The sequence below is a fragment of the Schistocerca piceifrons genome, chromosome 3 (genome assembly GCF_021461385.2).
Source record: "Schistocerca piceifrons isolate TAMUIC-IGC-003096 chromosome 3, iqSchPice1.1, whole genome shotgun sequence".
NCBI classification, from domain to species: domain Eukaryota; kingdom Metazoa; phylum Arthropoda; class Insecta; order Orthoptera; family Acrididae; genus Schistocerca; species Schistocerca piceifrons.
In genome coordinates, this window is record NC_060140.1 from 948,387,476 (window position 1) to 948,459,564 (window position 72,089).

Genomic DNA, 72,089 nt, shown 5'->3' on the forward strand with positions numbered 1-72,089 from the left:
ATTCATGAAAAGGGAAACAGTTTCTTGCATGAAACTTCATGACAAATTAAAACAATGTGTGAGACCGGGTTCCCAGGTTCGAGTCTCGGTCCAGCACACAGTATTGTCAGGAAATCAGCGCACACTCCGCTGCAGGGTGAAAATTCGCTCTAGTTTCCAGCATCTTGCTGCAAGTAGTTGCCGAATTTGTCTTTTCGTAGCAGTGCTCAAATTTACAGAAGTTTTATGTGTTCAGTGCCGGTTCGAAAATGTCCGTTAAAATAGATAATCAGCACCAGCCAAGGAATTGCGAAACGAGTTTACCGATCAATTTGTTTCACCAGAAGGGAAGGTAGAATGGCAGCACAGACGTCTTTAAATTTTAGCTGATTTTTTTTAATGTTACCCTAAACATAAATGCACTATATTTGTGATAAAAGCAATAAATACTGCTTGTAAAAACAGGAGCAATTATAGTGCAGAGTCTTGTTGAGATACCGCGCAGTATTTTTGTTTACTGTTATCGAACATTGCAATAGACAAGAGATGTTCGAAATTTGCATACAACATCCTCAAAGTTTTTGGACTAGTCAAATCCTCTGATTGTAGTTAAATTGAATAGTGCTTCTTGATAACGTCAATATGTTCTCCTCTAATATTTTTTCAATTTTTTTTATTTTTGTTTCGTCATGATTTTTATTCATTAATAGTAATGCAACAACGGTGGTGACTTTACTTGTTTTTAAGAATAACTGCACTTCTGTCTCAAGTACTAGCAGTGAGTTTCTGAAATAAACTTGTCCCCATGATTTGAAGAAGTAAACTTAAGTAAGTTCATGTCCTTACGGAAGTGTTTACAGAAGTTACTTACTACAGGACGCAAGCGTTTTTTTATTACTTCGCGTCTAGAGTCAGCTTTATGCTGGCAGCGCTCGGAGACAAATGAACGTCTTTAAAGTAGTGCCCATTTTCTCTGCTTCTCGCAGCACTGGCGAAACCAACAAGTAATCGTGACCAAATAGTAGCTAAACCATTTTCTGCTCTTAACCTCATTGACAATACCGTTATACACGGAAGTCGCACGTCCTACCGCTATAGCATTATAAATCATACTGGAGCAACGTGTTTTGGGGAGATATTAATGCGGAATATCATGGGAATACGTACGAAAATGAAAACCATCAAGTAAGGCCTGTTACATTCAAAGGTGGGGAACTTGTCTGACGCTAATCGGTATCGGCAGAAGGAAAGTGGTGTTAGTGAACCACAGAAGAAACTATCCAACTGGAGTAAATATTTGTAGGCCAAATAAGTTGTTTAAACATTGACACGATAACAAATTATTATTCTTCATATAAGTGAGGTAACAAGAATAATACAAATGACTTATCTTAAATGAGACGACACAAAAGCAAAAGTATTTTTACTAGAAAATAACGGAACAAGCTTCCTCTGTCAGTCTCTCCGACAACAATGACAGTGCATGTTAGTAGCAGTGTGACCAATTCTCGGCAGGCAGCAGCGCCGACTGACCACTTTACCACACACACACCTACTGACTTACTATTAATTGGTAAATTAGTATGTTATGTTAATAACAGGGATTGCAATATGAGACACGATCGCAAACGTTTCGGATGACATTATTCTTTTGCTGATTACATTGCCTTACTTTGATTGCATATCAGTAGCTACAAACATGTACAACCCTTGAAAGACGACCGTCTCTATAAAGCGCGTTCATGAATCCATGTTACTTACGTTAGACATTTACACCATAGCAGCTGATCGGTACTAGCTGCGCATGCTTGCGAGTCGCCAGACTGGAAGACAAACAAAAAAATATTCCCCCAAACAATAAAATATTTCCCCTCTTATTTCTCTTAACCGTGCTGTTGGAACGATCCGTAACGCTCCGCCCCTGATGTAAGCGGCAAACTTTACGTAATTCATGGTCGCATTCACCAAATCAATTAAAATTAAGCACAGGTTAAGGAATTACTTCCTCAGCAAGTATTTTTGTTCGTTACTGAGCAACAAAAATACACTCTCAGGGAGCTCTTAACGCTAGTTGAGGATTTTTTGAATGCGACTGTTAGTTGCTAGGTGCATGTTATTATAAAATATGGCTGAGAAGCGCTGGCAGCACGAATCCCTGATTCGGGCCGCATGTGGCCCACAGGCCGCAGTATGGCGACCACTGAATTAGTGGAAGGACACCGCCGCCATCTTTAAAAGACTTTAATTTTAGGAGAGGTGTTCTAACTGCTCTCAGATGTGTAGCGATAGCTCGCTGTTGCACTACTGCCATTCACGAATGTTATAGAATATAGTCGTCGTTACATTACAAAAAAATGAGGGTTTAATTTAAATATTTATTCTTCAGAGCAAAAGCCGAGCCATTGTTTCTACTTCCTTCTGAACTTTCTTTCATACAAAATCAGCTGATGAAGAGCTGTAAGCCGGTAGGGCAACTGCTGGGTTTGACGCGCCGTATCCGCAGCTCGTGGTCGTGCGGTAGCGTTCTCGCTTCCCGCGCCCGTGTTCCCGGGTTCGATTCCCGGCGGGGTCAGGGATTTTCTCTGCCTCGTGATGACTGGGTGTTGTGTCCTGTCCTTAGGTTAGTTAGGTTTAAGTAGTTCAAGTTCTAGGGGACTGATGACCATAGATGTTAAGTCCCATAGTGCTTAGAGCAATTTGAACCATTTTTGACGCGCCGCTGCTAAGAAAACATCACAAAGTGAGTGACTTTGCGACACTTTAGTTCTTATGGGAACTGCATTACATTATTATTTCAACTGCTTTTTCTGATTGGATAACTCTGTCAAACTGTCTGTCTCTCTTTTTTTAAATTTTGTACCAAGACGGTTAAGGAATGAAACATTTCACGATTCAGTTAGCGAAGTATTGCGTAGCAAGAACGAGACATTTGTTCAAGTAAGTACAGTGCCATGAAAACAAAGTCAAACAGGGGTCATGCAAGAGTACGTCTAATAGTGAACAAGAAAATAGAAATGGGGTAAGTTACCATACAAAGCATAGTGGACACCGAGCGAGGTGGCGCAGTGGTTAGACACTGGACTCGCATTCGGGAAGACGACGGTTCAATCCCGCGTCCGGCCATCCTGTTTTCCGTGATTTCCCTAAATCGCTCCAGGCAAATGCCGGGATGGTTCCTTTCAAAGGGCACGGCCGACTTCCTTCCCCATCCTTCCCTAATCCGATGAGTTCGATGACCTCGCTGTCTGGTCTCCTTCCCCAAACCAACCGACCAACCATAGTGGACACATTATCGTACCGAAGATAAGGCAGGAAGCAAACACTTATTACAATAGTACAAGAGTACATGTCAACTATCTCCGCAGAATATGAAGAAACAGAAGCAGTGTATGACAAAATAAAGAAAATTATTCAGGTAGTTATGGGAGACGAAAATTTAATTGTGATGGGAATCCGTAGTAGGAAAAGGAAGGGAAAAATAGGTGGAGAAAATGGACTGGAGGAAAGAAATGAAACAGTAAGTCACTTTGCAGAATTTTAAACAGAACATTATTTAATCAACGATAACAGTTTAGGAATGATGAAAGAAGGCTGTATAAGTGGAAGTGACCTGGAGACGCCAGAAAATTTCAGACAAATAGAGTAATTGTAAGACTAAGATTTCTGAACCATATTTTAAACTGCAAAATATTTCCCAGGTCAGACGTGGACTCTGACCATAATTTATAGGTTATGAACTGAAAATTAAAACTGAAGAAACTGCAAAACGAAATTAAGGAGATGGGACCCGGATAAGTTGAAAGAACCTGAAATTGTTAAGAGTTTCAGAACGAACATTAGGCAACTGTTGACTGCAACAGGAGGATGCAGCACAATAACAGATAAACGTGTAACTGTGCAAGATGAAACAGTGAGGCAGCAAAGGGTCAAATAGATAGAACAAACGTATAGAAGGGCAATACAAGGGAAATGAAATTGACAATAATATTATAGAAAGGGAAGAAGAAGTAGATGAAGCTCAGATGCGAGTTATAATACTGTGGAAAGAATTTAACAGAGCATTGAATGAAGTTCGTCGAAGAAAGTGGGTAGGTTAATTGATATCCTCGGGAAACAACTATTCTCTCTGGTGTAGATGATCTTTGAAACAGGTGAAATATCCTCAGACTTCAAGAAGGCAGAAACAATTCTTTTCCGAAAGAAGACAGGTGTAATAGGTGTGAAGATAATTGAATTATAAGTATGATAAGTCGTGGTTACAAAATACTGACATGAAATAACAGAACAATGGAGAAACGGATGGAAGCTGACCTGAGGAAAAATCAGTTTGGATTCCGAAGAAGTTAACAAACATGTGAGGCAGTACAGACGCTACAAGTATGCTGATGCATTACCTCCATACTTAACAATCATATACAACCGTTCGCTCGACGAAAGATCCGTACCCAAAGACTGGAAAGTTGCACAGGTCACACAAATATTCAAAGGTAGTAGGAGTAATCCACTAAATTACAGGCCCATATCTTTAACGTCGATATGCAGCAGGATTTTAGAACATATATTGTGTTCGAACATTATGAATTACCTCGAAGAAAACGGTCTATTGACACACAGTCAACATGGATTTAGAAAACATCGTTCCTGTGAAACACAACCAGCTCTCTATTCACATGAAGTGTTGAGTGCTATTGACAAGGGATTTCAGATCGATTCCGTATTCCTCGATGTCCGGAAGGCTTTTGACACTGTACCACACAAGCGGCTCGTAGTGAAATTGCGTGCTTATGGAATTTCGTCGCAGTTATGTGATTGGATTTGTGATTTCGTGTCAGAGAGGTCACAGTTCGTGGTAATTGACGGAAAGTCATCGAGCAAAACAGAAGTGATTTCTGGCGTTCCCCAAGGTAGTGTTATAGGCCGCTTGCTGTTCCTTATCTATATTAACGATTTGGGAGACAACCTGGGCAGCCGTCTTCAGTTGTATGCAGATGACGCAGTCGTTTATCGACTAATAAAGTCATCAGGAGATCAAAACAAACTGCAAAACGATTTAGAAAAAAATATCTGAATGGTGCGAGAAGTGGCAGTTGACCCTAAATAACGAAGTGTGAGGCCATCGACATGAGTGCTAAAAGGATCTCGTTAAACTCCGGTTACACGATAAATCAGTATAATCTAAAAGCAGTAAATTCAACTAAATACCTAGATATTACTATTACGAACAACTGAAATTGGAAGGAACCCATAGAAAATGTTGTGGGGAAGGCTAACCAAAGACTGCGTGTTATTGGCAGGACACTTAGAAAATGTAACAGATCTACTAAGGAGACTGCCTACACAACGGTTGTCCGTCCTCTTTTAGAATACTGCTGCGCGGTGTGGGATGCTTACCAGGTAGGACTGACGGAGTACATCGTAAAAGTTCAAAGAAGGGCAGCACGTTTTGTATTATCGCGTAATATGGGAGAGAGTGTCACAGAAATGATACAGGATTTGGACTGGACATCATTAAAAGAAAGGCGTTTTTCGTAGCGATGGAATCTTCTCACGAAATTCCAATCACCAACTTTCTCCTCCGAGTGCGAAAATATTTGGTTGACACCGACCTACGTAGGGAGGAACGATCACAAAGGTAAAATAAGGAAATCAGAGCTCGTACGGAAAGATATAGGTGTTCATTCTTTCTGCGCGCTATACGAGATTGGAATAATAGAGAATTGTGAAGGTGGTTCGATGAACCCTCTGCCAGGCACTTAAATGTGATTTGCAGAGTATCTATGATGACTTAGATGTATTTTGGAATGTAGTTTAGTTGAAGGCAAACCCTTTGTTGAAAATAATGACTGGGACACACTCATTGAAATTGTTAAGACAGCAGGGACAAAGTGTAAGGAGTGAAGAGATATCTAAAACTTGTACAGAAAGAAGACTGCAGCATTAAGAGTCAAAGGATATGAAATGAAAGCAGTACTTCAGAAAAGAGTGGAACAATGTTACGAGGTGCATTCAAGTTCTAAGGCCTCCGATTTTTTTCTAATTAACTACTCACCCGAAATCGATGAAACTGGCGTTACTTCTCGACGTAATCGCCCTGCAGACGTACACACTTTTCACGACGCTGACGCCATGATTCCATGGCAGCTGCGAAGGCTTCTTTAGGAGTCTGTTTTCACCACTGGAAAATCGCTGAGGCAATAGCAGCACGGCTGGTGAATGTGCGGCCACAGAGAGTGTCTTTCATTGTTGGAAAAAGCCAAAAGTCACTAGGAGCCAGGTCAGGTGAGTAGGGAGCATGACAAATCACTTCAAAGTTGTTATCACGAAGAAACTGTTGCGTAACGTTAGCTCGATGTGCGGGTGTGTTGTCTTGGTGAAACAGCACACGCGCAGCCCTTCCCGGACGTTTTTGTTGCAGTGGAGGAAGGAATTTGTTCTTCATAACATTTTCGTAGGATGCACCTGTTACCGTAGGGCCCTTTGTAACGCAATGGGTAAGGATTACGCCCTCGCTGTCCCAGAACATGGACACCATCATTTTTTCAGCACTGGTGGTTACCCGAAATTTTTTTAGTGGCGGTGAATCTGTGTGCTTCCATTGAGCTGACTGGCGCTTTGTTTCTGGATTGAAAAATGGCATCCACGTCTCATCCATTGTCACAACCGACGAAAAGAAAGTCCCATTCGTGCTGTCGTTGCTCGTCCACATTGCTCGGCAACGTGCCACATGGGCAGCTGTGTGGTCATCCGTCAGCATTCGTGGCACGCATCTGGATGACACTTATCGCATTTTCAGGTCGTCATGCAGGATTGTGTGCCCAGAACCCACAGAAATGCCAACTCTGGAGGCGATCTGTTCAACAGTCATTCGGCGATCCCCCAAAACAATTCTCTCCACTTTCTCAATCATGTCGTCAGACCGGCTCGTGCGAGCCCGAGGTTGTTTCGGTTTGTTGTCACACGATGTTCTGCCTTCATTAAACTGTCGCACCCACGAACGCACTTTTGACACATCCATAACTCCATCACCACATGTCTCCTTCAACTGTCGATGAATTTCAATTGGTTTCACACCACGCAAATTCAGAAAACGAATGATTGCACGCTGTTCAAGTAAGGAAAACGTCGCCATTTTAAGTATTTAAAACAGTTCTCGTTCTCGCCGCTGGCGGTAAAATTCCATCTGCCGTACGGTGCTGCCATCTCTGGGACGTATTGACAATGAACGCGGCCTCATTTTAAAAGAATGCGCATGTTTCTATCTCTTTCCAGTCCGGAGAAAAAAAATTGGAGGCCTTAGAACTTGAATGCACCTCATACTCGGCAGCGAGGAACCAATCGGGGACACACTTCTGAGTGCCCCAGCTGGTGGAAGAGTGTGTCAGCACTGCCAACACAGACATGCAGTTGTGCAGCGAGGTTTCTGACTGTGATTCGTCGACCCCTTCGAATGACAGTGTCCACTCCTTCCACCACTGCAGGAGTCACAGCTGTGTGTGGCTGGCTGGCACACGGGATATCGGACAAGTTTCAGCGACCTTATCGCGATGAGAACAGACGCCTCTCCCAACGACTCACCGTGCTTTTGTTCACTGCCAGGTCTTCGTATCGTTCTGCAAGCGCCTATGAATATGTATTACGCTCTGGGTAACTCAGTGATAGCTCTCTGCTTGGAGCGCTCCTATGTTACAGACGTCACCTAGCGGAACTTGATGAAACTGTAGGAGCTGAAGCGAGAATATTCCACTGTGTTCCCCAATAAATTTCGTTTTTTTTCAGCCGAAATTGGCTAAGAAAAAATTGTGTTGCATTACGTATTGAACGCGCCTAGTAAAAAAAACTTTGAGCTTTTCCGATAACACTTTAATTCTATCAGAGATACCAAATGAGTTGAAAAAACAGTTGAACGGAATGGATAGTGTCTTGAAAAGAGAGTAAGGGATGAATGTCAACTGAATTAATAAAGGAGTAAGGGAATGTAGTCGAACTAAATCAGTTGTTGCTGAGGGAATTAGATTAGAACATGGGAGTCTAAAAGTCTAGACGAGTTTTGACGTTTGGAGTCGAAATAAGTGACGATGGCCGAAGTAGAGAAGATATAAATGGCAGTCTGGCAGCAGTAAGAAAAGAACTTTATTCAAAACAGGAATTTATAAATTTTATTGTTAGAAATTGTTTTGTGATAGCATTTGCCGGGAGTATAGCCTTGCACGGAACTAAAACGTGAACGATTAGCAGTTAGGAGAAAAAGAGAACAGAAGCTTTTGATATGCGGACCAGCCGAAGATGAGATGTTTAGATCAGGTAACTAATGAAAGGTACCGAATCGACATGGAGAGAAAAGAAATGCATGGCTTACCTTGACCTAAAGAAAGGATCGATTGATAGGACACATCCGGTCACATCAACAAATCTTGAATTTGGTGACAGAGGGAAATATGAAAGGTTCAAATTCCAGAGGGGGACCAAGGATTAAGTACATTAACCAGGTTCAATTGGATGTAGGTTTCTGCGGTTATGCAGAGATGAAAAGACTTACGCAGGATAGACTACCATGGAGAGCTGGATAAAACCACTTTTAGGACTGAAGAAGAGATCAACAACAACTGCGCGAGTTTATCATGGTTCTTAAATATATTTTTTGACACATGTACCTGTCACATTTACTGGAAAATGCTATATTTCTCTAAACTACGATTTCCAGGAAGGTATGCTAAAGCGATGACCAATTACTAACGTAAAAATACGAGGGTAAGTCAATTATTACCCGCAAAGTAGTTATAAAATTTTATTGTAATCAAATAGGAAACTTACAAGAACATCATTTTTCGACATAATTGCCTTGCGTTTCAACGCACTTGGTTCATCGTTGTACAAGCTTCCTGATGCCCTCATAAAAGAAGGTTCTCGGTTGAGCTGCGGGCCAGTAATGGACCGCTTCTTTCACTGCTTCGTCCGAGGCAAATCGACGGCCCCTTTATGCCCGAGTAGACCAAACAAGTAATTGTCAGAAGGGGCAAGATCGGGACTATATGGAGGATGATCCAGTACGTCAAATTTGAGTTTCTGGAGCGTTTCAGCTGTGTGGGCAGCAGTATGAGGACAGGCACTGCCGTGCAACAACACAACACCTTTTGACAGCAATCCTCGGCGTTTGCTTCGAATTGCAGGCTTTAGCCTAGCAGTGAGCATCTCACGTACACTGTTTATTGTTGTGGCCCTTTCCTCATAATGTTCCAGTGCATCCGAAAAAACCGTAAGCATCAGTTTTCCTGTTGGCGGTTCGGTCTCGAATTTTTTCTTGCACGGCGAATTTGCATGTTTCCATTCCACACTCAACGGTCTACTCTCCGGTTCGTACTGATGGATCCATGTTTCGTCACCAGTGATGATCCTGTCTAAGAAGTTGTCCCCTTCGTTACCATAGCGATCCAAATGTTTTTTGCAGACGTCCAAGCGCGGTTGTTTGTGCAACTCTGTGAGTTGTTTTGGGACTTATCTTGCACAAACTTTATGAAACCCAAGTCTGTTGTGGATGATTTCGTAGGCAGAACCGTGACTAATTTGCAGACGATGTGCCACTTCGTCAATAGTTAATCGTCTGTCTAAAAGACTCATTTCACGTGAACGCTGAATGATTTCTTCATTTGCGGCGGTAAACGGTCGTCCGGCTCCTTCGTCGTGCGTAACACTTGTGCGACCATTTCGGAATTTTTCAATCCATTCGTAAACACTCCTTTGTGGCAAAACACTGTTCCCGTACTGTACCGAAAGTCTTCGATGAATTTCGGCCCCTGATACGCCTTCACTGAACGTTGCTCTTCTTTGGTGCAAATAGACAGCGGAGCAGCCATGATCAACAGCACGGCAGCAATAACGAAACTAACCTAGCAGCAAGAAAATTGCAAAGATATAACAACGTAAAACGACAGTACTACCAAAACAAATAAAAATATAACTAAATTGCGGATAATAATTGACTTACCCTCGGATTCTTATTATTTTATTGCAAAAACTGTGACCCCGCCTCCCAGAATTAAACCCTGGATCCGCTCCAAAATTATACTCTACGGAACCATCAGAGCATTCGTTGTAGGGATAGCCCAGACTACGTAATCTTTGATGGCCTGAGAGGACGGCTGTATCAGTTGGAGACAACACGCTCTCTTGAGTTTTGATTGTTTCTGAAAGACGCCTTGGAAATGCAGGAACCTTCAGATACAGCCAGGTAACATTATTTGTAACAGCAAAAGAAACAAACAGGTTTTCTAAGGTGACAGCTGTTGTGACATTCTGCAAAGATAACGCGGTAGTTATACTCAGCTTGCAAGAACGAGTGGAGAAAGCAAGTGTTGTGTAGTGTAACTGATACAATCTCGTAATTGCTACATGTCTTTCCAACTTTTTACTACATACTATGTTCTCATAAAAAAAAAGAAATATATGCTACATTCTGGGCTGGCTATACAAACAAACACGCCATTAAATGCTGGGTTTAGCCGACAAAATTCCGCACGAATACAGCTACTTCCGTGCGAAAGAAAAGTGTTCCTGTAGGAAGTTTGAAGAATTAAGGCCACGAAAGAAGATATTGCAGATTTGTTAAAGTAACAGATTGCTTTTCACGGGTAGTGTTCTTGACTAGAATTTGTGTTGCAGTAGTACGGGTAGAGTGATTTTCTAAGTTTGACAGGAATCGTCGAAATATTGTGCAGAACGCTTTTACTGTCGATGCAACTGGACACACGGACATTATACCTTCAAATCAAACAATGGAAAATCCAGGATGGAATGTAACAATACGAGAGAAGGAAAGTTGCTACTCACCATATAGCAGAGATGATGAGCCGCGATAGGCACAATAAAAAGATTTTTTTTCTTTTTATTGCGCCTATCGCGGCTCAGCATCTCCGCTATATGGAGATTATATCTTGTAATATTGGTAATGTTGATTTACCCCGAAATGTGAGTTAGCGTCGTAATTACATCAACATTCACGTTTCGTGTCCAAATTTTGAGCATCGCACGAAATGAACACGAAAGTTATTTGTACCTACTTCCTTTCACTTAGTGCAACTTCATTCGGTATTATCGTCAGATAAGCAAGTAGAGCTTGTTAAATTAGGGACCTGTTCGTTCTAAGATGTTGGTTACAGATACGTCCTTTGTCTCAGACGTATTTCTTGTTGACTTTCGCCAAAGGAGCTCCGGCTGACGTTTGCTTAAGGATATCTCTGACGTTTCGCCTGCACTACTGACTGTCATTATCAAAGACAACCTTCCATTGCCGGTGGCGACAGGCTTCGAGCCGCCGGCTGCATATTATACATTGACGGAAAAATAAATCGCAACATCAAGAAGGAGCTACGCGAGATCAAGTTGGTAGGCGTGTTTCTACGCTACTAGCCATTAAAATTGCTACACCATTAAGATGTCGTGCTACAGACGCGAAATTTAACCGACAGGAAGACGATGCTGTGATATGCAAGTGATAGGTTTTCAGACCATTCACGCAAGGTTGGCGCCGGTGGCGACACCTACAACGTGCTGACATGGGGAAAGTTTCCAACCCATTTCTCATACACAAACTGCAGTTGACCGGCGTTGCTTGGTGAAACGTTGTTGTGATGCCTCGTGTAACGAGGAGAAATGCGTACCATCACGTTTCCGACTTTGATAAGGGTCGGATTGTAGCCTATCGCGATTGAGGTTTCTCGTATCGTGACATTGCTGCTCGCGTTGGTCGAGATCCAATGACTGTTGGCAGAAAATCCAATCGGTGGGTTCAAGATGGTAATACGGAACGCCGTGCTGGATTTCAACGGCCTCGTATCACTAGCAGTCGAGACGACAGGCATCTTAGCCGCATGGCTGTAACGGATCGTGCAGCCACGTCTCGATGCATGAGTCAACCGATGGGGACGTTCGCAAGGCAACAATCATCGACGACTTTTGCAGCAACATGGACTATCAGCTCGGAGACCATGACTGCGGTTACCATTGACGCTGCATCACAGACAGGAGCGCCTGCGATGGTGTACTCAACGACGAACCTGGGTGCACGAATAGCGAAACGTCATTTGTGCCGATGAATCTAGGTTCTGTTTACAGCATCATGATGGTCGCATCCGTGTTTGGCGACATCGCGGTGAACGCACTTTGAAAGCGTGTATTCGTCTTCGTCATACTGGCGTATCACCCGGCGTGATGGTATGGGGTACCATTGGTTAGACGTCTCGGTCACCTCTTGTTCGCATTCACGGCACTTTGAACAGTGGACGTTACTTTTCAGATGTGTTATGACCCGTGGCTTTACCCTTTATTCGATCCCAGCTAAACCCTACATTTCAGCAGGATAATGCACGACCGCATGTTGCAGGTCCTGGACGGGCCTTTCTGGATACAGAAATTGTTCGACTGCTGCGCTGGCCGGCACATTCTCCAGATTTCTCACCAACTGAAAACGTCTGGTCAATGGTGGCCGAGCAACTGGCTCGTCACAATATGCCAGTCACTACTCTTGATGAACTGTGGTATCGTGTTGAAGCTGCATGGGCAGCTGTAGCCGTACACGCCATCCAAGCTCTGTTTGACTCAATGCCCAGGCGTATCAAGGCCGTTATTATGGCCAGAGGTACTGATTTCTCAGGATCTATGCACCCAAATTGCGTGATAATGTAAACACATGTCAATTCTAGTATAATATATTTGTCTAATGAATACCCGTTTATCGTCTGCATTTCTTCTTGATGTAGCAATTTTAATGGCCAGTAGTGTATAATCTGCGGCCGTAGGCACGACTCCAATCCGCCCACCAGCAGTGGAAGTGTGAAGCTTTGAAGATGTCAGCCACTCGTGCTGGCGAAACGTCACAAAATCGATAATCAATCGTCGGCTGAAGATCCTGACACAGGAGCCAACACGTTATAAGTCAACAAGTGACCGTGACAACCTCAACAATTTTGCCTCTTGTCATGGTACGTAAGGAAGGAATGAAGGAAGACTGGGTTTAAGGTCCCGTCGACATCGAGGTCATTAGAGATGGAGCGCAGGCTCGGAATGTTTAAAGGACGGGAAGGGAAATCGGCCGTGTCTTTTCAAAGAAACCATCCTCGCATTTGCCTGGAGTGATTTAGGAAATCACGGAAAAGTTAAATGGGGATGGCCGTACGCGGATTTCAACCGTCGTTCTCCCTAATACTAGTGTAATGTGATAACAAACGTGTCACGCTGCCAATGATATTCTGACCCTCCATAGATGACCGCTGCTTGGGTCCAATAATTTCTGTTGCATTCAACTTTAGTTTTCAAATACACCACTTGGGCAACGGACTGTTAGTAAATAATAGTAATTAAATTTTTTCGTGAGTCATGTTCGCTATCGCTTGAGGAATTTAAATTACGACCCTACAATGTACCAAACAGCAGTTATCGCAAAACTGCCTTTTTCTTCAGTTCGCAACAATTTTCCAGCCATCGGACTTTGTTTTGCTCGCGAGTAACATTCAGTATTATACACCTGCGTGGTCAAAGCCAAATACACACAGTGTCTGGCAACTTTCTGCCTACTTCTGCCACAAAGGAGCCGCTCTAGTGTGTCTTCGAGTACTCGGCTACCCCCACCAAGAAACCCACTCACTCCTCTCTGATAACGTTAATAATAGTGCCTTGCGAGGCTCAGAATAGTAAAACAGTCCAATCATTCAGTCGCGACACTCCCTTCAGTGAAAGTCGTTACCGTTTCACAGCTGGTGCGACGCTAGCGCTCCAAGTGGCGAGAATGCAGTCTCACGCGTCGTAAGGATTATGTTTGTTTTTAGATGTTTATCTACTTAATTAAGGAAACAGTTGTAATATTTTGGCATTTCTTGCATTAATAAACTACCAAGAGACATGAATTACCGTGAAATGAATGTAATAACAGCTGAACCTCACTGATTCAGTGACATGAACTACATCTTATTCGTGAAGAAATACTTTGTATTTTGTTAAAAATTATATCCATATTCTGTAGCTTCAATCGTGACTGTATTCAGTACTCTGGAAGTATGCATTAAAAAACGCAATCAGTCACAGCTTTTCATGTTTCATGAAGTATACGATGCGTTTCGGACCCTGTGGGTGCATCATCAAGTGTAATTTCTCTTAATACACGCTCTTTTCTTTCTCTTGAATGAGGTGAAATGCATATTACTGTCAAGAAAAGATCTGATGTTAGGTCATGAATTTCGTAAGGCAAAAGCGGAAAATATTTGCGAAATATTGCAAAAGATGAACAGTGTAAACTTACCCTGTCATCCAAGAAAGCCAAGGCAGCAAGAAGTCAAGGTAGCTTATTGGATGTTTCAAGAGCAACTGTTCCATCAGACATGACAGCCCAAATAAAACATGGAAAGACATCATCGTGTAAACGTAATAATAGCTGGTGCAAATCAAAACTAAATGACAGAGACCGTCGTACGCTAACAGGAGTTGTGTCGAAACAACACAAAACTGCAGCGGTTCACGTGACCGCAGAGCTCAATATTCATCTTCGAGATCCCGTATCTATCGACGCTGACCGTCGAGAATTCCATAAAGCGAGTATTCTTGGACCAGCTAGTATACAGAAACCATTAAGCCGGCCAGTGTGGCCGGGCGGTTCTAGGCGCTTCAGTCTGGAACCGCGCGACCGCTACGGTCGCAGGTTCGAATCCTGCCTCGGGCATGGATGTGTGTGATGTCCTTAGGTCAGTTAGGTTACAGTAGTTCTAAGTTCTAGGGGACTGATGACCTCAGAATTTAAGTCCTGTAGCGCTCAGAACCATTTGAACCATTTTTTGAAACCATTAGTGACGACAACCAGCACAAAAGAAGGGTAAAACATGATGTCGGGGCCATAAATCCTGGACGGCTGATAAGTAGAAACACGTCATATGGTCCGAATGAACGTTTTCGTTATTTCCAACATCGGGCCGGGTTTACGTATGGAGAACGCCAACAGTAGCCTACTGTCTGCTTGATTCCAACGGTTAAGCATGGAGGTGGAAGTGTGATGGTGTGGGCAGCTACATCATGGTACTCCGCTGGCCCATCATTACTCTCAAAGGCCGTGTTACAGCCAATGATTATGTGAACATTTTAGGTGATCAGGTGCACCACATGATTCAAATGTTGTTCACAAACAATGATGCAATATTTCAGGACGACAATGCACCCTTTCACACAGCCAGAACAGTACAGTCATGGTATGAGGGGATTGAAACAGAACTGCAGCGTCTTCCCTGCTCAGCACAGTCCGCTGACTTTTAACCTTATCGAAACCTTTTGGGCGGTATTGGAGGGCAGACTCCGGAGCACATTTGCGCCTCCCTCGCCACTACAGGAACTAGAAGAGGTTCCGATCGAAGAATGGCATAACATTCCACTGGAGACCACACAATCATCATATGCTAGGATTTCCAAGAAGAATCGCAGCTGTATTACGGGCAAATGGCGGTCCAACCCCTTAATAAACCATTCCCAAGTAAGTAGAGGTATTCACATTGTTTTGATTATCTCCTATATATCGAATACAAGACTGAGTTCTTCATGTTTCTTGTAGTCTTTCTCTAGAGACGATTTTATTGTTAGAAAAACAAAAAGATTAAATTTAATTTGAAAGTAACCAATTACTAGGAGCAAAGTTCTAATGCTTCAGTTCCTCTCACCTTTAATGTGTAATATGTTAACAAACAGCCCTGCTCATATTATGGACTGAAATAACCATTTGCTAGTATGAGTTCTACAAGCTGGGCTGTCGATGAATTCTCGACTCTACTCAAACACCACAGGTATCTGTGATTATAGCCTAGGGAACCTTAAAAAGCGAGCACTCGTATTCATAAATTTTCACAATCTTGACCTGTCTCGCCTTCGTCCAGCTGTTACTCAATTACCCGGTAACACGAATGTTATCGGCTGTGATATTTCCCCACGAACGTTAGCAAGAAATTGACGTCCCGTTTATGGTGTCGTCAGCAGATACGAAATATCGCAGCTGAGTCAGTAGTAGTAACACGTACTTCAGGAACTTCGGCACTTGCCGTCCCAGTTTGTTAGCGGACACACGCGTGATTTCCGTGTACAGGATTCTCTCACCAGAGATGGAGAAGGACGTCTGTAACGGCGAATTACAGGCGCTGCAGGTACTGTGGAATGTTCTTACCGCCTGTCTACAACGGCTGACTGTCTACACAACACCAAAGGCACATACCATTTCACGTCTACATTTACAAGCGAAGTGTTTGACAATCCGTATTACACACTTCTGGAGGTTGAAGAGGGAACCAAGTAGATCAATTTTTACGTAGGAATCCATGTCTGGAACGTCATTCAGCGAACCTACAGAGCGTCAAAGTTATAGGTGCCGGCGCCTGTACGTAGTGCTGTATATATATATACAGGGTGTTTCAAAATTGACCTGTATATTTGAAACGGCAATAAAAACTAAACGAGCAGCGATAGAAATACACCGTTTGTTGCAATATGCTTGGGACAACAGTACATTTTCAGGCGGACAAACTTTCGAAATTACAGTAGTTACAATTTTCAACAACAGATGGCGCTGCAAGTGATGTGAAAGATATAGAGGACAACGCAGTCTGTACTTCAGATTTGAGTTTCTGGAGCGTTTCAGCAGCGTGCGCAGCAGTATGCGGACAGGCACTGCCGTGCAACAACACAACACCTTTTGACAGCAATCCTCGGCGTTTGCTTCGAATTGCAGGCTTTAGCCTGGCGGTAAGCATCTCACTGTAACGTGTATTGTTGAGGCCCTTTCCTCATAATGTTCCAGTGCGTCCGAAAAAACCGTAAGCATCAGTTTTCCTGTGGACGGTTGGGTCTCGAATTTTTTCTTGCACGGCGAATTTGCATGTTTCCATTCCATGCTCTACGGTCTACTCTCCGGTTCGTAATGATGGATCCATGTTTCGTCACCAGTGATGATCCTGTCTAAGAAGTTGTCCCCTTCGTTACCATAGCGATCCAAATGTTTTTTGCAAATGTCCAAGCGCGTTTGTTTATGCAACTGTGTGAGTTGTTTTGGGACTCATCTTGCACAAACTTTATGAAACCCAAGTCTGTTGTGGATGCTTTCGTAGGCAGAACCGTGACCAATTTGCAGACGATGTGCCACTTCGTCAATAGTTAGTTGTCTCTCTAAAAGACTCATTTCACGTGAACGCTGAATGATTTCTTCATTTTTGGTGGTAAACGGTCGTTCGGCTCCTTCGTCGTGCGTAACACTTGTGCGACCATTTCGGGATTTTTCAATCCATTCGTAAACACTCCGTTGTGGCAAAACACTGTTCCCGTACTGTACCGAAAGTCTTCGATGAATTTCGGCCCCTGATATGCCTTCACTGAACGTTGCTCTTCTTTGGTGCAAATAGACAGCGGAGCAGCCATGATCAACAGCACGCCAGCGATAACGAAACTAACCTAGCAGCAAGAAAATTGCAAAGATACAACAACAAATAAACAAAGCATGCGTCATCAACGTAAAATGACAGTACTACCAAAATAAACAAAAATATAACTAAATTGCGGATAATAATTGACTTACCCTCGGATTCTTATTATTTTATTGCAAAAACTGTGACCCCGCCTCCCAGAATTAAACCCTGGATCCGCTCCAGAATTATACTCTGAGGAACCATCAGAGCATTCGTTGTAGGGATACTCCAGACTATGTAATCCTTGATGGCCTGAGAGGACGGCTGTATCAGTTGGAGACAACACGCTCTCTTGAGTTTTGATTGTTTCTGAAAGACACATTCGAAATGCAGGAACCTTCTGATACAGCCAGGTAACATTATTTGTAAAGCAAAAGAAACAAACAGGTTTTCTAAGGTTACAGCTGTTGTGAAATTCTGCAAAGATAAGGCGGTAGTTATACTCAGCTTGCAAGAACGAGTGGAGAAAACAAATGTTGTGTAGTGTAACTGATACCATCTCGTAACTGTTACTTGTCTTTCCAACTTTTTACTACCTACTATATTCTCATAAAAAAAGAAATATATGCTACAGTTTGGTCTGGCTATACAAACACGTCATTAAATGCTGGGTTTAGCTGACAAAATTCCGGACGAATACAGCTACTTCTGTGCGAAAGAAAAGTGTCCCTGTAGGAAGTTTGAAGAATTAAGGCCGCGAAAGAAAATATTGCAGATTTGTTAAAATAACCGATTGCTTTTCACGGGTAGTGTTCCTGACTAGATTTTGTGTTGCAGTAGTACGGGTAGAGTGATTTTATAAGTTTGTCAGGAATCGTCGAAATATTGTGCAGAACGGTTTTACTGTCGATCCAGCTGGACACATGGAGATTATATCTTGTAATATTGCTAGTCTTGATTTACCCTGGAATGTGCGCTAGCGTCATAAGTACATCAAAATTCGCGTTTCGTGTCCAAATTTTGAGTATCGCACAAAATGAACAATAAAGTTATTTGCACCTAGTTGCTTTCACTTAGTGCAACTTCATTCAGTATTATCGTCAGATAAGTAAGTAGAGCTTGTTAAATTAGGGACCTGTTGGTTCTAAGATGTTGGTTACAGATACATTGTTTCCGAAAGTCCTATATCTCTGACGTATATGTTGTTATCTTTCGCAAAAGGAGCTCCGGCTTACGTTTGATTAAGGAGTTCTCTGACGTTTCGCCTTCACTAGTGACTGTCATTGTCAAAGACAACCTTCCATTGCTGGTGGCGACTGGCTCCGAGCCGCCGGCTGCATGTTATACATTGACGGAAAAAGAAATCGCAACATCAAAAAGGAGCTGTGCGACGTAAGGTTGGTAGGCGTGTTTCTACGCTACTGGCCATTATAATTGCTACACCACGAAGATGACGTGCTATAGACGCGAAATTTAACCGACAGGAAGAAGATGCTGTGATATGAAAATGATTACCTTCTCAGAGGATTTACACAAGGTTGGCGCCGGTGGCCACATCTACAACGCGCTGACATGAGGAAAGTTTCCAACCGATTTCTCATACACAAACAGCAGTTGACCGGCGTTTCCTGGTGAAACGTTGTTGTGATGCCTCGTGTAAGGAGGCGAAATGCGTACCATCACGTTTGCGACTTTGATAAAGGTCGGATTGTAGCCGATCGCGATTGCGGTTTATCGTATCGCGACGTTGCTGCTCGCGTTGGTCGATATCCAATGATTGTGGAATCGGTGGCTTCAGTAGGGTAATACGGAACGCCGTGCTGGATCCTAACGGCCTCGTATCACTAGCAGTCGAGATGACAGGCATCTTATGCGCATGACTGTAACGGATCGTGCTGCCCCGTCTCGATCCATGAGTCAACAGAAAGGGACGTTCTAAGACAACAACCATCTGCACGAACAGTTCGACGACGTTTGCAGCAGCACGGACTATCAGCTCGGAGACCGTGGCTGCGGTTACCCTTGACGCTGCATCACAGACAGGAGCGCATGCGACGGTGTACTCAACGACGAACCTGGGTGCACGAATGGCAAAACGTCATTTTTTCGGACGAATCCAGGTTCTGTTTACAGTATCAGATTGGTCGCATCCGTGTTTGGCGACATCGCGGTGAACGCACATTGGAAGCATGTATTCGTCATCGCCTTACTGGCGTATCACCCGGCGTGATGGTATGGGGTGCCATCGGTTACACGTCTCGGACACATCTTGTTTGCATTGACGGCACTTTGAACTGCGGACGTTACATTTCAGATGTGTTACGACCCGTGGCTGTACCCTTCATTCGATCCCTTCGAAACCCTACATTTCAGCAGGGTAATGCACGACAGCATGTTGCAGGTCCTGTACGGGCCTTTCTGGATGCAGAAAATGTTCGACTGATGGCCTGGTCAGCACATTCTCCAGACCTCTCACCAACTGAAAACGTCTGGTCAATGATGGCCGAGCAACTGGCTCGTCACAATACGCCAGTCACTACTCCTGAACTGTGGTATCGTGTTAAAGCTGCATGGGCAGCTGTACCTGTACACGCCATCCAAGCTCTGTTTGACTCAATGCCCAGGCGTATCAAGGTGGTTATTCTGGGTACTGATTTCTCAGGATCTATGCACCCAAATTGCGTGAAAACGTAATCACATGTATAATATATTTGTCCAATGAATGTCCGTTTATCATCTCCATTTCTTGTTGATGTAGCAATTTTAATGGCCAGTAGTGTCTGATCTGCGACCGTGGGCTCGACTCCAATACGCCACTAGCAGTGGAGGGTGAAGCTTTGAAGATGTCAGTCACTCGTGCTGGCGGAACGTCCAAAATCGATAAACAATCGTCGGCTGAAGATCCTGACACAGGAGCCAACATGTAATATGTTAACAAGTGAGCATGACAACCTCAACAATTTTGCCTTATGTCATGGTATGGAAGGAAGGAAGGAAGGAAGACTGGGTTTAACGTCCTGTCGACATCGAGGTCGTTAGAGACGGAGTGCAGGCTCGGAATGTTTTAAGGACGGGAAAGGAAATCGGCCGTGTCTTTTCAAAGAAACCATCCTCGCATTTGCCTGGAGTGATTTAGGAAATCACGGAAAAGTTAAATAAGGATGACCGTTCGCGGATTTCAACCGTCGTTCTCCCTAATACTAGTGCAATGTGATAAGAAACGTGTCACGTTGCCGATGATATTCTGACCCTCCATAGATGACCACTGCTTGGGTCCAATAATTTTTATTGTACTCAGCTTTAGTTTTCAAATACACCACTTGGGCAACGGACTGTTAGTAAATAATAGTAATTCAATTTTTTCGTGAGTCATGTTCGCTATCGCTTGAGGAATTTAAATTACGACCCTACAATGTACCAAACAGTAGTTATCGCAAAACTGCCTTTTTCTTCAGTTCGCAACAATTTTCCAGCCGTCAGTATTATACACCTGCGTGGTCAAAGCCAAATACACATAGTGTCTGGCAACTTTCTGCCTACTTCTGCCACAAAGGAGCCGCTCTAGTGTGTCTTCGAGTACTCAGCTGCCCCCACCAAGAAACCCACTCACTCATCTCTGATAACGTTAGTAATAGTCCCTTGCGAGGCTCAGAATAGTAAACAGTCCAATCATTCAGTCGCGACACTCCCTTCAGTGAAAGTCGTTACCGTTTCACAGCTGGCGCGATGCTAGCGCTCCAAGCGGCGAGCATGCAGTCACACGCGTCGTAAGGATTATGTTTGTTTTTAGATGTTTATCTACTTAATTAAAGAAACAGTTGTAATATTTTGGCATTTCTTGCATTAATAAACTACCAAGAGACATGAATTACCGTGAAATGAATGTAAAAACAGCTGAACCTCACTGATTCAGTGACATGAACTACATCTTATTCGTCAAGAAATACATTGTATTTTGTTAAAAATTATATCCATATTCTGTAGCTTCAATCGTGACTGTATCCAATACCCTGTAAGTATGCATTAAAAAACGCAATCAGTCACAGCTTTTCATGTTTCATGAAGTACACGCTGCATTTCGGACCCTGTGGGTGCATCACCAAGTGTAATTTCTGTTAATACACGCTCTTTTTTTTCTCTTGAATGAGGTGAAATGCATATTACTGTCAAGAAAAGATCTGATGTTAGGTTATGAATTTCGTAGGTCAAAAGCGGAAAATATTTGCGAAATATTGCAAAAGATGAACAGTGTAAACTTACCCCGTCATCCAAGAAAGCCAAGGCAGCAAGAAGTCAAGGCAGCTTATTGGATGTTTCAAGAGCAACTGTTCCATCAGACATGACAGCCTAAATAAAACATGGAAAGACATCATCGTGTAAACGTAATAATAGCTGGTGCAAATCAAAACTAAATGACAGAGACCGTCGTACGCTAACAGGAATTGTGTCGAAACAACACAAAACTGCAGCGGTTCACGTGACCGCAGAGCTCAATAGTCATCTTCGAGATCCCGTATCTATCGACACTGACCGTCGAGAATTCCATAAAGCGAGTATTCATGGACCAGCTAGTATACAGAAACCATTAAGCTGGCCAGTGTGGACGGGCGGTTCTAGGCGCTTCAGTCTGGAACCGTGCGACCGCTACGGACACAGGTTCGAATCCTGCCTCGGGCATCGATGTGTGTGATGTCCTTAGGTCAGTTAGGTTACAGTAGTTCTAAGTTCTAGGGGACTGATGACCTCAGAAGTTAAGTCCCATAGCGCTCAGAACCATTTGAACCATTTTTTGAAATCATTAGTGACGAAAACCAGCACAAAGAAGGGTAAAACATGATGTCGGGGCCATAAATCCTGGACGGCTGATAAGTAGAAAAACATCATATGGTTCGATGAGTCAACGTTTTCGTTATTTCCAACATCGGGCCGGGTTTACGTATGGAGAACGCCGAAAGAAGCCTACTGTCTGCTTGATTCCAACGGTTAAGCATGGAGGTGGAAGTGTGATGGTGTGGGCAGCTACATCATGGTATTCCGCTGGCCCATCATTATTCTGAAAGGCTGTGTTACAGCCAATGATTATGTGAACATTTTAGTTGATCAGGTGCACCACATGATTCAAATGTTGTTCACAAACAATGATGCAATATTTCAGGACGACAATGCACCCTTTCACACAGCCAGAACAGTACAGTCATGGTATGAGGGGATTGAAACAGAACTGCAGCGTCTTCCCTGCTCAGCACAGTCTGCTGACTTTTAACCTTATCGAAACCTTTTGGGCGGTGTTGGAGGCCAGACTCCGAAGCACATTTGCGCCTCCCTCGCCACTACAGGAACTACAAGAGGTTCCGATCGAAGAATGGCATAACATTCCACTGGAGACCATACAATCATCAAATGCTAGGATTTCCAAGAAGAATCGCAGCTGTATTACGGGCAAATGGCGGTCCAACCCCTTAATAAACCATTCCCAAGTAAGTAGAGGTATTCACATTGTTTTGATTATCTCCTATATATCGAATACAAGACTGAGTTCTTCATGTTTCTTGTAGTCTTTCTCTAGAGACGATTTTATTGTTAGAAAAACAAAAAGATTAAATTTAATTTGAAAGTAACCAATTACTAGGAGCAAAGTTCTAATGCTTCAGTTCCTCTCACCTTGAATGTGTAATATGTTAACAAACAGCCCTGCTCATATTCTGGACTGAAATAACCATTTGTTAGTATGAGTTCTACAAGCTGGGCTATCGATGAACTCTCGACTCTACTCAAACACGACAGGTATCTGTGATTATAGCCTAGGGAACCTTAAAAAGCGAGCATTCGTATTCATAAATTTTCACAATCTTGACCTGTCTCGCCTTCGTCCAGCTGTTACTCAATTAGCCGGTAACACGAATGTTATCGGCTGTGTTATTTCCCCACGAACGTTAGCAAGAAATTGGCGTCCCGTTTATGGTGTCGTCAGCAGATACGAAATATCGCAGCTGAGTCAGTAGCAGTAATACGTACTTCAGGAACTTTCGGCACTTGCCGTCCCAGTTTGTTAGCGAACACACGCGTGATTTCCATGTACAGGATTCTCTCACCAGAGATGGAGAAGGACGTCCACAACGGCGAATTACAGGCGCTGCAGGTACTGTGGAATATTCTCACCGCCTGTCTACAACGGCTGACTGTCTACACAACATCAAACGCACATACCATTTCACGTTTACATTTACATGCGAGGTGTCTGACAATCCATGTTACACACTTCTGGAGGTTGCAGAGGGAACCTAGTAGATCAAGTTTTACGTAGGAACCCACGTCTGGAAACGACATTCAGCGAAGCTATAGAGCGTCAAAGTTATAGGCGCCGGCGCCCGTACGTAGCACTCTATATGTATATATATAGACACTGATTCCGTGATCACGTCACAGAATTTCTAGGACGACGGAGAAGGATAAATGTATCAATTTGAGGTAAGTACCGGAAGCAAACGAGTCGAAAGTTATACACGAAAAACGTTCTGCTACCTCTGACAGTACTGGTACTGTTGTTGCTAAGATTGTAGGATACGAAACTTTCAGAGGTGGTGGTATGGACCAAACTAATAACAAATGTCTAGTAAACATGTGTTCTAAAATACATAACTGAAGAGCTATTAGCGCATGATCAGTAGAGGAGATGCGTTTCACACTAGCGAAGGTGAACAAGTGCTCACAGCCCCTCGGGTATGCATTTTAGAGGCCTTGTTTACTGGACATTTTTTCTTGTCTTGGTCCATACTGTCACCTCTGGAAGTTGCCTACCCTACGTTCTTAGCAGCAACACCAGTACCAATACTTCATTTCTATTGTCAGAGGCATTAGAATGATTTCGCTTGTACCTTTCGACTTGTTCGCTTCCGAATCAGGGACTCTTAGTTCAAATTGGTACATTTATTCGTCTCTCACATCCTTGAAAGTTTGTAACATCGTCACAGTATGTACGCATACGTTTCCGGCGCGGGCTCCTATAATTTTGACGCTCTGTAGCGTCCTTGGATGACGTTTCCGGACATGGATTCCTATGTAAGCTTTGGTCTACTAAGTCTCCTCTACAGCCTCTATAAGTGTGTAACATGAACTCTGAAACACCCCGTTTTCAGCCCGTGAGCCGTTCAAATGAATGTGGAGGAGAGTTCTTGACACCAATAATTCAATGAAGCCCTTCACGGCCAGTGTTTCTTTCATTTAAACTCCTGTGTTCAATACATAAAACTTATCACTTATGTCTCTATTTCGAGATCTTACATCAATATGGGCATTATTTATTTATTTATTTGGCGTATGGCGCTACACACATGGTTTACACTTATCGCATTATGAAATTATATGATAAAATACACTATAAGATGCATGAGTGGAGGATATATATTCAGATAAATATAATACATAAACACAATAAACAGTAACATCACAGCAGATATTTTGGGTTACATATGTCTTCAAATTCTGACGTCCAAATTGGCGATCCATTCGAGGCAGGGCGGTGTGGCATTGAAGAAGTCAGCCCGACTACCTTGGTAGGCTCTTAACTCACAGTCCTGGGCGATGTGCTGTATTGTTTGATTAGGTGCCCCACAGTCACAGCTAGGGCTGGGAAGCTTTCCCCACTTGTGCAGATTGTGTGCACATAGCCCGTGCCCTGTTCGGATTCTGTTTTAGGCTTTTCCATAGCTGTCGTGGAAGTTCAAAGCCCTCAGGTTTCTCTGGTGGACAGATAATTTCACTGTTGTCAGGGGAGGCACTATCACTCCAGCTCTCGTGCCATTTAGTATCCATGCTGACAGTTGGCAGCTGACATTTGTTGGGCCAGTCTAAAGGGGGATTTCTGGAGTGAAGTCATATTCTTTCCAAAGTTGGAACATCTATATGGATAGGAAGTAGGGGGTTATTCATTATTTTTGTGTATTCCTTCATCAGAACTTCGTGTCTTCGCAGGGAGGGTGGAGCATGTAACTCTTCTGACTCTAAATGTAACTGGGTTTTCTCTTTTGATGCTAGTCAGTTGTCAGGATGAGCATTACTGCAAAGGGCATTTGATTCTAAACCATTAGGGTGAAAATACTAAAAAAATTAAATTTTCTCTCTTAACAACATGCAGGCAGGGTGGGTTCTTCCTTGGCTTGGGTATCAGGTAGAATGAAACAGTATTTTTACATAAGATAACTTTTATTGAAGATTTGTACAACTGTTTCCTTACTGGATGTTCTAGCTCGGAGAGCGGCAGCTGTGTCGTTTGCGAAGCCTTCTGCTGCGGCGGCGGCGGCGGCGGCGTCTGATTACGTCTGGCGGTGTGTATCTCGTGTCGCCATCTCGCCCAGTTGACTGGAGACGCACCTCGTGCTGTGGCCCGTTTAATTATTGAGAATGAAGTCGTGCATCGGATGGTGATACCTTGGATGTGGCCGCGTGTGTTGTGCGTCGGCCAGCGGAGCGGCGCGGCGGGGGAAGGCCAGTGTCCTGGACTGGAACAACGGACTCCAGCTTGCCAGTCTTCGGCTCTCAGATCTTCATCCCAGCTCACAGGTGACTGCTGATGTGAGGCCGTCTCGTTCCCGTCCTCACGAGTCACCTGGGTATGTAAAAATCAGTCTTCAAATACCTTCTAACTTCTGTCTTCTGGCGCCGAGGTTGCTGCCTGCTATTCCATTACAGCGGCGGACTTGGTGCGTCTGTGTACGATGTAGTCTCTTCTTGCATGACGGTCTTCAGCACCGAAACTGACTGAAAACTATTGCTACTCTCGTCAGGCCCACTGCATATCGCGTATTTATTCACTTCAGTTCACTGGAGGTGAACGACTTCACGGTCATTGCCTCTTCTGTCACGTTGAAAAGCTTCTCGAAGAATCTTCTTAACGTCGGTCATTGGCTCTTGGAATGTAGGCGAGGGCCTTTGATCACATGTGACAATTGAGGAACACGTGAGCCGGTCGGGCGATGCCCTGACGGCTGAATCGACAGCGCCTGCTTATGTGGGGAGGGCGATGGCTTCTCCTGAATGTGCTGACTTGCAAGCGCCGGCCGTTGCCACTGCTGCTCTGTCCGCTTTTTGCCAGTGTGTAACTCTTCTAAACGAAACTAAGTTTTCATTTATTTTCTAATTTCTACTTCACATTGATTTCACTAATTTATTTACCTATCTTAAGCACCACTCAACAAGCTATATGACAAAGTGTTGGAAGCCAATATAGTGGGGTAGCCTTTATGCATCCAGTTATGATTCTCATAGCAGCGTTGAGCTGGGTGTCCACCTTGTTTACATGCTTGCTGGTTAATCACGCTGGTGCACGGTACTCGGCTGCAGAGTACACACTAAGGCGAGTGCACAAGTTCATAGTGTGTCTGCTGCTGCTCCCCAGTTCGTGCTGCAGAGCCTCTGAATGAGGCTGTTCCGTGAGCTTATTTTATTGGATACATTTTCCAGGTGTCTTTTGAAGGATAATGTCCTATCTAGATTGACCCCTAGGTACTTTGGATGTGGCTGGTATCGCAGTTGACAGTTATTCATATGGACCTTCAGCTAATATCCCGCCATTCTGTTGTTCAAATGAAAACAGCTGACTTCATTCTTGGTGGGATTTGGTGTTAGCCTCCATTTGGTGAAATACTCAAACATTTTGTTTAGGTCAGTTGTGAGGATGTTTTCAGTGTCTTCAAACTGCTTGCTTTGGATAGTTAGGGCCGTATCATCAGCATAGCTGAACTTCCTTGAGATGGTTTCAGGCAGGTCAGAGATGTGAAGATTAAAGAGCATTGGTGCTAAAACTGATCCTTGAGGCAATCCATCGTTCATTTTCCTCTGTTTGCTTATGTCATCACCCTGTATCACCTGGAAGTATCTATCCGAATGCATGTTAAACCTCCTGGCAGATTAAAACTGTGTGCCGTACCGAGACTGGAAGTCGGGACCTTTGCCTTTTGTGGGCAAGTGCTCTACCGACTGAGCTACCCAAGCACGACTCACGCCCCGTCCTCACAGGAGACGAGGTACTGGCAGAAGTAAAGCTGTGAGTACCGGGTGTGAGTCGTGCTTGGGTAGCTCAGTCGGTAGAGCACTTGCCCACGAAAGGCAAAGGTCCCGAGTTCGAGTCTCGGTCCAGCACACATTTTAATCTGTCAGGAGGTTTCATATCAGCGCACACTCCGCTGTAGAGTGAAAATTTCATTCCCGAATGCATGTTGTTGAGAAGTCTCAGTGTCATACGGCAGGGGATTACTTTTATCGGTTTGTGTAGAAGTCCTTCCTTCCATACAGTGTCATAGGCAGCTGTTAGGGCATAAGCAGACCTTACACGTTATGCAAGACATCGACGTTACTCTGTGCGCTCACAAACTAATACACTTACACAGACATTAGGCTTTGTTACAATGGCAGCACCCGGAAGACGTGAGGTATGTAAATGATTGCAATTGCTATAGTTTATGACAGGAAAGACGGCCATCAGTGTGCGTTTGAGTTGTTCGTGTTTAGTGCTGTTACCAGACCTCCTAGGGTACATGAAGGGCGAGATCGAGTCAGCTGACGAGTGATCACTGTGAAGAGACTCGTAGGTGTCGCATACTCGTCCGTGACTGCTTTATCAGCACTTGACGCAGTTTGAAAGCAGGTCTCCATTTGGCCGCCTGGTCGAGTCGTGCAATATCCAGACGTTTGGGGCATTCGGATATGACAGTGGTCCAGTGTTGGACTGCATGGGAAAGTGAGAGATGACGTAGGATTCCAATCGAGCACGTTTGACCACCACACGGGAAAACCGCCGTACTTTGCACCAAGCACATTGGAATCCACTCACATCTGTGCTTCCCATCCAAGAACAACTAATGAATTTCCTGGAACATTCTCTGTCATTCTGCACCGTTGGTCGAAGACTGGTAGTTGCCGGATTAGTGAATTGCCGTCCAGTGTGTTGGCTGCCGTTAACACCTCATCGCCAACGGCTGGGTTTGCAGTGAGGGATGCACGGACTGCTGACGAATGGCATCGCGTTATGTTCAACGAAGAATCGCGGTTCTCCGCCACCCAGGGTTACTATCGTCGGTGAGTATGCTGGAAATATGGGGAGAGGGCCCGTCCTTTCAAAGTTTTGGACAAGCACAGCGGTGTTACTCCTGCCGTCAAGATGGGGATGGAGCCATCGGGTATGACTTCATATCTTTGCTGATAGTGATTGAGGGATCTACGATGGCTCAACGCTACATCACGGACATCGTACGTTCTTACACTACTGGCCATTAAAATTGCTACACCAAGAAGAAATGCAGATGATAAACTGGTATTCATTGGACAAATATATTGTACTAGGACTGACTTGTTTTCACGCAATTTGGGTGCATAGATCCTGAGAAATCAGTACCCAGAACAACCACCTCTGGCAGTAATAGCGGCCTTGATACGCCTGGGCATTGAGTCAAACAGAGCTTGGATGGGGTGTACAGGTACAGCTCCCCATGCCGCTTCAACACGATACCACAGTTCATCAAGAGTAGTGACTGACGTATTGTGACGAGCAAGTTACTCGGCCACCATTGACCAGACGTTTCCAGTTGGTGAGAGATCTGGAGAATGTGCTGGCCAGGGCAGCAGTCTAACATTTTCTGTATCCAGAAAGGCCCGTACAGGACCTGCAACATGCGGTCGTGCATTATCCTGCTGAAATGTAGGGTATCGCAGGGATCGAATAAAGGGTACAGCCTCGGGTCGTAACACATTGAAAGGTCTCTGCTGGATTCCTTTCATGTTAATTTCTTAAATCTGTTGTCATTTACAGCATAAATTCCTCTTCTAAATTTACTGTGGCGTTTCTGACTATCTGGGAGGAGACTGAGTAGTGGAACGTGTTACTTTTACACATAAACAAGAACGATCTGTCACACCACTACACTTTAAAACACAGATTATATGTAATTCATGACACACAGTCTCATACGGAACCTACATCCGCTTTCTTTTATATACTGTATATGATAAGATACTGTCATCCCTCTTCCCTTCTGTGTGAGAGGATGAATGAGCAAATGTATTTCTAGTTGCATGCTTGCGGGTAGCAGACAAGCCTGTCTGCTAGAGAACAGTAGGACCAACGTCAGAACAGGTAGCTACGCTTTCCAAAAGCAGAGAGGTTTCTATCCTTAGTATGGTTCTGTCCGTCTCTTGTCAAGTTGGTATAGGAAGCTGCCCCTCTGGCCACTTCCGTTGGTATTTGTGAGCCACCCTCAGGAAGGGACCACGGCAGTCTGTCCGCGGCGAGCGTCTGAAGTGGTAAGATCTCCGGCTAAGCGCGTGTCTGCTAAGTCCGTAGGACAATGGATTTCTTAAGTTCAGCCTAACTGAAAATTTAATCACCTTTATTTCAGGTTTAGCTCTAAAATATCTAATGTTATCTTAAATTGCAACGCAGTGTATTTCGAGTATGAAGTTCAGAATATCTTCCAGTAGTTACTTTGTCACTACTTTGTGAGTAAAGTGGAACCACGTGTTGATCAGTAACTCTAACTAAGATCATCAATCTTAAATGCGAATGTGCGTGAGATTATAACGTCTCGCCTTGACAATATTTTTCAATATAGCAACTTTTCTTTATGTTCAATCCACGTGTGGTGTACTTTGTGAGACCAGTACCACGTGCTTCTACAATTGTTTGACCCATCAGGTTAATAGTAAGACGTTAGTAACCAGTTCGAGGTTTTTCTTTTGTAAATTGCTTTTTGATCTAATTTATTTTAATCATCAAAATTATTGTGGAGTTACACTCTTTGTGTAAACCAAGTTGACCACGTCAAGCATGTGGTGTAATCATCAAAGTAGCCCTCAGATATTCTTTTGGGGAAGATTTCACAGAGAGTTAGTATGTATTTAGTATACCAGTGTGTGGTAATTACATGACGGACAGGATTGCGCTAAGAACGTAACTTCTTTGGATGAAAACTGAATCGGTTGGTTGTGGTTAATTTCCTCTTGCATATGTTTCAACGTTCTTCGTGTGTTATTTTATGAATGCAGTGTTGTATGTAGTCTCCCAATCTTGGCTCCCTATTTGATGTGTTCCGTAAGATTACAAACTCACATTTACACAATCCTAAATAAGGCACCAGCTTAGTTATGACTCAAGTTTAATATGCTGAAATTTCAATGATCAATGTTAAAATAAATTTCCAAATATAAACTGATTTATTTCTTTTCATTTAAATTCTCTTTTATATATATATCACCGGTTGTCGTATGACTATTAAAAGATTATAATTAATGTTAGTCTGGTTGGGAATTGGTAAGCTGGACTGGATACCAGGTGAAACAGTTGCTCAGTAATGCAAGGTTAACTTCCCCAGACAGCTCACAGCTTTTAAACCGCTTTTATTGTCTACCAGCACCGCTTGCAAAATAAAATTAAAGCAACAACGTTACAACATCTGAAATGTAACGTCCACTGTTCAAAGTGCCGTCAATGCGAACAAGAGATGACCGAGACGTGTAACCAATGGCACCCCATACCATCACACCGGGTGATACGCCAGTACGGCGATGACGAATACACGCTTCCAGTGTGCGTTCACCGCGATGTCGCAAAACACGGATGTGACCATCGTGATGCTGTAAACAGAACCTGGATTCATCCGAAAAAATGAGGTTTTGCCATTCGTGCACCCAGATTCGTCGTCGAGTACACCATCGCAGGCGCTCCTGTCTGTGATGCAGCTTCAAGGGCAACCGCAGCCACGGTTTCCGAGCTGATAGTCCATGCTGCTGCAAACGTGGTCGAACTGTTCGTGCAGATGGTTGTTGTCCTGCAAACGTCCCCATCTGTTGACACAGGGATCGAGACGTGGCTGCACGATCCGTTACAGCCATGCAGATAAGATGCCTGTCATCTCGACTGCTAGTGATACGAGACCGTTGGGATCCAGCACGGCGTTCCGTATTACCTTCCTCAACCCACCGATTCCATATTCTGCTAACAGTCTTTGAATCCCGACCAACGCGAGCAGCAATGTCACGATACGAAAAACCGCAATCGCGATAGGCTACAATCCTACCTTTATCAAAGTGGGAAACGTGATGGTACGCATTTCTCCTCCATATACGAGGCATCACAACAACGTTTCACCATTCAACGCCGGTCAACTGCTGTTTGTGTATGAGAAATCGGTTGTAAACTTTCCTCATGTCAGCACGTTGTATGTGTCGCCACCGGCGCCAACCTTGTGTGAATGCTCTGAAAAGCTAATCATTTGCATATCACAACATCTTCTTCCTGTCGGTTAAATTTCGCGTCTGTAGCACGTCATCTTCGTTGTGTAGCAATTTTAATGGCCAGTACTGTATGTGTTACATCTCGTGTGGCAGTATTGTGGTGGTACTCTTAAACAGGCCAATGATCGTCCATACATACCACGTGCCTCTATGAACTGTATGCGTGATGTTGAGCTATTGCCGTGACCAACAGGATCTTCGGGACTGTCCCCAATAGAACATGTGTGGCACCAGCTTTGACTTCATCTCCACGTCAGCGCCAGTATCCAGGATATTAAGTGCCAGTGAAGGGCCAGCTTGTTTCAGGAGCTAATACAATGCCTCTATGAAACCTTTCGCAACTGAAACAATAGATACATCCCAGCCAATTAGGATGGAACCTGCTGTTGACAATGGGTTCTTAATGCCAAGCTCTTTGTAAAACTGAGTCCGTATTTAATCACTGAAATAACATCATGAACCCTTTCAATCCATGAAGTTCATTTCGATTCCTCCTTCTCTTCGGATTGCTTCACTTTTTTCGTGACGCATTGCAGTAAGACGCCAACAGCCTCGCTGCAGTGCTAACACGCACGTGGATTGGTTCCGTCTGGGTCTGCCGAGTGTTGTTGGCTAGCAGGGTCCAGTCAACCCTTGTCAGGCAATGGTCACGAAAACTGACAATGGCCAACAGGCGCGACGGCGATGTGCTGACCACATGCCCCTCCATATCCACATCCAGTGATGCCTGAGGTTTGAGGATGACACGGCGGCCGGTCGGTACCGTTGGGCCTTCAAGGCCTGTTCAGACGGTATTTGTTTGTTTTAATGGGGTAAAGTCTGATAAATTTTACCACTGTCATCATTTTCCTGGTGATTTTGAAATCTAATATAAATTAGGTAAATGTAATACCAGACATATAGGCCAAAACTTTCGAAAATAAATTTTTTATACACTCATGCTCATAAGTGAAGGATAATGCTTATACATGGTGAAACAACGCTCTGGTGGGTGGTTTGTGGGTATAAAACACCTCGGGATATGATCATGCGGTGCATTTGACCTGCAGTTGTCACACGGTGGTGCTGGCAGCAGTCCACATACGCAGAGGTGTGTTGGTGCATGTCAGAGTATGGTGCAGCGAGTAAGTGTGCAGACGTTTTTAGACGTGCTAATGGTGACTGTGTGTTGAATATGGCTCAAAGAACACATATTGATAACGTTATGAGGGGTAGAATACTAGGGCGACTGGAGGCTGGTCGAACACAGCAGGGCGTAGCACGGGCCCTCCGTGTGCCACAAAGTGTTATCTCAAGATTATGGCAATGATTTCAGCAGACAGGAAATGTGTCCAGACGCTACAGTATGGGATGTGCACAGTGTACAACATCACAAGAAGACTGAAATCTCACCATCATTGCCCGTAGACAGCCAAGGAGTACTGCAGGTAGCCTTACTCGGGACCTTACTGCAACCACTGACACAGTTGTCTCCAGACACACAGTCTACAGGCGACTGAACAGACGTGGTTTATTCACCCGGAGACCTGCAAGGTACATTCCACTGACCACTGGTGACAGGAGAGCCTGTAAACATGGTGTCAAGAACACAGCACATGGCCATTGGAACAGTGGTTCCAGGTTATGTTCACGGATGAGTCCACGTATAGTCTGAACAGTGATTCTCGCCGGGTTTTCATCTGGCGTGCACCAGCAACCAGATACCAACCCCTTAATGTGCTTGAAAGGGACCTGTAGGAGGTCATGGTTTGATGGTGTGGGGTGGGATTATGATTGGTGCACGTACACCCCTGCATGTCTTCGACAGAGGAACTGCAACAGGTCAGGTGTATGGGGACGTCATTTTGCACCAGTATGTCCGCCTTTTCAGGGGTGCAGTGGGTCCCACCTTCCTCCTGATGGATGATAACGCACGGCCTCACCGAGTTGCCATTGTGGAGGAGTACCTTGAAACAGAAGATATCTGGCGAATGGAGTAACCTGCCTGTTCTCCAGACCTAAACCCCATCCAGTACGTCTGGGATGCTTTCAGTCGACGTATCGCTGCACGTCTTCAAACCCCTAGGACACTTTAGGAGCTCCGACAGGCACTGGTGCAAGAATGGGAGGCTATACCCCAGCAGCTGCTCGACCACATGATCCAGAGTAGGCCAACCCGTTTTGTGGTCTGTGTACGCTAGCATGGTTGTCATATCCCATATTGATGTCGGGGTGCATGCGCGGGAAACAGTGGCGTTTTGTAGCACATGTGTTTCGGGACGGTTTTCTCAACTTATCACCATTACCGCGGACTTACAGATCTGCGTCGTGTGTGTTCCCTATGTGCCTATGCTATTAGCGCCAGTTTTGTGTAGTGCCACGTTGTGTGGCACCACCTTCTGCAATTATCCTTAATTTATGAGCACAAGTGTAGTTTAAAAGATATAACACAGTAGGTGGAGAGGCGCAGATCTTATACATTGCACAACTGCTATTATAAAGTGTACCACTAAAGATTTACTCAACTGTTGCAAGGAATATAGAGATTTGGTGAGTATGACCACTATTTATAAGAATTCTTGAGACATTAGGAAGCAAATTTGAACCATTAATAAATATACATTATCTAAAATGTTGCGCTGCTGGTGGACTTCCACACTGAACGTTAGCTACTCATTCAAGTTTGCAACTACCACAATAAAATAGGTTCTCTCTCGCATTTAGTTTGGCACACCTGCTGTGGAACCATACACAACGTTTGATGAACTTAATCATTTCTTCGTCCTGGTCAACTCTGCAGAATTCGCAGAACCAAATTGATGACGTAATGCCACGTTCCATTTTGCCAGTTGCAATTTTGTTAGGCCTATATTTGTTTTTATCAGATTTTTTTGTCAAGGAGGCGCCTTTTGTAAGGACTACCGTTGATCTCAACAGCAGGTGATGGTGCTCTGCTTCTTTTTCTTTTTATTAGTGTTAAAATAGTTCTGATAACTTATCGGGCTACCTACACACTCCTAATAGAGGTTTCCTCTATGAGAGTTGAAGATTTCGGGACTGCATAGTTTCCATTAGTTTGTCTTGATTTTCCTGGGCGTTCTTGATTTGTCTGGCCACTCATTTCTTCTTCCTCATTTCTAAGTCCTGCTCATGGATTGTATTTAGTCTCCAAGAAGTCCGAATGCTGAAAAATGTGCGGATTCCCGAGAGGTCAGATTCCAGTTTTGGAGAAGCCACTGACAGCACTTTGCACCGTTGTAGCCCTGCCATATGACACTCCTAACATCGGAGGCACGGTTGTCTGACCAATATCGCTGTCAGGATTAGTGCGGAACCAGTTGCCAGATACTCGGTTGCAGATATCTGCAAGAGGCTTAAAATATGCGAGATCTAGTAGTTGTAGCCTGTGAGCGGTGTCTGTAGATAGCCGAGGCGTCATTACATCATCACCTCTAGCTAGAGTTACAGCTTGAAGACTTCTTTCGAAGTGTTGCATGTCCGTGCAATATTAGTAACACCTTTCCGTTAGAATCAGATTTTACAGTTTCGATGAAGTGCTCCATCAACTGGACACACAAATCACTAATCATCCAACCACTGTCTGAAAATATGGGAAATCGGTTCCAGGTAGAGTTCCAGGTTCTATATCACAAAAAAATCGGTTTCTCTTAAATATTAACATTGCAGGCATATACACGCCCGAAACAATGAAACAACAAACACACTTGCTCTTTGCTCCGCTTTCTGTACTAGCTATAGCCATCGCTTGGAGCTTCCCTCTTCGTGGAATGATCTTTTGAGATTTCTACACTGTGAATGGGCTAGCCTTGTCCGTATTGCATATCCACATAGCGTGGAAACCATGTGTTGTTCACTAAATCAGAAAGAAAATTTCATGACAGCTTGTTTTTTGAAGCCATATGCTGTAGCTGTAGAAGTAGCACCTGGTTGGCGCAGAGACAGTACATGACGCCAAGACATGAAGCTGTTTACTTGCCACCCCATATTTAAATCTGTGTTTCATCCCATTTTCATGTGCCAAATCACAGTTCAGCCTTCGCAAGTCAGTTCGATAACATCCAAACACGTGGGTTTCAAATAGCACAATGAGACCCTAAAGTTCGTCTTCAAGCTCCACAAATGGACCTGTATCATTCTCATATTCTTCAAACCATCTCGTGTTTTCACCTTTTTGTTCTCACCCTCCTCCTCAAAGTGGATTGCCGGCCGGAGTGGCCGTGCGGTTCTAGGCGCTACAGTCTGGGACCGTGCGACCGCTACAGTCGCAGGTTCGAATCCTGCCTCGGGCATGGATGTGTGTGCTGTCCTTAGGTTAGTTAGGTTTCAGTAGATCTAAGTTCTAGGGGACTGATGACTTCAGAAGTGAAGTCGCATAGTGCTCAGAGCCATTTGGACCATTTTTTAAAGAAGTGTAATCTTGCAAGAAAAGTGACAATTTGATAAAATTGCTATTATAATGATAATAATATTTATCAATGATAATTATCACTGTTATTGCGTAATTTGGGCTCCCGTAACTGCAGGAACACGTTTTTATTCGGCTAAAAATGATAAACATCTTTCTCCACTCTCTTTTAGCGTTCCGTACGCCAGTCAGTGAAAACAAAGCCGTTATAGGATCTGTTTGTTGCCTTTCTGCTGTCTCACTGTCCGACAGTTAAGACTTCTTTTTCTCAGGAACGGGTAGAAGTATCAAGTTGAAATGTATGTCACACACAACGGTCTACTTTCCCTTGGCGATTTAAAGAATTTAGGCCTCCGAGTGAATTCACTCAAAAGATACGCTATTTATGTCACATATTTCGATACTCGCACACTCACTCACCAAAACGCTTAGGGTACTTCCCGCTGACCAAGAATCATAAAATTTTGCTCAAAGCAAGGTTTCACGGTATAAGTAATCGAACAAGTCCAAAAACTCTAAGTTGTAATTACATCACATAAATTTTCTTCTTATCCGTCTGTGTTTCTGTCTGTCTGTATGTTATGATTACGTGTTTAGTAGAACGATGAATCACATGTAGTTAGACAATATTTGAAGACTGTAGATTTAACAGAACCTGTTTCGATTCGTGGTTAAATAAAATGAAATAATAAGATGTCTGAAATTCGGTCTTCGAAACATGAACATTTAGATTTTTACAGTTGGTAATACGTATAGCAGCACAATTATCAGACAAATCAGCTGTAAACCATATACAGCGAACATTATCTTAAAATGTACCCGTACATGGTTGCGCGATGTATAAAACGACGCCATACTTTTTTAAACTTATTTGGGTGCTTTTAAATGTTTCTACACTATATTAATAGTGAGTCTAGTTATCTACTGTACAAACTATAAATAGACTTCACGTACTGTAAGAGTACATATGCTTAGCTTCACAAAGAAATTTGTTTTTTCAGAGCACAAAATAAACTTTTAACTACTGCATGCCCCGTACAACTACGAGATAAAGCCTAATACATATTCCGTCCGACAAGCGGCATCACAACGCAGGTAATTTGCCAGATATGTTTGTCGTACAATTTAAAAGTCTGACGAACTCGAAAAACATCAGAGATACGATAATCTCAGACCGTACGGAATTTAACAGAATAGCACAGAGAACACAGACAAATTAGTGGCGAATCTTGTTTTCAGAATTTAGGCCTGCAGATCGCACTGTACGACATTGGCAGAAGTCATGGACTGGGACATAGGACACCGGGATCTACAAAACATAGAGCAATTGTAGTGCAGTTCGTCTCGTACAGGAAAAGATCTGAAATCTTCAGAACGAAGGAGAAACTCGCGAAGTCAGGTCTGATGATGCGAGATTAAGCATTTTGAACAATGTGGTTTCGAGAGTTGGGCTATAAAACAACAGCAGGGTAACGGTGAAGGTAGAAAATGGGAAACAGGTCAATTTGCAATGTAAATGAACTCGAAGCCTGTACTTTAGGAACTGAGGACATGCCAACTCTTGGTGCTGCTGTAGTGTGTGTTTATATTGTTATCATAGCTTAACTCATGTGTTAACTGTTTTGTTTTATTTCGTTACTAATTCCCGTTTGTCATTGTATCTTATATACTACGTCAACTACTGTACCGAGTTTCGCCTTACTTCCATTTTTTAGTAATTTACTGTCATGCTTTTGCTGCTACTCATCATTAGCACCATTACTAACACACTCTGTTTTTATTCCGTTAACCTTACTTTCAGTACACTTGCGCACAGACAATTCTAGCTCTGTTTAGCACGTTTCTTTTCAGAATGAGATTTTCACTCTGCAGCGGAGTGTGCGCTGATATGAAACTTCCTGGCAGATTAAAACTGTGTGACGGACTGAGACTCGAACTTGGGACATTTGCCTTTCGCAGGTAAGTGCTGTACCATCTGAGCTACGTTCGCAGGAGACCTTTTGTGGAGTCTGGAACGCAGGAGACGAGGTAGTGGCAGATGTAAAGCTGTGAGAACGTGGCGTGAGTCTTGCTTGGGTAGCTCAGATGGTAGAGCACTTGCCTGTGAAAGGCAAAGGTCCCGAGTTCGAGTTTCGGTCGGGCACACGGTTTTAGTCTGCCAGGAAGTTTCAAGTTTCTTTTCCTGTCACCAGTCGGCTATTTAACGACTACTGCAAAGCCTGCTGGCCTTGGCCTCGAAACCTCCTCTCCCCCCTTCCCCCCCTCTACTGGTTTCACTTCCGCGAACCCACAGTCCCATCAGCGCACTTCGCTTTCTTTGTTCCCTCGACCGCGCCGACTCAAAGTTACTAATGTCCGGCAGTGATATCCTCGTAAGCTGTGAAGCAGAACGTACTAAGCTCCACATTGTACACGCAAATGGCCACTCTCTGACAGCTAATCTCGGCGAGTTCTGTCCTATACTTCAAGACACACACAACCACGTAATACTTATGCTGAGACCTGGCTCAAACCAAGTACTCCAGCAAGTTTGGTAAATCTGGTTGGCCACAGCTTTCTAACACATGACACTTGTAATACACGAGGAGTTGGGTTAGGGGTGTACATAAGGTCTGACTAACCACCTACTGTGCCTCACACATCCAACAATAATGAAGATAAACAAGTCAACTATATGTCCATACAAGCTGGTGCTAAAAGGTTAAAAAAGCTTTTCTTGGATTATTTGGTAAGTTTACACTGTTCATCTTTTCCAGTATTTCGTACATACACTACTGGCCATTACAATTGCTACTCCAAGAAGAAATGCAGATGATAAACGGGTATTCATTGCACAAATATATTATACTAGGACTGACATGTGATTACGTTTTCACGCAGTTTGGGTGCATAGATCCTGAGAAATCAGTACCCAGAACAACCACCTTTGGCCTTAATAACGGCCTTGATACGCCTGGGCATTGAGTCAAACAGAGCTTGGATGGCGTGTACAGGTACAGCTGCCCATGCAGTTTCAACACGATACCACAGTTCATCAAGAGTAGTGACTGGCATATTGTGACGAGCCAGTTGCTCGGTCACCATTTTTGGCTAAAAGTTTTTAGTTGGTGAGAGATCTGGAGAATGTGCTGGCCAGCGCAACAGTCGAACATTTTCTGTATCCAGAAAGGCCGTAGAGGACCTGCAACATGTGGTCGTGCATTATCCTGCTGAAACGTAGTGTTTCGCAGGGATCGAATGAAGGGTAGAGCTACGGATCGGAACACGTCTGAAATGTAACGTCCACTGTTCAAAGTGCCGTCAATGCGAACAAGAGATGACCGAGACGTGTAACCAATGGCACCCCATACCATCACACTGGGTGATACGCCAGTACAGCGATGACGAATACACGCTTGCAGTGTGCGTTCACCGCGATGTCGCCAAACACGGATGCGACCATCGTGATGCTGTAAACAGAACCTGGATTCATCCGAAAAAATGAGGTTTTGCCATTCGTGCACCCAGGTTTGTCGTCGAGTACACCATCGCAGGCGCTCCTGCCTGTGATGCAGCTTCAAGGGCAACCGCAGCCACGGTTTCCGAGCTGATAGTCCATGCTGCTGCAAACGTGGTCGAACTGTTCGTGCAGATGGTTGTTGTCCTGCAAACGTCCCCATCTGTTGACACAGGGATCGAGACGTGGCTGCACGATCCGTTACAGCCATGCGGATAAGATGCCTGTCATTTCGACTGCTAGTGATACGAGGCCGTTGGGATCCAGCACGGCGTTCCGTATTACCGTCCTGAACCCTGCGATTCCATATTCTGCTGACAGTCATTGGATCACGACCAACGCGACTAGCAGTGTCGCGATACGATAAACCGCAATCGCGATAGGCTACAATCCGACCTTTATCAAAGTCGGAAACGTGATGGTACGCATTTCTCCTCCATATACGAGGCATCACAACAACGTTTCACGAGGCAACGCCGGTCAACTTCTGTTTGTGTATGAGAAATCGGTTGGTAACTTTCCTCATGTCAGCACGTTGTAGGTGTCGCCATCGGCGCCAACCCTGTGTGAATGCTCTGAAAAGCTAATCATTTGCATATCACAGCATCTTCTTCCTGTCGGCTAAATTTCGCGTCTGTAGCCCGTCATCTTCGTGGTGTAGCAATTTTAATGGCCAGTAGTGAATGTTTGAGGTCTCGGTATGTAGTCAGTTGTAGTTTTTTCTGGGAAATTCTAGCGAGTGCATCATGAAAATTATGTCATCGACAGAGGTACGAATTACTCTGTTTGCAAATTTCGTTGCAAATACATCTAGGAGAATGTGACTACTGTTGGTATGATGTGTAGGAGGAAGCTGAAGTAGTGACATGTATAAAGAAGGAAGCATCCATTTGAATTTCACACTGGAAGGACTATTATACATGGTGTTTCCGTAAGAACGTGCAAAAATCTTATAGGACATAGAGGATGCTCCACTGAGCAATTTGATGTGGGAAATCTGGAGTCGGAGAAGCCAGCTTAAGGAGATAATAGGAACAAAATCACATTATCGTGTACTTTTTTATTTACATTTGTTACAATTAACTGCATATATTATCATTGACACAATGAATGTACCACTGGTACAGCACAAAATGTGCTGAAACTGACGGACACCAACCTCAGTGCAAGCATGACATCAGTGAACAAGATTTTGACATACCCTGACAAATATTCCTGGTGTGTTTGGAATCACCCGGCGTGAAGGTATGGGGTGCCATTGGTTACACGTCTCGGTCACGTCTTGTTCGCACTGATGGCACTTTGAACAGTGGACGTTATATTTCAGATGTGTTATGACCCGTGGCTCTACCCTTCACTCGATCCCTGCGAAACCCTACATTTCAGCAGGATAATGCACGACCGCATGTTGCCGGTCCTGTACCTTTCTGCATACAGGAAATGTTCGACTGCTGCCCTGGCCAGCACATTCTCCCGATCTCTCACCAACTGAAAACGTCTGGTCAATGGTGGCCGAGCAACTGGCTCGTCACAATACGCCAGTCACTACTCCTGGTGAACTGTGGTATCGTGTTGAAACTGCATGGGCAGCTGTACCTGTACACGCCATCCAAGCTCTGTTTGACTCAATGCCCAATAGTATCAAGGCCGTTATTACGGCCAGAGGTGGTTGTTCTGGGTACTGATTTCTCAGGATCTATGCACCCAAATTGCGTGAAAATGTAATCACATGTCAGTTTTAGTGTAGTATATTTGTCCAATGAATACTCGTTTATCATCTGCATTTCTTCTTCGTGTAGCAATTTTAATGGCCAGTAGTGTACTTGAAGTAATTTTCAGAAAATTTGAAAATAACGCCACAGGAAATTCTGTCCCTAGCACCAGTTTAGATCGCTTTCAGTCAGTTGCTGTCCAGTCTCTGCGGTCACTGACGAGCAGAACACGTGCCGTTTTCTGTGCCTCTGTGAGCACTGCCCTCTTGCGAGGTAACGGACCCAGTGTTCATTGCATGCTGTTCCGTTCACAGTGCTCGCTCGTGGACTGGTTATGACGGACCTGCATTCACCGACAGCAGCATTTCATATTGCAATTCAAGCCCGTTGTCACTGGCACGCTTCCTCGGGTGTCTGTCGGTTAGGATCTTTCTGCCACCGTTGTTCCTACCTCGTGTTACACGGCTGTCAATAGTACACCATTTCTTGGAGACACATAGGACAGTCGCCGTAAATGCGTAAACAAGTCGGGCAATTTATTCATTGTGTGGTCACGTGCACGTCCGAACACGGTAGCTTTTTCCTTTTAGTGTGTCACGTTCCGACTTCGAGCTATTTTGTGCCCCAGTTTGCAGGCAGCCGATTGTGACACATACACACCACTTGTGCCCCAGTTTGCAGGCAGCCGATTGTGACACATACACACCACTTTACTGCCGTGGCTTATGCCAGCGGTGGAAAGTCGCGTAACCTCTCGGTAACAGTTCTACACCGTCCACTGTGCAAGAGTCTGTCGAAAACGAGACGGTGCATCCTGCTCGCTAAGGAGGCAGTGCTTAGGTGCGTGTTGGAGCCATTGTTGTACAGTGGATGTTTACATAGGAGGGCACGGTGTCCCTTGGTATTTCTGCAGTTTTCTTTCGCCGGCAAGAGATACGGAGATGTCTTGTTCGATAATAAACGTCTGTTTCATCGTGTGCAGCGCATTGCAGACCACCTCCCCCTCAAAGAAGAGAAATCGCCAGCGCATTTAACGCGAATAGTGTAAGACTGATTCGAGGATCATTCCGTGAACGTTGCTTGCGTGGCTTCTAGGGACGTCCGACCCTGGTCTTAATCCTACTCGTCGCGCCACTGCGTAAGGTTTGCCCGCTTCGGTCTCAGTTCTGGCCAATCAAAGAGAGTTGTGGGTGGTGGATGTGTGGTGATGGATCAAGATGGCTGCTATACGCCTTCTTTGTCTCTTGGAATCTGTGTGTCGATAGGTCACTACCGCCATCGTTAGGTACAGGAGTGTTACGTGCAACTAGGTAGGTGCCAAAAATTATGTTTCTTATTTGTTTCTCTCTTTAAGCGTAGTCAAATTGTTCTCACCATAAACATTTTTTGGAAAGTAGTGTCGAATCGGTGGAAAATATTAAGTAACCTTCCTGAAAAGGATATTTGGTTTTGAGAACTCTATTCAACGATTCCACTTTTAGACCATTTTCAATACGAAATTCTTCCAGTTTCTCGCAGATTAATGTATGAGGTTCAACGTTAATTGTATAAGCTTTATATATAATTTATCTACATATTAAATACTATGTATCCTTTTCCAAAAACTTTCTCCTCGTGCAATGTCTCATTAAGATTTCTCATCATAAACATTTTTTGGATAGGAGTGTCGAATCGGTGGAAAATACTAAGTAACCTTTCTGGAAAGGATATTTGGTTTTGAGAACTCTATTCAACGATTCTTCTTTTGGATCATATTTCAATACGAAATTCTTCCCGTTTCTCGCAGATTAATGTATGAGGTTCAAAGTTAATCGTATAAGCTTTATATGTAATTTATCTACATATGAAATACTGAATATCCTTTTCCAAAAACTTTCTCCTCGTCTAATGTGTCCTTGAGATATCTTATTCAATGACTGAGAAATACTGACTGTTGGGTTGCCCTGCACTGACTTGTGAACCGTGTGGTGAAACAAAACTTTTATCTCGGTGAAATGTTAAATTTGCAATAATGAAAGCGAATCTAATTAAATCCCAAAAGAAAATGCTGAATTTTAAATGATGAAAGTGAATCTATTTAAATCCCAAAAGAAACTAATTGTGTGCTCAGTGAAAACTATGAAACTGTAACTAATACTAAAGAACGTTAAGAAAGTTACGTAACATGAAGTGCAATGTCTGACTTGAAATAACCGCAAAGTAAAATACTGCTCAGCTCGGAAGAAAATATCTGTTTAAGATTACCTTCTCTGTCCACTGTAAGTTAAACTGCTTACTTAGCACAACACCTGAAAATTCTGGCAACGTACCGTTTGCTCACAACAAAGCAAAGTGAGATCTGTCCTGAACGAAAAGTAGCTTACCTTTTGCTCAACACGCTATTTTATGTCTGGTGTACTGATGTTCTCTAAAGCCAACTGAAATCAGCAAATGGAGCAGCTAAAGAAAAATAAGCTACAGTATTGAATTTGTATTGTGTTAAGAAAGAATCCTGATCATGTTCTACACTCTGTCATCTGTTTATGTTCTTCGCGAACGGGACATGGTGGGCTATCGAAGAAGTCTGGTTCTTCTCGGGTGCTCACAGCCGTCTGTGGTTATAGCATAAGCAACCTCAAAATGAGAACATTTGTGTTCATAAATTATCGTCCTCTTGACTTGTCAGATAGTTATATACGTCTCATCTTCGTCCATTTGTTACTCATACATCCATTAGACATGAATTTTATCACTTGTGTTATTTCCTCACAAATGCAAACAAGAAAAAGGTTTCCTGCTCCAGTTGACGTCAGCAGATACCCAGTATGACAGCAGTTGCTGTGATACGGGACTCCAGTCTCCTGCGTCACAAACTGTCCCAGTGAGCGAACGTGCTGTCCTCTTCAACAGAAGTCTTTGTGCAGGGATGGAGAAAGACATCGGCAACGGCGAACTGCAAGCACTAGAGGTACTGTGAAACTTCTGCCCAATTACAAAACAACAAACGCACCCTGCATTATATATTTACACAGTTATACACGACGAGGCATTTGAAACTGTTTTGGTATTATTTGAAAAACTAGAAATCAAATTAAAAAAGAAAAATTGTTCATCTCGAAGAGGGACCTCCAATGACACCAAACTCCACCCCCCTGCCCCACCCCCAAGGCGCGGGAGAGGGAGGGGGCCTACTTTCTATTGAGGATTCGGATTCTCTCGGAAAAATGCATAACTTCTGCAGTAATTTTTTTTTTCAGTGCGTTATAGATAGCGCTGTAATCGACAAAAATCAAATTGCGTTAAAAACTGTTTAGGAATGTTAATATTTCTACATCCACGTGATTACTCTGCTATTCACAATAAAGTGCCTGGCAGAGGGTTCAGTGAACCACCTTCATGCTGTCTCTCTACAGTTCCACTCTCGAACAGCACGCGGGAAAGACGAGCGCTTAAATTATTCCGTGCGAGCCCTGATTTCTCTTATTTTATCGTGATGATCATTTCTCCCTACGTAGGTGGGTGCCAACAGAATGTTTTCGCAATCAGAGGAGAAAACTGGTGATTGAAATTTCATGAGAAAATCCCGTCACAACGAAAAACGCCTGACTTTCCGTCTATTACTACGAACTGTGACCTTTCTGAAAGGAAATCACGAATCCAGTAGCACAACTGAGGTGATAATCCGCAGGCACGCAGTTTGATTAGAAGACGCTTGTGAGGAACGGTGTCGAAAGCCTTCTGGAAATCTAAAAATATGGAATCAATTTGACATCCCCTGTCGATAGCACTTATTACTTCATGAGTATAGAGAGCTAGTTGTGTTTGCAAGAACGATATTTTCTGAATCCGTCCTGACTATATGTCAATAAATCGTTTTCTTCGCGGTACTTCATAATGTTCGAATACAGTATATGTTCTAAAACCCTACTGCAAATCGACGTTAGTAATATAGGCCTGTAGTTCCCTTTTTGGGTATTGGTGTGACTTGAGCAATTTTCCAGTCTTTAGGTACGTACGTTTCTGTGAGCGAGTGGTTGTATGTAATTGCTAAATATGGAGCTATTTTATCAGCATACTCTGAGAGGAACCTGACTGGTATACAATCTGGCCTTGCCTTTATTAAGTGATTTCAGCTGCTTTGTTACACCGAGGATATCTACTTCTATGTTTCTCATCTTGGCAGTTGTTCTTGATTGGAATTCAGGAATATTTACTTCGTCTTCTTCGGTGAAGGAGTTTCGGAAAAGCATGTTTAATAACTCTGCTTAAGTGGCACTGTCATCAGGACTTCACCCTTGTTATCGCACAGTGAAGGTATTGATTGTGTCTTGCCTCTGGTGTGCTTTATGTATGACCAGGCTGTCGTTCTAAAATCTTCAATAAGAAACCGGTTTTATAGCAAAAAAGACTCCGGAATGCAATTGCTTTGTCCACCTTTTTGGTGTAATTTCTTTCACATTTATGACGCTCAGTTTGCTTTATCCAATGGGGATTCTTTACTTGCCAACAACGAGTATTATACCGATTAAATTGACTGCGATTCGTAAAAGTTGATTCATGAGAGAAAATTATCTGTGAAATAAAATCCTCATAGGCTGCTAGTTGTTGTCGTATCCAACTGCAAATGTTCAAGCGGTTTAAAAGTCTTCCTCATGTAATTCTTGATGTCAACGATGTTGTTGTTGTGCTCTTCAGTCCTGAAACTGGTTTGATGCAGCTCTCCATGCTACTCTATCCTGTGCAAGCTTCTTCATCTCCCAGTACCCAACGCAGCCTACTCCCTTCTGAATCTACGTAGTGTATTCATCTCTTGGTCTCCCTCTACGATTTTTACCCTCCATGCTGCCCTCCAGTACTAAATTGGTGATCCCTTGATGCCTCAGAACATGTCCTACCAACCGGTCCCTTCTTCTAGTCAAGTTGTGCCACAAACTCCTCTTCTCCCCAATTTTATTCAATACCTCCTCATTAGTTATGTAATCTACCAATCTAATCTTCAGCATTCTTCTGTAGCACCACATTTCTAAAGCTTCTATTCACTTCTTGTGTAAACTATTTATCGTCCACGTTTCACTTCCATACATGGCTACACTCCATACAGATACTTTCAGAACGATAAGTGATGTGAATGGAATTTGCATACATACAATATGTGCAGAACACTTCTCTGCGAAATATTTGTCGAGAGCTAAAGTGTTTTTTACAAATTATGGAGAGCAGCAATCAGTCGTCCGAACTATGCGCATCCCCCATGTTAAATTCTAATTCTGTTTCGGATTGACCGTGTTTTGCGTGGCAAGTTAAATCTCTGTTTTTGGATGATACACGGCACAGTATTATATTTTTATCTAGTCCATTCTTGAGTCCATACTTTGGTAAGGTGCAACTCATCTCTCCCAGCGACCTTTTCTATTTTAGGTGGTAGTCGTCCAGAGCAAAATCAGTTGTTTGCGTCACCAGTATCTTCATGGATTGGTAGATCTTTATTATTCCAGATCTTTTTGTACTCGTTCTTGAGAGCATTTATGCGTCGTAGTTGACGGGATGGAATGTGGTTTCGTACTGGTAGACAAAATGGTTCAAATTGCGCTGAGCACTATGGGACTTAACTTCTGAGGGCATCAGTCCCCTAGACTTAGAACTATTTAAACCTCACTAACCTAAGGACATCACACACAGCCATGCCTGAGGCAGGATTCGAACCGGCGACCGTAGCGGTCGCGCGGTTGCAGACTGTAGCGCCTAGAACCGCTCGGCCACCCCGGCCGGCGTACTGGTAGACATTCCGTAGGCGTTGACTGATGACACTAGCAATCAGTCTCACATTGTTATTTAGCTGGACGTCTGTTTCTTATGCATATGGACTACTTAGCCAAACTGGAGCACAATAATCGTCGCTTGAGAAAACTGGACTCAGAGCAGAGAAACGTAGGGTGGAAGCCGATGCTCTCCAGGTTGTGACACACATCTTTTTGATAAAGCTGTTTCTCGTTTTCAGTATTTCGGGTATTTTTGATAGATGATCTCCAAAAAAGAACGGTCTATCTGGGGTTACCCCAAGATGCTTAGGGGTTGTATTGCAAGTGTAGTGTTTTCAAATTGTATGTTGCGTTTTCTTCTGGTGAGTTTATTAATTAGGTGAAAGCAGGAATCCTCTGTTTTGGTGGCGTTAGATTGGAGTCACCATTTGGGAAAGTTCTTTCACAGAACAACTAGATCTCCGTTAGAACTGCTTTTGACTGTTAGTTGTAGCTACACCTTGTTGCAAGTATTTAGTCGTTGGCGTAACCAAACTTCCTTGATTTTGTTTTTGGCATGTCTGCTTTGTACAAACTGAAGAGAAATGGAGCAAGAGCTGATCCGTGTGGTAAATCTCTTTTGATTTACTTGGAGACATGATGTTGTATACCAAGACTACTTGTAACACTCGGTCATTTAGCATATTGTTGATTAGCCGAGATGTTGGTTTGCAAGGAATTACACGAAGAAGCTTGTATATCACTTCTCTTAGGACTGTATTGTTGCCCATTGATAGGTGAATGAATGCAGCTACGGTGTTAAGTTTACTTTGAAATCCTGGCTCGTTGGAGGTGGAGAGTAACAGAATTTTATTTATGCAACTTCGTTTTGGCTGGATGCCTGCTTGTTCAAGCGGGACTGTCTCAAGTAATCTTGTACTGGGTCTATTATCGATTAGTCGTTCAAGTAGCTTGCAGGTCACACTTAGCGGGGCTATTATTCGATAACTCTTAGGGTTATCAGCTGATTTGCCAGGTTTTAGGTACTATTGAGGTTATCTTCGAGCATTTAAATTCTTGCAGTATGTTATAAAATGAAAGCATAGAAAGCAAAGGACCACAGAGCAGTAAGTTGATGCAGTTTTTCTCCAGTACAGTTAGTGATGCACCTTTCGCTTATGTGTGGGTTTATGTTTTTATTGAGATCCCCGTTGTACTGTAATGGTTTTTAAATGCTCATTATTACGCTTTTGTTGATGTTTTTGCAGCCCACTTAAAATCTGTTCACATCATATCTTTGTGTACGCTAAGGCTGACAGATTTACTGCATATTGTTCGTCAAGTAATACACCATCAGCGCATACTACCACTTGCGGCGTGACGGGGTCGGTCGTCTGCGTTTTTGTTATCGCTATCGTCCAGTCCACCTACCTCGACCATATTCTTGCCCATGTCCCTTCACTCTGTAGCAGCATATAGGTGTTGGGCAGTGTAAAGCAGCCATGATGAAACCACCACCTAATACCTGCCACACAGAGGCCTCGTAACTCTAGTTGGAAGTCAGTTCCTGCAAGTTCATGATATAAAAAATCGGGCGTTCGGGATCTTCAGTCTACTTGCAGAAATGCGTTTGAAATTAGATTAACTCTGCATTTTATTCATACTGAAACACATGAAATGGCTATCAAGTCTGTATTTAATATGGTAAAATGTTATCATTCATAGTTCACTGTCTGTATAATATATAATATTCACTAGAAAAGCAGTCATAATTTTAGTAAGTCCGACCCGACTAATTATCACGTCCTACCAGTCACAGATCCACAACTATTGGCGAGTTAAACATTCGGTCGTTTCAGTGGTCTTCTTCGTAAGAGTTGCTCGCCAAAATACTTCGTGCACAGCACGAAACACGCCACGCGGAGATGTTACTACGACCAGAAAGCTCTCGCGCTCATATCTCTCAAACTATTTAATTTAGAAACACCAAACCTTCATCGAATTGTTCGTAACTCCAGTCGCTTCAGTCACGATATGTTCGTACCGAAATTAGGTCACTATTTCCTCATATTACAGAGTATTTTTATGAAGCGATCTGACATCGTGTTATCCATAGACCGTCTAGCAAGCGGCTCTCTCTCTCGAGGTACTCTCCTCTCTGCACACTCCTCTTTTCGCGTGGGAACGGCGTAATTCTGATCGGCTGTTGATCTAAACGACCAATCAGAACGTTCCTTCCAGATCATTATCGCGGCAAATCTTGCCTTATCCAATCACTAATTCGATAGTAATTAACGTCAGCAAAACTTCAAATTCTTGTATTTTGTTTAATCAAAATAAACGAACTGCGAAATATTCTTCAAATTGATGAATAAACTTATTAGGCCTCTAGCTTCCAATCTGGTTACTTTTATGCAAAAGCAAGAGCACACCGACATACACCACCTGAATCGTGGTTCCAACAGAACTTTCCCACGGTTCGTTATTACAGGGTTTCTTGTAATATGAAATATTAAATTGTAATGTATGTCCCACATACACTCTCTCAATCATTGTCACGCAGTCACACGGAAAAATATAATCAAATAATAACTTTGACCGATTTTGGTATTACGTAATGCATAGTGCTAAAGTTTAAAAAAGAATCCTAATTAATTGATTTTTATGCACTGCTAACTTTGGAATGGCTTCGAATCTGTTATTGTTCCTAACTTGGTTTTAAAAAACAAGTGTAGGCTTGAGGAATTTTAGGTAATTCAGAACTATAATAAATAATAACTATAATAATAGTTATAAATAATAACTATAATAACAAAAATCTGAAATTTTGACAGCATCATTCCATTAATAACAAAGGCCTGTGTACCAAATTTGAACAAAATCGGATAATAACTAATATGGATTACTTAGATTCGTAGAGGGTAAGAACCTTCATATCGACTGAATGTTGTGCTATGCAGTTCTCACGGCAAGCAGTGTCAGCTGTGCTGTGAGCAAAGCGAAAAAAAAAAAAAAAAACCATCCTGCATCCACCGTACTAGAAGGCTGCGTGCCTTACTGCAACGAATGTCATCTCGTAGAAACTTGCTGCGTTACGCACTATTGCATTTTTTGGAGTTGTCTTGTACGGTGACTGTGCATTGTCCGACAGACACCCACGGAAGTTGTAACCTCCCCCTCACTTATCGACTTAATGACAGCGAAAATTAAACCGCATGTACCTAATGGAAATCTGGGAAAGCAATCGTCACTGAAGTTAATCTGTCGGTAAAGAGGTAGGAAAGGGTTACATCTAAATGAAAGGAAAAATGCAAATGAAATTGGTGGAAATTAATTTTGAAAAAGGGTAAAGTTAATAAAGAAAGTAAATGTGCGGTCGTTACGTTATCAATTAACTGGCGTTAATTAGATATTTGGGATTTGGGAAAAATTACGGTCGCCAGTCCTATGGACAACTACTATAATAACTGAAAAAGAAAGGTTAATGCACATATAATTAGCACTAAAGCCATGGCAACTGAAGGTTGACACATGTGGTGTGAAAACGAATGTTTGTCAGAAGTATCCAGACTCAGTATTGGCCTCCTACTACCATTTCGCATATAACGTAGCACAATCGCTATATTTGTAACCACTTTCATTTTGTCAACAGATGTCTCCTTCCCAGACTGGTTGATTTAGCACTATTAACCAAAAAGAATCGCTACAGTGTTCACTTGAAGAAGAAGCAGCGGAGAAAAATAGCAGTTCCACACTAAGACAGGTACAGACACATTATATTGTGATCTGTCTCTGCATTGTGAGCCTAGGAACATGTGGAACGACAGATGCGTGCAACTGGAAGCTCAAAGTGGGGAAAGATGCATCAAGGCAGGCAATGATGACGGAGCCCGCTGTTAATGGTTGCTGTGCATCTGAGGAAGGGATGGACAGTTCGCTAGTCGAAGCGGAAAACGCTGAGATCACTGATCTGAGTAATAGGTCCAGTTGTAAAGTTCTATAAGCCAAATGTTCTGTGCCCTTGTGCGTCGATCTTAATAAAATGAGTTCTCTCTTTGAGTCGCTAATGCAGCAATACGTTTTATAAACCAGTATCATGTGGGAAGAGAGGCATTGCCCAAACCGACAGCTGTTTCAACAAATAAAGCTATTGATTCATCAGCTATCGACAACCTCAAAAAAATTACATTATTCCAGTGAAAAAATCCATAGTTACTTGCATATCGTGGTATGTCAGAAAGATTCGAATATTAAAAACATGGAAACATACTGTCCTCTTTGCATGCTATCATTTTCTAATATCTAGTTTTGCTGTTTCAAATCGTTTACGAAATACGATGGATGTTACGAATATTTTATTCTGTCTTTATCATTTGCTTGTGCAAGCACTGTACTACCTATAAACCATTTTCTCGAGACTGTATATAGATATAGATCCTCTTCCAAATTTAAAGAATTATTCAATATCTTAGCTACATTTTGCAAGGAGCGATGCATGATCACTGTGCACCAAAACCAAACTCATAGCGAGTAGCTCAATTTTATAGGCAATTCATCATGAAGCAGTATGGAGTCATCACCAGCTTGCACAGTGTCTTATTAACAACTTGGTCCATGGCTTGGTCTGTGGCACTCTCGAACCCTACCAACTCAAATCTGGACTCATCTGACCAGACCATGGTTTTCCTGTCGTCCAGGGTCCAACCGATGTTTCGCCGCACTGTACTAACAGATACGTTCGTCCTACGTACCACATTCACTTCTGCGGTACTTTCACGGCGTGTTCGTTGTCTGTTAGCACTGACGATGCTACGCAAACGCCACTGCTCTGGGTCGTTAAGTTAAGGCCGCAGGCCACTGCATTGTACATGGTGAGAGGTAATCCACAGACATACAGAAAACAGGGCAAACGCAGCGCAAATGCGGAATATGTGGGTGGAGGCGACTAGATGCAGTCGAGTACAGTGCTGTACTACGCGTCCCGATCCCAAATATGGTGGATTTGCGCTAGGTGTTGGCAGCTGTACTACGAGGATCACTCCAAAAGAAATGCACACTATTTTTTTAATCCGTCTTTTATTCTACATGTTTGAAAGTTTTACAGTGTGTAGATACATCCTTTAGGCTGGTGTGAGTGTAGGCATACCATAACTTTTCGGGCACTGTACAGATATAAAAGATAACTGCACTGTTTGTGTAAAATGTGTATATATTGCAGTGTAATGTTACTGTGGCTTATGTTGTGGTATGACCAGAGAAAATGAGTGTGAGGGATGTAGAGGTAGCACATTGATAACTGTGAGGGTATGAGATTTTTAAGAGGTAAATTATGTGCGCTATAGATACTCAGATTCATTCCAGAACCACAGTGTAGTGTTCCCTTATCCTCGGGGCTCTGCCGTGAAAAATATAAAATAGAAAATCTGATTGATATCTTGAATTTTGGTGGTTTCAGTTACGGATAAGGCGGACTTATTATTGATTGAGATCGTGCTGTAATTTGACCGTGCATGGCAGACCGGGTCGGCAACACTACAAAAAGCGACTGTAGGGAAATAGCATCAGAAAACTAATTGAAATTTACCTTATAATCTTGTTAGATGCGCAGTATTAATTACAATATAGTCTTCATGGCTGTCCTCCTAATTTCTCTTGGAGGACGACCCGTCTTTCACTTTTCTCCGTCTGTTGAAAACTTCTTCAAGTTGTCACTGTCATGATCAATTTACAAATTTGGCGATAACCACCTCGAATCACTATTGAAACAACCTCGCTTTGTAATGTAATTTTAATTTCCACCCAAAAGCACATTCAACACCTCGCCGAAAAATACACGTCTTTCGTATGAAGACAAGAGAGAGAGTGTCTAATCAATTAGTTGTTAAAAAAACAAAAACCTACGCAAAAGTAAAAAGACGAACAAAATTATTTATAAAAATCGGTCGCTGGCGCAGCGCTCTTCTGCGTGCGCGATCGTAAATTATATCTTTGTATTGGCGGAGGCGCCGAAGTCAAAGTACCATTACAACAGCCATGAAGAGGATACATTACCTGTTCATCGATTGGTGTCAGACTGCAGCAGCAATCGTAATATTTAATTGTAGTTACACCGGTAAATATATTCCTGGTTCCCAATATTCTTGTGAATCTTGTATGTATTTGATGATCTGTAGACAACTTTTGTGGGATTTAACTGCCTGTGCAATATGGCGATGTGGACAAAATAATTTTTTTGCCGCTGAAAGTCTCGTCTGCAGAAAACAATGGAGAACGGTGCTCCCACATCAGCAGCAGCAGTTTGGCGACTGAATTCAGTGAAGGATGGGCTGTCCCATTAGGGTTGATAGGAAGAACGTACCCTGTCCTATTCTGAGACGCATTCCAACATCTCTCTCGGCACTGGACTCACAGTGCAGCTGTGTGTCGTTGCACCAGCAATGGTGCCTAGGTGGACATGTGTTTCGACAAGTATTTGTTGGGTCTCAGGTATGAAAGAGATGCTGCTGCCTCGTGCTTGTTGGACCTGAATGGACATCGGTGAGTGGCTCGGCAGTTGATGGCCGTGTCATCACTTTGCAGGGGCTGCTGGTGCACCCTGACCTTGGCATCGGGCATTGGGTGGCAGGAAGTGTTTTTTATTAGCCATCTTTTGTTTAAACTATATTCCATCCATTTTACCGACCAATAGGATTCCATGAATTAAAAAAAAAACTACCCCATACATGAGAAGAATATCGATTTTATTAATTTGCATAAATTTTATATATCAACATGGTGTTAGCAGTGCAATAGTTAGAGAGAGGGTGTGTGTGAGTGGGCCACATAGAGCACAACAGCAGGTTAAGTGCAGAACACTACATTAATTTGAATAAGTTTTATGTACAATGCAGTACAATAGTTTAAAGGGGTGGGTGACAAAGAAGAATCCGCCAGAAATGACGTTCAAAAGCATGTGAAATTCGAAAAGTGTACCAGAAAATGGTGGGAGAACGTAAGTAATTACTTAATTTGGTATCAAAGGTGGTCCAATAGTTTAAGGAAATGAGGGTGACATAGAAAACCACTTAACAGAACTATAGGTTAAGTGCCGACAAAGGGCCGAACTTTAGGTTAAAACACCCAGTCTACAGTGCTGAACATTCGGTTATGCAACATGTTTGCCCCATGTAATCACTTCTTACAAGACCTACACGTTACAAAACACCAGAGAATGATGAACAAGAGAAATCCAACCCCCACAAACTGAATGTTTTTATACCCTTGAATTTCCTGTTATGAGATCCTTCCTCTCCACCAATTTCCATATATTCCATACACAGCAATCGATTTCTAGACAAATTCTTGCGCTAAATAAATTAACTGTATTCCATACACCGCCATAAATAATTAAATAATATTCCATACATTTTCTAAAGTGTTTAAACAATATTCCACACACTGCAATTGAATTCCCTCCAAATGACCGATCAATTGAGTCTCTTTTCCTGCCAATTTCTGGGAGGGATGTTGGGAGGGGAGGGGGCTTACCAGAGGGGGAGAAGTTTATTAATTGATTAGTTTAATTAAGTAGTCAATCAAATTGATAAGAGTGAGACGGGCTATCGAATAACTCAGACCTGAAAGTGTACCTGTAGCAGCGAGGGGTGAGGTTTCCTGAGTGGGGATGGGAGTTAGAGGGGGCAGGTGCACAATAGGTTAAGTGTCTGTCAATCAAAAGGAAGGATCCTCCTAGTAGAACAATAGGTTAAGGACCTGTCAATCAAAGGAGAACAATAGGTTTGCCCCTGAGTGCATACCTGCCTCTGAGGTAGGCAACCTGCACTAACAAAATGCGCTAATGGCTGCTTTGCTCTACTACTCAAATGTACTGTTCACTAATGAGGCTTCATTTCAATATGCTAAAACTTATTCCAGCATTGAGAGACTATTGTAAATGGTGAAGGAGAATTTATTATTGATGACTGAAGTCTCCATTACGTGTATCTGTTGTGTTCATTAAACTTACAGAATAATGCTATGAACTTATGTATCAACTTAATGACTGTGTCCATGAGGGCCAGAGATGGACCAATGTGTTATTGACTTTTTCTATTTGTGAAACTCATTCTCTTGAATTAAGCATCCAGTTTCTCTGAAATTCTCACGACCTGTTTGCTTGCAGTCTGCACATGTACACCATACCTACAAATTTCCGTCCCATTTGGATAATTTCTCTGTGGTGCGTCATTTCTTTATTTTCTTTTCTTTTTTTGGTCTTAGAGTGTATTGCTGCACCATCGTTGTTAATCTCGAAATAGTAACGACATAATGCTGAACTCACATACCATGAATACTGGATGTACTAGTAATATCTCAAACAAATACAGACACAAGTGAATTGCATGCGCATAGGAACTGAATTCAACAACGAAGAACTGTAAGAGAAAACAGCAATGAAATGGACTGAGCGATTATACACAAACATAAAAACTAATTGAAATATTGTCGAAATAAATTTGGGTCAATGAGACTGCTAATTTTTGCTGTTGTGGTAATTGAAAACAGGACCAGATAACTCTACAGACAGAAAAAATATTGCCCACAAGCTCTACCAGCAGAGTATGGCTCTCGCTGCCTGATGCTGCAGGTAAATAACTTTTGTAGGCACAAACAAAAAATAAATGTCTGCCTGTCTTGTTGGGGACTCATTACCGTTCCATGTCAGTGATGGCGATAGTAACACCGCTGTTTCGTTGTTCATTTTCAGGAGAAGGCTGGAATCCCAGAATGCAGTACAAAAACAAAGGCTTCTCCAGCATTCGAGGAGGTCCTGGACGCCATTGGGTCCCGGGGGAAGTTCCAGACGAGGCTGAACATCGTCTTCGTTTGCTTTGCCTCATGCTTCGACCTGATGAGCGTCAACATGTTCTACCTGGCTATGCAGACTCCTGATCACTGGTGCTACGTCCCTGGCAGGGAGCTTTCCAACCTTTCAGTTGAGCAGTGGAAGAACCTCACCATACCGAGGTTTGTAGTGGGAAATATTTTAGCTTCCATCGATCGAATGTTCCGTCGGTTCTTGGTAGAATCTTTATTTTATGGATGAAAACACAATACTTACGTAATATTCTATAGTATTTATTATTTATTTCACAAATCGGTTTTTCCCTTTTGTGCAATCATCAGGTACAAAGGTAGCTGGTGCAGTGAAGTTTTATTGGATATTTATACTGTTGAATTTATTTTCTTCTATGAACAACTGTTGTAGTTTGTATATAGCTAATGCGTAACATGTTTTACCTTGGTTAAATAGTCATACATCGCCTTTACACTCAAATAATCCCTGAAGTTTTATTCCTAAACCTAACTCCGGAAATGGAGATAATCTGTAGATGAACTAATTTAAAGTATTTGATTCAACAAAATTTCACTGTATCACATACTTGTAACTTTGTACCTGATGATCACGTAACAGTCAAAAAGGGTTTGAGAAATAATTAATAAATGTTGTAGGATCTTACACCACCGTTGCGTATACTGTCATTCATATTTTGGATTTCATTTATTACAGTTGCCTATTAATTCCATGGAAGGTGAAACACAGTAAGTACAGCTTATTATAGGTGTGTGTACCGCATAAAATGATAAAAGATGGCACAGGACCGATCCTGGTTTAAATTACCATTCGGAATATGTAGCGTAAACAGAAAACGTTGAACTTACAATATTAAAAAGTAATATACTGATGGCGCAGCTTGCTTACTTGAAACACGGGATATGTGCAAAGGGTGCAACTACTTTCAGAGTCAGATCTTGGAGAAAAATCTCTCAGGAAATCCAGAGAAGTTACGGTTCAATGACACACTGTAAAAGGAAGGTTTGGGTACAGATCTTTCGCCTAGTTCTTCACACAACAGTCTAGTGTCTAAAATGAAAACAGCAGACAGAAAGTGGGAACATTAATCTCCAAATTGAAAAATGAGTTCAGCTGTAAGGACACTTCTAAATGTAACGTTGTCTGACCATCGTACGCACAAAAATAGGCACTACCAGTACTGAAAAGGAGTTTAGACCATTCATTACGAAGATAGCACCAGAAAAATTTCTATTACAAACAACTTTATGCGGAAGGTAACTATAGCTCAGAGTCATTGTGAATAATAATAACAATACTCAACACTCAATAACCATTCAAATTATCACAAAAATTATAACAATTAAGAAGTCAAGAATGGTGGGGTATTTCCAAAAACCACAGATCTGTATCAAGGCGATATATTCCTTCCCTTTCAAAATTTCGCTCAGTGATTTGTATTCTTCGCAGATGAACTTGAAATGCGTCTATACTGACGTGAAACCGGTAGCTGCGAATAAAGCACTTTTCATACTGCTATGCGGCTTCTGGAAACACCTCATCGTTCTTGACTTTTTAATTGTTATAATTTTTTTGATAATTCGAATGGTTATTGAATGTTGAGTGTTGTTATTGTTAGTCACAAATTCCTATTAGCTTTTATACCGAATACGCTGTGTAAAGTGCTCCTTTTTAAAGCTTATCTTTACCAAGAATCTCTCAGTAAGAAAACAGCTACGCAGAATCTATATCTCCATTCATACTCTGCAAACCACTGTGAAGCGCACGGTTGTAAAACATGTTAAGATGTTTTCGTTTTCCATTCACGGGAAAGTGATTGCTTTGTTGTTTCTGTGCTCGCTGTAACTAGTCTTCTTTTGTCTTCGAAGTACAACATACATAGGAGGTATGGTACATTCCTTGGTTTGTCGGTTAATAATAGTTCTTGGAACTTAGTAAATAGGATGTAGAGGTATAGTTGGCTTTTATCTTGAAGCATTTTGTAAGCGGCCTGTGACGGGGTTGGGGGTGGGTTGCGTGCGAGGGTTGGTGGAGTTAAACAAACACAGACAATCCCTCATACGACTATACACCACGTTACGTAGCACATGCACATGGCCACAATATTCTATGACTGAGCGCCTAGACCTCACGTACCTATCTCCTGTCTGCGCTTGTTCTCTTTTTGTTCCAACCACCAGCTAAAGATTGATCTGAATTGTTCATTTACTAATTAGCTGCGGGTTGGGGGAGCATACACACGGCCAGAACCACAAACATCTGGTAAAGACTCACATTTGTTCCACCAGTGCAACGTGGGCTGGACTGTTCACACAAAAGGTGCAAATAAGTGCGTGCATGACATCTAGCATTTTTCGGAGAGTAATTTCTCGGGTTCTGTTGGTCACAGAGACAAGGGGTCAAGTGTTATGGATAGCCTTAAGCCTAGAGACCATTTGTATACTTTGGGAATAACGGACATGGTGTCGCTTCTTGTTTTTCTTTCCGGTTTGGCCATTTGAGGACAACGTTAATTCGCGTCAAGTATCTTTTCTTCTGGGCTATCTCATTGTCCAATATTCTTTCATTCTCGTGCTTTGCAACCTTCTTCGCTCTTCTGACTTTGCTGTGGGTCTAGTTCCGTCTTCAAACCTGTGAAAGCCTAGATTTTTTATTTAAAAACTACTCTTTTGTGTTACCTGTTTCCTGTATTCCTATTTCTTCTAGACGCCTTTGCACCTCTTGGACCCAGTGTATTTCGGTTCTCTTGTCCACCAGAAAATTATTTGCTGTGTTAACCTCCCATGGTCCATTCTGAGGATGTGTCCAAAGATCAGACTCCTCCTTTCGCTGCTGATGTCCGAGATTCTCTCTACCTTGGTGTATAGTTCCTGGTTCTCTCGTCTTCTAAATTGACTACCTTGTGTTCTTCGAGGTCGCACTGTCCTCCTGAGAATTTTTCGTTCCACGCGTTCTAGTCACTTACGTACTCCTGTTCTTACTAGGTTAAGAATTTCTGCTGCATGTAAGACTATTCTACAGTACAGAGTCAAAATTTAAACAATACACATTTCCTCCAGCCCAGGAAAACTGAACATATCGGTTGGTTGAAACTGGCAGGAGTAAAGCTGTGAGTACCGGGCGTGAGTCGTGCTTCGGTAGCTCAGATGGTAGAGCACTTGCCCGCGAAAGGCAAAGGTCCCGAGTTCGAGTCTCGGTCGGGCACACAGTTTTAATCTGCCAGGAAGTTTCATATCAGCGCACACTCCGCCGCCGAGTGAAAATCTCATTCTGGAAATATCGGTTGGTTCTTATAACATTAGGTGTGGTCTAGGGTGGACCTTAAGAGGCTTAGAAAGCACCATTTGTTCATGGGCAGTTCCTGGGAAAACCTAAAAGAAAAAAAAAAAAAGATTTTCGGGTGTCAAAAGCACCAATTGTGGCGATATCGACTTCCATAATTTCTATTAACGGCAAATAGTCGAAATTTTTATCATATGTTTTTAAGATGATGTTATTCAGGAACCTTGCAGTTTTCTTCAGTATCACAACCATTAGCAAGATCCAGAGATTCAAAGTTACCGTACTTGCGCTTGTAAAATATGGAGGTAATATCTCTTGTGAGGCATAAATGTAGCTTTAACTCACGTAGTTAACATATGGAAAAAACTCTAGGGTCACCGCAAGGGTTCTGAGGTCACAAAATAATGTTTATAGCCAGCATTTGTTCGCCAACAAAACTTTTTGACGCCTTGTCTCAGGAAAAACAACACTTCACGCCTGTACAACTACGCCCAAAGTGTTACTGCAATGACAAAAATTGGCTGAAAAGAAAACCCGGAAACATTGCAAGTAAAATATTTCTAATAATATTTTTTCTATTTTAAGATATCATGAGTCAGACATTTCGGTGATCTGCTATAAATGCGCAAAGAACCCAAGAAAAATGTCAATAAAACTATTTTGTGTTAAACTTATATTATGATTTCTTATTGTCTGTATGTGTCAAAGTATCTAAATTTGTCGAATTACACACATCAAAAAAAGTTTTGCATCACCTCGGTTCCGAGAGTTCCACAACCCGTACAGAAAATTGGAATAGAGATCAACATAAACATCATGTCCGCCCTTTTTATTGCTCATTAAAACCACACATTGCATATTGTACTACCATACAGGGAGACCTTCAGAGGTGGTGGTCCAGATTGCTGTACACACAGATACCTCTAATACCCAATAGCACGCCCTCTTGCATTGACGCATGCTTGTATTCGTCGTGGCATACTATCCACAAGTTCATCAAGGCACTGTTGGTCCAGATTGTCCCAGTCTTCAACGGCGATGCGGCGTAGATCCCTCAGAGTGGTTGGTGGATCACGTCGTCCATAAACAGCCGTTTTCAATATATCCCAGGCATGTCCGATAGGGTTCATGTCTGGAGAACATGCTGGCTACTCTAGTAGAGCGATGTCGTTATCCTAAAGGAAATAATTCACAAGATGTGCACGATGGGGGCACGAATTGTCGTCCATAAAGACGAATGCCTCGCCAATATGCTGCCAATATGGTTGCACTATCGGTCGGAGGACGGCATTCACGTATCGTACAGCCGTTACGGCGCCTTCCATGACCACCAGCGGCGTACGTCGGCAGCACATAATGCCACCCAAAATCAGCAGGGAACCTCCACCATGCTGCTCTCGCTGGACGGTGTGCCTAAGGCGTTCAGCCTCCAAACACGTCTCCGACGATCGACTGGTTGAAGGATATGTAACACTTATCGGCGAAGAGAACGTGCTGCCAATTCTAAGCGGTCCATTCGGCAGGTTGTTGGGCCCACCTGTACCGCGCTGCATGGTGTCGTGATTGCAAAGATGGACCTCGCCATGGACGTTGGGAGTGAAGTTACGCATCATGCAGCCTATTGTGCACAGCTTGAGTCGTAACACGACGTCCTGTGGCTGCACGAAAAGCATTATTGAACATGGTGGCATTGCTCTCAGGGTTCCTCTGAGCCATAATTCGTAGGAAGCTGTCATCCACTGCAGTAGTATCCCTTGGGCGACCTGAGCGAGACATGTCATTGACAGTTCCTGTTTCTGTGTATGTCCTCCATTTTCGAACAACATCGCTTTGGTTCACTCCGAGAAGTCTGGACACTTCCATTGTTGAGAGCCCTTCCTGGCAGAAAGTAACAATGCGGACGCGATCGAACCGCAGTATTGACCGTCTAGGCATGGTTGAACTATAGGCAACACGAGCCGTGTACCTCCTTCCTTATGGAATGACTGGAACTGATCGGTTGTTCCTCCGTCTAATAGGTGCTGCTCATGCATGGTTGTTTACATCTTTGGGTGGGTTTTGTGGCATCTCTGAACAGTCAAAGGGACTGTATCTGTGATACAATATCCACAGTCAACGTCTATCTTTAGGAGTTCTGGGAACTGGGGTGATGCAAAACTTTTTTTGATGTGTGTATGTCAATGAACTGTCAAAGATTCAGTGAAGTGTAGAAATGGTTTTATATAAGCAACATACCTTGCTGTAGGAGGGAAAAGAAGGGTGCTAGTGGAGAAACACTCCTGTCGGAGCACAAACGAGGCGGCTATGTTCTTCTTTAAAAAACTCTGACAGAAGATGTGGGGTAGCAGCCCCTCAACTCTCATACCACCTTCCTCATCAAAAATTTTGGCATGCTGACATATTCGCGCTTTTTTGTGCTGAAACAGAGTAGCAGGCAAACAGTGACGGTGGAAGAGAGACGAGATAGTGTCGGTGAGAGAGAAAGAGAGAGGAGCCAGTGACGGTGGGAAAGAAAAAGTGGTAGTGTAAGAGAAAGAGAGGTGCATGAAGACAATAACAGTTCCATCAAAAGAGAGAGGAAAGAGGCAGTGTGAGTAAAAAAAGGAAGTGAGTGGATGGAGATAGAACCAGTGGGAGAAGAAGAGAAAGGAGACATTGGAAATGAAAAATACAGATGAGTGGAGACCATGCAGTGGCCTGGGGATCTGAACACTCTCAGACCAGCGGACTTTAACACGTAGGTATGGACCGAAATTTTAAGGTTTCGTTGGACCCCTGAAATTATTGAGGTGCCGGAGTATGGCGGGGACAGTGGCAGTGAGAAAGAAAGAAAAATGGATACAATGTAACTGATGATGATGATGATGATGATGATGATGATTTTTGGTTTGTGGGGCACTCGACTGCGCGGTTATCAGCGCCCGTACAAATTCCCAACCTTTACTCAGTCCAATCTCGCCATTTGCATGAATGACGATGAAATGATGAGGACAACACAAACACGCACTGCCCAGGCGAAGAAGATCCCCAATCCGGCAGGTAATCGAAACCGGGACCCCGTGATCTAGCAGTGCTAGCCACTAGACCACGAGCTGCGGACAGTGTAACTGAGTGAGGAGACAGTGGCAGCAGGGTATACTGTAAACCAATGGGTGAAAAGGGAGACAATGTGAGAGACGTATGTAGACTGTGGCAGTGAGAGGGAGATGCTAAGTATGAAGGCTTAACTTTAAAGAGAGACTGTGTAAGACGATTTAGAACGCTCTGTGTTAATAGAGCGCGAAAACGTCCACATGCTAAAATGTTAGGCGTGGAAAACGGAATGAAGATTGAGGTAATTGGTTTCCCACTTTTCTGTCAGAGTGTTTTAAAGAGGATCGTGTTCGCCTTTTCTTGTGCTCCGACAGGAGCGTTTACATAATTAGTATTTCTGCCACACGGTGTACTTGCAGTACAGTGTACCCTATTGTTATACTGCACAGCCTCTCTATTCGACTACTGGTTCCGTAAACAAACAAACTCGATCTCGACACATTTCTCGCCATTAATGTTAATTCATCCTAAGTGTTCTGCTAATGTTTTTTACGAGTGCACACATAACCGTTTCGCGGCGTGGCTGGCTGTTCATCTATTTATGCGATATGCGAACGAAACTGTCCACTCGTAAAATTCAGTTACACAGATGGCAAGTTCCCCTCAATCAGGATAATCGCCGAATCAGGATCAAGTCCATGTTTGCTGATTCCGTAACAGTGGCGACGCGGCTGGCTGTTACCTTGACGATGTGGCACAGGACTGTGGAACTCGCACCTTTCATAATACTTCGCTGGTACTGTTGAAAAAACTGTAAAACACACGGCCTTTACGGTGAAAGCCTTGACCATATCTCACCAAAGTGGTGGAATTTCCGTTTTCGCACCCCACGACTCCGGCACTATGTGTAGCGTCCACCGCTAAGGCACTAACTAGAGCACTGTATAGTATAAACTAGACAATCCACCACTTTGAAGGTGCTCGTTTAAAACTCTACGGAACACTTACAATTTAATATGTTCTAAAATTCATCAAATGTACATTCCTTGCGCAGATAATGTTACAGCGTAGCAAATGTATTCGCTCAGATTTGACTTTAAGAGGCAAGCAAATTAAAGTAGGTGATTAGACGAGTATTTCGAGATATGATACATTCACTTACGTTCCACGCAAATCATACGTTGCTCTACTACATATTTACCAAATACTGTTGAAATACGTCCCCAGTATTGTATTTTCGGGTCTAGTGAAGCAGGGGATACAACCCGTCGGCTTTGACCAAAGCTGTCGTACATTAGTTATAGATAGTAATGTCTTCACTTCGAGGCATAGATGATAAAACAGTTCTGTGTTCCGGATAAGCGCTATCATTGTACATTAAAATTATTCGCAATGATATTGAGGTAATTTGGAGTATTAGTTTGGTTTTGTAGAACAATTTATACTGTCTTATTTTCGTTTATAGGAATGGATTTGTCTGTTTGTGGGTATGTAATTTTCGTTACTGTCTGTCTAGGCGAGTTTCGGTTATTCCTCGATATTTCCCTGTGGTAAGTTCACTTTTCCATTTGCTTCTTTCACTGTATTTCACTATTTTGATATATTTCCCTGTTTTATTCCACCAATGTGTGTATTTTCTTGTTGTGAAGTACGTAATAGAAATTTCTCAGCTGTCGATCTTCTTTCGTTTCCCAGCACTAGTATCAGTACGACATTTTCGAATGTGTACTTGCTATATCACAGGCGAAACCCCTGACACAACTAAAATTTGTACTCCGTCGTTCGCTTCGCCTTTACACCGACACTATATATGTCAATTGGCGAGCAAGATACAAATGTTGCATATAGCTATATAGCTCAAGTAACGAATGGGATACTATTAGCGTCCAAGGTAACAAGAAAACTACCCCATAGTGAAGTACGGGTACAAATTCTACATGTGTCGTCTTCTTGTCTCCGTGTAGTTCAGTTGTGGTACAGGTTGCAAATGTAACTTGCGTCTATTTCCACCTTTTCGTTACCCGTGTACATATATAGAGGTCAACGGAAGTCTGGTATACATATATTATATACTTTGGTCCTTCTGTCATCAGTAGTACTGATATGTACGTAACAAAGGACTGTCAGAAGTAGCGGAGACGAAATAAACAACACATCTACAATTTGTATCCCGTGTTCCACTTACGGTTTACTGAAGCGGAGGATACATCGTTCAAGTGAATAACAGAACAGTAATGCTAGTGAAAACGAAGAAATCGGCTTACGACAAACTCGTTTTCCGTACTGTACTCAGGCAACACACTTCGAGTGAGCTATTAATTTGTATCGGGTGTTTCATTTACAGTTTAGTGAAGCAGGGGACACATAGTTCAAGTGAACAACAGGACAGCAATGATAGTTGAAACTAAGAAATCGACGTACGCTGAACTTGTATCCCGTACATCACTTAAGCAATACAGTTCTAAAGAGTTTCGAGATATAACTGACATACATGTAACGTGATGTATTCTTTGTTAGTAATATATTTCATTCATTTCTTTCTATTGTATTTTGCGGAGAAATACTAAGATACAAACACGCGATATCGTTAACGTGAAAATGCTTCTGGCCCTTATATATGTGAAGTACAGTTTTTCTCTCTTGCATTCCTTTGTTTCTGAACATTCTTCTCAGCTCTTTCATCTTTGTAATACATGCTCTCTGACCAATTCTGACGTCATTGGTCAAGGCTGACGGGTTGTATCCCCTGCTAAACTAAACCCGTATTTTCTGGTTTATCTACGTCAGTTTACGATAAGTAAGAGTTGCATTCGTAAACAGTTACGGAATAACGTTAAAATGGAACACAACAGGCATAAAATTCTAGTGTCTGATTCCACTCGTCAGCTTTGAGCAATGACGTCATACCAGAGGCAAGGATGCTAGATAGAGGCAACATTTGAAAGCAGTAGATGATATTCCTAAACAAAGGAATGTAGCATACGATAAAATTAGTCACAGTCCACGCTGTTATTTACTTAGGCGCGAATTGCATCGAAACGAGCTGAAGATAATAGAGGTAAATAAGAGCAAAACCAAAGAGAAATATTTATGCTTGAAGTAAATTACCGTTTAATTTATGTGAGAAAGAAAAATACAGAGAACCTTTAAATAAAATTAATTAAGCATAGCGCGTGATGAAGGCTTAAGATTATAAAATGGCGTTAATTTATAACAATAATTATTGAATCTAAGGGGTTTTGGGCGGGGAGAAACTAAAATGTAATACAACTACGCGAAAATGAAGTAAATAATAACATATGTGAAACAGTAGCATGAAATTCGGAGACTGGCACAACAATCCTAAAAAAAAGACAGTACACAAATAAAAAAATTCACAAAAAGTAAGAAGTATTGGAATTGATAACTAGAATTGACCTATATACGTTAATTCTAATTACCAATTCCAATATTAGTTACTTTTTCGCACGAGTTTAGAGAGCAATTACAAATGCAGAAATCCTATTACATTTCAGTACACACACCTGCTGGAAAAACGATCTAAATAACGAATAATGGAAATATTGGAATCGATAACTAGAATTGACATATAGAGGGGGTAAGTTCTAATTACCGATTCCAACCATTCGATGGTTCATAATTTTGGACACGTTTGCCGTAAGTGCGTGAACTCGGTTTTTGTAGGATTTGTAGAGTTCTTATTGATCGCTGGACTACGGCGAAAAAGTGAAAAAATAGTGAAGAGAGTAGTACCGAATGTAGGAAACATGTAGCACTGTAGTACACACGCTTGTTGCAAAAATGGTCTAAATAACAAACCGTGGATCGGTTGGAATCGGTAACTAGAATTGAACTATACAGCTTAATTCTAGTTACCGATTCCAATTTGGAATTTCCATTACTTGTGCACTGGCGTTGCTTTTAGGATTTATGTGTCGTTTTCTGTGAGCACATGTATTTTGAAAACAAAGAAAAAAGCTTTTTATTTACATTATACAAGTAGCCGCTCGATTTCATGCTTCTGTTCTTTTTTTTTGTTTTTCATATACGTTATTATTTATTTCATTTCTCCCGTTGTTGTGTTACATTTTAAATTCTTCCAACCCTTTAACCCCCACTTTCTCGCAGTAGTCCTATTAATTCCATAATTATTTGATAATAAATTAACGCTATTTCACAATATCATGACCTCAGAATGTGATGTACTGTAATGGATTTAAAGGTTCTCTGTACTTTTCTCACTTACATAAATTACAATAATAATTTATTTCAGACACGTGACTCCCCTTTTTTTATTCCTATTTACTATCATTACCTTCACATCTTTTCGACATAATTCATGGCTGAGTAATTAATCATGTCAACTGTGATGGTAATTTTATCGTATGCTACATTCGTTTGTTTACGAATATGATAGTTGCTTTCAAAGATTGCCTCTGTGTAGATTCTTTGCCTTAGGTTTGACGTCACGATGGGTGACATCTGACACTAGAATTGACCCAAAATTTTATGTCAGCACAAGAGGGAATTGCATGACTACTCAAAGTATATTACTGATGCGAATTTTATTGAGTATATCAAAAGCTTTAAAAGAAATCCGTCAGAAGTTATTTAAAACGTAAAAAAAAGAAAAAACTGCTAATATTTTGTTATTACGAACAAGCTGCGATACAGCATTGTTAATTTACTCTTTCTATAAAATTAACAGCTCCTTAAGATGAATTGTGGTTTTATAAAGCTGTTGTAAATAAAATCAAGAAAAGTAGCTTACTGTAAACTTACAATATTACGTCATGTTACGTAAACATAATCTGCAGCAAGACTAAATAAACACACAACTTACATATATAATTTCATGACCACCGCTCTGTGAGCACATATATTTTGAAAACAAAGAAAAAAGCTTTTTACTTACATTATACAAGTAGCCGCTCGATTTTGTTGTTCAATCTTTGCGCCTTGAATTTACAAGCCACCTTCTACGCCGATCTATATCTGAAGGAAACCGATAAAACTTATACCATGTCTGCTATTATTTGAGCAGTTTGGAGCTGCACACTCAACCTTTTGATGCTGTGGAACAATAAAACTAAACATAATTCGTTGATTCACTTTCCTACGCCACGCGAAGCATACAACACTGTCTTCGGATTGGGATTCAAAATAGCGAATTGTTCAGTTCGGTATCAATAGGAATTCAACCTTTTAATCCTATACAAATTCCATTACTTAATACAGCTATTCTTTTAGCCAGTGCTTTATCTCTAACAATGACGTCACTCTCCGCGCTCCCGAGGGAGGCGACTGTTTATACTGCGATGGGGCAGGCAACGACATTACAGTCTGTCAGTTCAGGTTTTTCAGCATCTCAATGACGCTGTCGGATGACCCGATGGTCAAACAAACCTGCGACCATTTGTGCTGCCCTATTTCCTTACATTTGATAACACCTGTAGTCATATTTCGTATAGGTCCTACTCAGTTGAACAATATTCTGGACGTACGAATGTTTTGTAAGCAGTCTCATTTGTATCCCCATTGAATCTTCCCAGTATCATACGAATGAACCAATGTACACCGCCTGGTTCACATACGACTGAGGTTTTGTTGTCATTCCATTTCATATTCCTACAACGTATTACACCCAGGTATTTGTAAGAAGTGACTGATTCCATTTGTATTTATTTGCACCGTAGTCGTAGGATTGGACTATTAGCGTTTTGTGAAAAGCAAAAATTTACATTTCTGCACCTTTAAAGCAAGTTGTTAGTCCTTGCACCGCCTTGAAATCTTATCAAGCTCTGACTAGGGATGGTGGTTATCGAAATAACTGGTTTTCGATTATATCGGTTTTTTCCACGCAGTGTAATCTATTAAAACAGCTGAAAATAACCGGTTTCTGAAATAACCGATTTTCGGTATTTTGCTCCTATTATTTCCTATAATGAACGTAGATATCGAACAAAGATTGAGAAATTTTGACGTTTTAGATAATAACACAATATTTCAAACCAGTGCAAATTGTGCGAAGCAAAATTATTCCATTTTAAAAAAGGTTTATCTAAGAACAAAAAATTTCAGCACTGCTTCTATGGCTAACAGATATTTCGAATTTTTTACTCGGTTATTAGTTAAAAATAAAAAAACACCTGTTATAGCCGAGACCAAAGAAATACCGAAAAATGCTGGTTATCGAAAACTAAAATAGCGGTGTCGGTTTTAACCGGTTTGTTTTTCCCATACCTAACTCTGACTGTTTGTGCAGTTTTTTTCATTACAGATAAATGAATCACTTGCAAAAGATTTGAAGTTACTATTTATATTGTCTCCCAGGTCACGAATATACAACAAGAATAGCAAGGGATCCAACACATTTTCCTGAGCACACCTGAAGTTACCTTTACTCTGTGCATGATTCTCCATCCAAGACAACATCCAGAGACACGACTATCAAGAAATCCTCAATGAAGTCACCAATTTCGTCTGATATTCTATTTCACTCTTGGTCTACTTTCTTGAATAAGCTTTGACGTGACACTGAGACAAATTCTTCGAGGAAAACAAGAATTACAGAGCAAAATTGCTAAATTTCGTCTGTCCGGTGGCCCAGGTCTTATTCTAAGCAGGAACATTGTGATTGTCCTGGAGAAACAGAAAACAGAAGCTTACCTCCACACTTAATTCTTATGATGATGAGGGAGTGACGTGAGCAAGTCAGATATCATTTTCACACCAATACACCGTGCGGAGTCGAAAAGGAAGATTAGGATTTTACATCATGACGTAACAAGCTCACCAGAGCTACTAGGGTGGGCGAATCAACGATTTAATTAAACCACGGTCCGATTGAGGTGGTGCAGTGATGAGGCGGTGCACTCGTACAATGGCCGTTAAAAAGTTTTGCTCAGTCGCCTCTAATTTCTTTAATTTTTTCCAGGAGGAGAATGAAATTTTTTGTGAACATACTTGGAACATTTAGCTATACATTGAGTCTGCTCAATGTAGCCTCTATCAGCTGTGACGCATCTGGCCCAACGTTATTTCCATGATGTAAATACACTTTAGTAAAATTCTGGGGATTGACTTTTTTACACCATCGCTTGACACAGGAATTTCTCACTATCGAATGTTTTGCCGCTACGGTGGGCCTTCAGACGACCAAAGAGATAAAAATCAGAGGGAGACAAGTCCGGATTCTAGAGAGGATGAGGAACAATTTTCCAACCCGTTTTTCTGATTTTCTCCTGCGTCATAAGGGCTGTATGGGGTTTGGCATTGTCATGGTGTAGTCTGACGAGCTGACCCTGAAGCTGTGGTCTGTGGGTCTTGATGGCAAGTCGCAGCTTGTCCAATGACAAACAGTAACGGTCCCGGTTAATTGTGAAGCCAGGTTCCAAAAAGTCAATGAAAATGACGCCACACTGATCCCAGAAGGAGGCCATCACCTTTGGGCCTGCTGTTCATGAAAGTCTTGGTTTCTTCTTCCGAGGGGAACCCGGATGACGCCACTCCATGCATTGGGTTTTGCTCTCAGGTTCGGACAAAAACAACCATATTTCATCCTGGGGTAACACTGTTTCCACTCTTCAGTAAAGGTCTTCATGAGACCCCCGCACACATTTTTCCTCATTTCTCTTGTCAGTAATCTAGGCACCCAACGCGCACATATTTTTCTATACCTTAGTGACTGTGATACCACACTACCCAATGACAAACGAGTCATTTCAGCAAGCTGTCGTGTCGTCACACATCTGTCATTTTGGATGATTTGATCAATGGTCTCCTTATTCACATCAGTCACTGCCGTCGATGGTCTACCGCATTGTGGATTGTCCAGTAGAGAGAAATCACCTTCTTTAAACCTCTGCAACCACCGCTGGATACTGCTGCGATCCACTGTGTCCTTCTCATAAACAGGGAGCAACTTCCTGTGCATCGATGTGGCAGAGTCATCGTCGTTCTTGAAGAGGAACTCCATCACCGACCGTTGTCGCAACCTGTCATCTACTCCACGGTCCTTTATGGCTCACCTGTAAATAAAAGAAAATACTTTTATACACCAACTTATAGCTAAATGTTCCAAGTGTGTTCACAAAAAATTTCATTCTCCTCCTGCAAAAAATAAAAAAATTAGAGACGACTATGCAAAACTTTTTGAACGCCCTTTGTATTTGGGAAGACTGACCTCCACCCGGTCATACAAATTTAGGTTACCTGTGATTTCCCTAATTCACCCAAGACAAAACCTGGGATCGTTCGTTTGGAAGACTAAGCCAGGTTTCCTTTCCCTTTTTTCCATAATACGATTAATCACTACGTCTCTGACAACCTCGTCGTCGACAAAAAGTTAAACCATCTGATCTTCCAATACCCGGATAGCTGGATGGGAATTTGAACCTTCGCCATGTCATGCAACTGTTGTTGTTGTGGTCTTCAGTCCAATGACTGATTTGATGCCGCTCTCCATCCTACTCTATCCTGTGTAAGTCTCCTCATCGCCGAGTAACTGCTGCAACTTACATCCTTCTCATTCCGCTTACTGTATTCATCTCTTGGTCTCTACGATTTTTTATCTTGGACGTTTCTCTCCAGTACCAAATTGGTGATCACTTAATGCCTCAGAATGTGTCCTATCAACCGATCCCTTCTTCTAGTCAGGTTATACAACAAATTTATCTTCTCCCCAAATCTATTCAGTACCTCCTCATTAGTTACTTGATCTACCCACCTAATCTTCAGCATTCTTATGTAGCACCACATCTCCAAAGCTTCTACTCTCCTCTTGTCTAAACTATTTATCGTCTGTTTCGCTTCCATACATGGCTACATCTATACAAATACTTTCAAAAAGGACTTCCTGACACTTAAATCTGTACTCGATGTTAACAAATTTCTCTTCTTCACAAACGATTTTCTTGCCATTCCCATTCTACATTTTATATCCCTCCCACTTCGACCATCATCAGTTATTTTGCTCCCCAAATAGCAAAACTCGTCTTCTACTTTAAGTGTCTCATTTGGTAATCTAATTCCTTGAGTATCACCTGATTTAATTCGACTACATTTTCTTATCCTCGTTTTGCTTTTGTTGAAGTTCATCTTATACCCTCCTTTCAAGACACTGTCCATTCCGTTCAACTGCTCTTCCAGGTCCCTTGGTGTCTCTGACAGAATTATAATGTAATCGGCAAACCTCAAGGCTTTTATTTCTTCTCCATGGATTCTAATTCCTACACCGAATTTTTCTTTTGTTTCCTTTAGTGCTTACGCAATATACAGATTGAATAACATCGGGGATAGGCTATAAACCTGTCTCACTCCCTTCCCAACTACTGCTTCCCTTTCATGCCCCTCAACTCTTTATAACTGCCATCTGGTTTCTGTACAAACTGTAAATAGCCTTTCGCTCCCTCTATTTTATCCCTACCATCTTTAGAATTTGAAAGAGAGTATTCCAGTCAGCATTGTCAAAAGCTTTCTCTAAGTCTACAAATGCTATAAACGTTGGTTTACCTTTCCTTAACTTAGCTTCTGTGAGAAGCGGTATTCGAATGCAACTACAATGCGCTAAACTTTCCACTACCTCGAGCAGTGTTCAGTCGGGAACGGCTTCATGAGGAAACAAACAATTACAAAATGTCAAGAAGTACGCTTTCAGTGGTTTTCCTTTTTTTATCATGCTGTTGACAACAACAACTCCAGACGCGCACCAGTCGGCAGGTTGACAAGAAGGAAGATATCGCTAAGTGGCAGTGTTGACGTAAGGATTCCGCGAGTCACCTGAGGAAATTTCTAGAAAACCTATTATTCAAGCCCCCAATAGAATCCAAGTCGAAAAACAATATACATATGAAAGCAAAATTGACTGTGACGTCCCTCATCAACACCTGTCGAATAGTAGTTGTTCATCATAT

At 42.5% G+C, this 72,089-nt stretch overlaps 1 protein-coding gene across 1 annotated transcript; it reads left to right on the top strand.

Annotated features, from left to right (window-relative positions):
* Positions 1-44,194: 44,194 nt before the first annotated feature.
* On the top strand, positions 44,195-58,208 carry LOC124789257. The gene is made up of 3 exons (XM_047256553.1): positions 44,195-44,236; positions 55,753-56,019; positions 58,077-58,208. Exons 1-3 carry the CDS (start codon positions 44,195-44,197, stop codon positions 58,206-58,208), a joined length of 441 nt encoding a protein of 146 aa, XP_047112509.1.
* Positions 58,209-72,089: the final 13,881 nt, after the last annotated feature.

Coding starts and splice junctions, on each gene's coding strand:
- LOC124789257 (XM_047256553.1), top strand. CDS start 44,195: ATGGAGAAAGACATCGGCAACGGCGAACTGCAAGCACTAGAG. Junction 44,237..55,752: donor GCGAACTGCAAGCACTAGAG/GTACTGTGAAAC, acceptor GTTCATTTTCAG/GAGAAGGCTGGAATCCCAGA. Junction 56,020..58,076: donor TCACCATACCGAGGTTTGTA/GTGGGAAATATT, acceptor TTTACTAATTAG/CTGCGGGTTGGGGGAGCATA.